General features: G+C 43.4%; 4 protein-coding genes and 1 long non-coding RNA gene across 5 annotated transcripts in view; 2 read left to right on the top strand and 3 right to left on the bottom strand.

Moving 5' to 3' along the window:
* Positions 1 to 1,151, bottom strand: part of LOC127341828 (putative F-box protein At3g23260) — a 1,182-nt gene extending 31 nt beyond the window's left edge. Inside the window, exon 1 of the mRNA XM_051367762.2 lies at positions 1 to 1,151. This exon is cut by the window's left edge and continues 31 nt beyond it. Coding sequence (XP_051223722.2) covers positions 1 to 1,151 — 1,151 coding nt within the window.
* Positions 1,152 to 41,047: 39,896 nt separating this feature from the next.
* Positions 41,048 to 42,229, top strand: LOC139837919 (uncharacterized). Its single transcript, XM_071827238.1, has one exon. It carries the CDS (start codon positions 41,048 to 41,050, stop codon positions 42,227 to 42,229), a length of 1,182 nt encoding a protein of 393 aa, XP_071683339.1.
* Positions 42,230 to 46,441: 4,212 nt separating this feature from the next.
* LOC127341832 (uncharacterized) lies at positions 46,442 to 55,327 on the bottom strand. Its single transcript, XR_007875930.2, has 2 exons — positions 55,194 to 55,327; positions 46,442 to 46,617 (listed from the first exon to the last, which is right to left on the bottom strand). It is a non-coding gene; the product is annotated as an uncharacterized lncRNA (long non-coding RNA).
* LOC139838681 (uncharacterized) lies at positions 49,747 to 51,736 on the bottom strand. Its single transcript, XM_071828795.1, has 3 exons — positions 51,721 to 51,736; positions 50,507 to 50,616; positions 49,747 to 50,424 (listed from the first exon to the last, which is right to left on the bottom strand). Exons 1-3 carry the CDS (start codon positions 51,734 to 51,736, stop codon positions 49,747 to 49,749), a joined length of 804 nt encoding a protein of 267 aa, XP_071684896.1.
* A 2,908-nt stretch (positions 55,328 to 58,235) lies between the features above and the next one.
* LOC127341829 (uncharacterized) lies at positions 58,236 to 59,435 on the top strand. Its single transcript, XM_051367766.2, has one exon. The coding sequence runs from the start codon at positions 58,236 to 58,238 to the stop codon at positions 59,433 to 59,435; it is 1,200 nt and encodes a 399-aa protein (XP_051223726.2).
* The last annotated feature ends 12,654 nt before the right edge of the window (positions 59,436 to 72,089 follow it).

The raw sequence follows: 72,089 nt of genomic DNA, 5'->3' as shown, positions 1-72,089 counted from the left end.
TTCACAGCATAACCTTCTAGCGCTGGAAAGAAGGTATGCTGAACAAGACTTTGCTTGAGGTGACGACCAGTCATAGAGAGGCATCGTTGGCCCTTGTAGATGCTGTTAACCATTTTGCCATTACTATCAACGTGAAGCAGCCACTGCGGAAGCTTGACCAGCAAGAGCACGCCACCATCCACGGAAACAACGTCCAAATCCCAGTTCCCATAGTCGCCACAGTCTTGAAACGCCCTCCTGATTTTGGCAACTGGCAATTTGATCTGGTACTTAAAGTCCCAAACCTCGGTTTCATAGCTCGGCAACACCCGTATCTCAACAGCTTTAGTGGAAAGGTTACGGGTGTAGATGCCGAGCATGCCATCCATGTCAAAGATGTATGAGTAGCCGTCAACCATTAGCTCACGCATTTGCAGGAATGACTCGGCTATGGTGTCAAATACTAGCAGCTGGCTTTCGTAGTGCCATGGGTTTCTTTCAGTCAGACAGTACACCGGGTACCAATGCAGGCGATCACGCACCCGGACAGGTACGCTGAAGTTCCCAGACGCTATCTCTGGCCCCCCGATGTACCTCGGCGGCTGGCCGGAGCCCAACGAGAAGACATAGCAGCCAAGTTTATGTACGAGATCGCCTGCCTGGCACCTCTTCCGCAGCAGCAACAGACGGTACTCGGCAGTAGGGCGGTGCAGGTACATCCCCATGACACGGAAGTCCGACGGTAGGCCGAGTAGAGCATGCTCACGCGTGGCTGGGTTGCAGATGGAGAGGCAGGAGCCGGCAGAGCCCAGTTTGGAAAGAACGAGCAGGCCGTCGCAGGCGGCCACCGATTGGAAGGCCACGTGGAGCCGGGCGACGGCGTGGAGCTGGTCGTCCTCGGTGGCGGCCCGGTGGTCGAAGGCGAGGATGGTGTGGTAGCGGACGCCGAGGATCCGCTCGTCGTCGCCGGAGAAGATGGGGAGGATGGGCTGGCGGCCGTGGTGGGCCAGGAGGAAGTCGCGGGCGGAGGTGACGGCGCGCCAGGCGCGGCGGACGGCGCGGCAGCGGAGGAGGTACTTGGGGGGAAGGCGGACAAGGATCTCCCAGACGACGACCGCATCGGGAAGGCCTGGGAGGAGAGTCTCCGCTTCTGCTGCTACCGCCTCCGCCATGCTCGCCGGCTGGTCCTCGATCCGTCCCAGGAAGGAGACGAGCTGCGGAGTTGTGCTGGCGGCGGCGGCGGCGGCGGCAGGAGGGGAGTTGAGCTCGGCTGCGGTTTGCTTTTTTTTTTTTTTTGAGAGAAAAAAAAAAAAAAAAAAAAAGCAAACCGCAGCTCGGCTGCTGAGGCGTCGAATTCTAGAATGGATTGGAATGGGTAGCTCTCAAACGGGTTGGGCTTGGCCCATAGGGGAACACCTTTGTTTTACTCCGTACATGGATGCATATGGCATCAGTGTTATAACTTGAAATAGTTTTTCTCTAAAAATAATAATGAGCAGCTGAGATTTTTACAAGAGTTGTCTATGTCTTTCACTAAGAAAAGAAAATGGACATAAAATTCATGTTTAAGATTTCAGATTGTGCTCTTTTTTTAATGCCTCTTTGCAGTTCTATGGTACCTGAGTTGGGTTGCATCAGACGAACAAGACTGAGAACCGAACATGACTGAAATTGTATTGACCATTGGACCGCCACAACCCACATCGGTTGTGCACTCCATCTATGCCGAAGCTAGATTGAGATCTAAAAAAACCCAAGGTTTGCCAGAGCGTTTGTGATGTTGAGCGTGAAATGTGACCCCACGCTAAAAAAATCACAGTTGCCAGATTGTGCAACAGAACAGGGGCATCTCCCGGCCAGCTGCGAGCTTTATTAATTATATCACATAAATACCATTAATTAATAGAGAAACTATAAAATCGGGTAGTTTATCCAACTAAACATACATGAGTGAAGCCGTCTTTCTCGATAAATAGTCAGCTACACAATTTACTTTACTATTATACAAAAAACTAAACTCATGTTAAGAAAAAGTAAAGGCTTGAACTTTAATGCCATTGAAGAAAGTTGCTGGTGTCGACGAGAAATCTCCTGATTGAAGTGTGTCGATGACTTAAAGACGGACTGAATAATTACCCCGGAACATCGGACATCATTAGCAAGGGCTAAGTCTCTACTAGTGGCAGGAGCTTGGAGGGTGTTTGCGGCATAATAAATTAGATCGTTGGAACCTGCGATGAAACTTCCAATATTGTCCCGGATCATTGCCCCAACTCCACCCGTAAGATTTTCAGGTTTAAAATGTCTTGGCTTAGGCCAAATAAAAATGATTTATAAAATCAGGTTTAGGGATAGTATGAATCTTTAAAATATTTTTAGAATTTCTATCAAGTTGTGAGTAGTTTGGCTTAAAGTTAGGTACTAGTAGAAATCAGTGATAATAGTTGTGAATTAATCATTGGTAGCAAGGATGCTTATTTCCTATCCAACTTGTTTTCCCAAGGTATGCTTCTCTTGAATCTGTAGGTCTTGGCTTCATCACTTCCGTTACTTCGATATGTTTTGTTGGAGTTTTGGTGTCATCTCGGGTTGAAGCATGGCCTTGATTACAAAGATCAAATCTGCCGATTCATTGTTGGCATAGTTACAAAAGAAAAGATAGACTTCATTTGTAATTGTTGTCATTGTAAATCATTTTTGTCAGGAATTCACTGTAATAATAATTATTATGTAATATTGTTACTTTTTAACCTTAGAATTCACTGTAGCATTTATTTACATTTTTTTGAAAATTTTCATGAATGCATGAAAATGGAATCAAAAGCATTTCACTAATAGTGCCTCAAATTTTGAAAAGAGGCAGTACCGAGTAGCGCCTCTAAACAAAATCAAAGACATTCGTGATTAACCTTGTGTAGCTGACTATTTTTTTTAATGCCTCCTTGCAGTTCTATGGTACCTGATCTGGGTTGCGTCGGACGAACAAGACTGAGAACCAAACACGACTAAAATTGTATTAACCATTGGACCGCCACAACCCACATCGGTTGTGCACTGCATCTATGCCAAAGCTAGATTGAGATCTCACAAAACCCAAGGTTTGCCAGAGCGTTTGTGATGTTGAGCATGAAATGTGACCCCACGCTAAAAAAAATCACAGTTAGCACTTTTCTCTACCTTCAAAACTAATTGTAGCAGGTTTTGCAGATTTACCGGCAGTTTTTACTGCTGTTGATGTAGGGAGATGATGCATTGCATCTCCAACACAGCTGAGATCTTGGAGATTTCGCCATCGATCATCATCATCATCATCATCCTCGTCATCATCAAACCTCCGTCAACTAAGAAAAAATATAAAAGGATTTAAAGTCAATGAAAACATACACTGTGTGATATATCATCACCTAGGAAACTTAACTTTTATACTCTAAGTATTGGAGGAAATAGTATTGTGTTAGTATCTCAAAAAAAATCATGGAACCAACAAGATACTTCGAGGGCCAATGTGGTTGCTCGCATTCCCATTTCTCGCATTCACAGGGCCAACATTCTTCCATTTGGTTGACTAGCTTGTCGTGGCATCGTTGAGACAGATGCTACATGGGATAGCTTAGGAGAAGTGAAGAGCCAGTTCAGCCCCTCGTGGTGGAGGTAAAGAACTAGTCATGCTTGTTTGTATCGATAGATGCGGTACAAGTCGTGGCGCAGATGGAGACTAAGGTAGGCAAATGTAATCTGGAGCTACTGCCCTTCAGCCAAGCCTTATATAGATGACTTGACCTATGGTTTGCATGATGCACGCGAGACATATAAACCCTAAGTCAACTATCCATTGCCGATTCATTGGCTTGTTCTTCACGTTGATCTTCGATGGGTCAACTAGGCCTTCTCGCTGTGCTAGACCTTTGTCGATAACTTTATCAGGGAGATGACTATCTAGGTCAGCGACTCGCTCGCTTGGGCCTACCCGGTTGGATATTCTCTCGTCATTAGCCCCGTGAGCGTGTTAGGAACTGTTGTGGGTATACTCCATGGGTGTACCATCGACAGTGCCTAAGATCCGGCAAGCCCGGGTGGCCCATGGATGGTGATGTGGCATGCGGCCCATCGGGCGGCCCAGTTGTTGTTGATCCTGAAGGATGAAGTCCGGCCCAGGAGAAGGTAGCCGGATCCGACCGACCTTTGGAGGTACCCGGATCCATGGAGGCCCAGTAGGAACTCGGATCCAGGACGATGTATAGAGGGAGGCGGATCCTTGGCGTACACGGCAAGACATTGTACCGTAGTTAGGCAAACCTGTATCCGGCTAGGACTCTCCATGTAAACCCTAGATTTGTGCGCCTTTATAAGCCGGATCCCGGGAGGCCTAGAGGCACAACCACAACTCATTGTAACAACGCGAAAGCGCCCAGATAATTCCAGACAAGCAGCAGTAGGCCCTGTCATCGTGCAGGTGTTCCGAAGCTGGGTAAATCGCGTACTATCGTCCCGTGTGCATGATACGTCTCCAACGTATCGATAATTTCTTATGTTCCATGCCACATTATTGATGTTATCTACATGTTTTATGCACACTTTATGTCATATTCGTGCATTTTCTGGAACTAACCTATTAACAAGATGCCGAAGTGCCGATTCTTTGTTTTCTGCTGTTTTTGGTTTCAGAAATCCTAGTAACGAAATATTCTCGGAATTGGACGAAATCAACGCCCAGGGTCCTATTTTGCCACGAAGCTTCCAGAAGACCGAAGAGGAGACGAAGTGGGGCCACGAGGTGGCCAAACCCTAGGGCGGCGCGGCCCCTGCCCTGGCCGCGCGGCCCTATGGTGTGGGCCCCTCGTGCCCCTTCCCCGACCTGCCCTTCCGCCTACTTAAAGCCTCCGTCGCGAAACCCCCAAAGCACGAGAGCCACGATACGGAAAACCCATCGAGACGCCGCCGCCGCCAATCCCATCTCGGGGGATTCAGGAGATCGCCTCCGGCACCCTACCGGAGAGGGGATTCATCTCCCGGAGGACTCTACGCCGCCATGGTCGCCTCCGGAGTGATGTGTGAGTAGTCTACCCCTGGACTATGGGTCCATAGCTGTAGCTAGATGGTTGTCTTCTCCCCATTGTGCTTCATTGTCGGATCTTGTGAGCTGCCTAACATGATCAAGATCATCTATCTGTAACTCTATATGTTGCGTTTGTTGGGATCCGATGAATAGAGAATACTTGTTATGTTGATTATCAAAGTTATGTCTATGTGTTGTTTATGATCTTGCATGCTCTCCGTTATTAGTAGATGCTCTGGCCAAGTTGATCCTAGTAACTCCAAGAGGGAGTATTTATGCTCGATAGTGGGTTCATGTCTCCGTGAATCTGGAGGGGTGACAAGAACCTCTAAGGTTATGGATGTGTTGTTGCCACTAGGGATAAAACATTGGTGCTATGTTCAAGGATGTAGTCACTGATTACATTACGCGCAATACTTAATGCAATTGTCTGTTGTTAGCAACTTAATACTGGAGGGGGTTCGGATGATAACCTGAAGGTGGACTTTTTAGGCATAGATGCATGCTGGATAGCGGTCTATGTACTTTGTCGTAATGCCCAATTAAATCTCACAATACTCATCATAATATGTATGTGCATGGTCATGCCCTCTTTATTTGTCAATTGCCCAACTGTAATTTGTTCACCCAACATGCTGTTTATCTTATGAGAGAGACACCTCTAGTGAACTGTGGACCCCGGTCCAATTCTCTTTACTGAAATACAATCTACTGCAATACATGTTTTACTGTTTTCTGCAAACAATCATCTTCCACACAATACGGTTAATCCTTTGTTACAGCAAGCCGGTGAGATTGACAACCTCACTGTTTCGTTGGGGCAAAGTACTTGGTTTGTGTTGTGCAGGTTCCACGTTGGCGCCGGAATCTCTGGTGTTGCGCCGCACTACATCCCGCCGCCATCAACCTTCAACGTGCTTCTTGGCTCCTCCTGGTTCGATAAACCTTGGTTTCTTTCTGAGGGAAAACTTGCTGCTGTGCGCATCATACCTTCCTCTTGGGGTTCCCAACGAACGTGTGAGTTACACGCCATCAAGCTCTTTTTCTGGCGCCGTTGCCGGGGAGATCAAGACACGCTGCAAGGGGAGTCTCCACTTCCCAATCTCTTTACTTTGTTTTTGTCTTGCTTTATTTTATTTACTACTTTGTTTGCTGCACTAAATCAAAATACAAAAAAAATTAGTTGCTAGTTTTACTTTATTTGCTATCTTGTTTGCTATATCAAAAACACACAAAAAATTAGTTACTTGCATTTACTTTATCTAGTTTGCTTTATTTACTGTTGCTAAAATGGCTACCGCTGAAAATACTAAGTTGTGTGACTTCACAACCACAAATAATAATGATTTCTTATGCACGCCTATTGCTCCACCTGCTACTACAGCAGAATTCTTTGAAATTAAACCTGCTTTACTGAATCTTGTTATGCGAGAGCAATTTTCTGGTGTTAGTTCTGATGATGCTGCTGCCCATCTCAATAATTTTGTTGAATTATGTGAAATGCAAAAGTATAAGGATGTAGATGGTGACATTATAAAATTAAAATTGTTCCCTTTCTCATTAAGAGGAAGAGCTAAAGATTGGTTGCTATCTCTGCCTAAGAATAGTATTGATTCATGGACTAAATGCAAGGATGCTTTTATTGGTAGATATTATCCCCCTGCTAAAATTATATCTTTGAGGAGTAGCATAATGAATTTTAAACAATTAGATACTGAACATGTTGCTCAAGCTTGGGAAAGAATGAAATCTCTGGTTAAAAATTGCCCAACACATGGACTGACTACTTGGATAATCATCCAAACCTTCTATGCAAGACTAAATTTTTCTTCGCGGAATTTATTGGATTCAGCTGCTGGAGGTACCTTTATGTCCATCACTCTTGGTGAAGCAACAAAGCTTCTTGATAATATGATGATCAACTACTCTGAATGGCACACGGAAAGAGCTCCACAAGGTAAGAAGGTAAATTCTGTCGAAGAAACCTCTTCCTTGAGTGATAAGATTGATGCTATTATGTCTATGCTTGTGAATGATAGGATTAATGTTGATCCTAATAATGTTCCGTTAGCTTCATTGGTTGCACAAGAAGAACATGTTGATGTAAACTTCATTAAAAATAATAATTTCAACAACAATGCTTATCGGAACAATTCTAGTAATAACTATAGGCCATATCCTTATAATAATGGTAACGGTTATGCTAATTCTTATAGGAATTCTTACAACAATAATAAGAATTCACCCCCTGGACTTGAAGCCATGCTTAAAGAATTTATTAGTACACAAACTGCTTTTAACAAATCTGTTGAAGAAAAGCTTGGGAAAATTGATATACTTGCTTCTAAAGTCGATAGTCTTGCTGCTGATGTTGATCTTTTGAAATCGAAAGTTATGCCTAATGAGAATCATCATAATAAAATTGTTACTACAGCAAATGCCATCCAAGTTAGAATTAATGAGAATATAAGATTAATGGCTGAACTGCGTGCTAGGTGGGATAGAGAAGAAAATGAAAAACTAGCTAAAGAGAAGAATGTAGCTAAAGTTTGGACTATTACCACCACTAGTAATGCTAATGCTACACATGTTGCTGCACCTCCTACTATTAATAATAAAAGAATTGGTGTTAGCAATGTTTCCACTTCTAATGCAAAGCGAGAAACCGCTCAAATCGCTAAAACTGCTAAAACTGTCTGTGATAAAGCTGCTGAAATTTTTTCCAACATTGGGGATGATGATCCCATTGATTTAGATTATAATGGTTTGAATTTTGATGATTGCAACATCTCTTAAGTTATAAAGTTCTTGCAAAAACTTGCTAAAAGTCCTAATGCTAGTGCTATAAATTTGGCTTTCACGCAACATATTACAAATGCTCTCATAAAAGCTAGAGAAGAGAAACTAGAGCGCGAAGCCTCTATTCCTAGAAAGCTAGAGGATGGTTTGGAGCCCATCATTAAGATGAAGGTTAAAGATTTTGATTGTAATGTCTTATGTGATCTTGGTGCAAGTATTTCCGTTATGCCTAAGAAAATTTATAATATGCTTGACTTGCCACCGCTGAAAAATTGTTATTTGGATGTTAATCTTGCTGATCATTCTACAAAGAAACCTTTGGGGAGAGTTGATAATATTCGCATTACCGTTAACAATAACCTTGTCCCCGTTGATTTTGTTGTCTTGGATATTGAATGCAATGCATCTTGCCCCATTATATTGGGAAGACCTTTTCTTCGAACCGTTGGTGCTACTATTGATATGAAGGAAGGTAATATTAAATATCAATTTCCTCTCAAGAAAGGTATGGAACACTTCCCTAGAAAGAGAATGAAGTTACCTTATGATTCTATTATTAGAACAAATTATGATGTTGATGCTTCGTCTCTCGATAATACTTGATTTACACTTTCTGCGCCTAGCTGAAAGGCGTTAAAGAAAAGCGCTTATGGGAGACAACCCATGTTTTTACTACAGTATTTTTGTTTTATATTTGAGTCTTGGAAGTTGTTTACTACTGTAGCAACCTCTCCTTATCTTAGTTTAGTGTTTTATTGTGCCAAGTAAAGTCGTTGATACAAAAGTTCATACTAGATTTGGATTACTGCGCAGAAACAGATTTCTTTGCTGTCACGAATCTGGGCAAAATTCTCTGTAGGTAACTCAGAAAATTAAGACAATTTACGTGAGTGATCCTCAGATATGTACGCAACTTTCATTCAATTTGGGCATTTTCATTTGAGCAAGTCTGGTGCCATTTTAAAATTCGTCAATACGAACTATTCTGTTTTGACAGATTCTGCCTTTTTATTTCGCATTGCCTCTTTTGCTATGTTGGATGAACTTCTTTGATCCATTAATGTCCAGTAGCTTTATGCAATGTCCAGAAGTGTTAAGAATGATTGTGTCACCTCTGAACATGTTAATTTTTATTGTGCACTAACCCTCTAATGAGTTGTTTCGAGTTTGGTGTGGAGGAAGTTTTCAAGGATCAAGAGAGGAGTATGATGCAACATGATCAAGTAGAGTGAAAGCTCTAAGCTTGGGGATGCCCCGGTGGTTCACCCCTGCATATATCAAGAAGACTCAAGCATCTAAGCTTGGGGATGCCCAAGGCATCCCCTTCTTCATCGACAACATTATCAGGTTCCTCCCCTGAAACTATATTTTTATTCCGTCACATCTTATGTGCTTTGCTTGGAGCGTCGGTTTGTTTTTGTTTTTGTTTTGTTTGAATAAAATGGATCCTAGCATTCACTTTATGGGAGAGAAACACGCTCCGCTGTAGCATATGGACAAGTATGTCCTTAGGCTCTACTCATAGTATTCATGGCGAAGTTTCTTCTTCGTTAAATTGTTATATGGTTGGAATTGGAAAATGATACATGTAGTAATTGCTATAAATGTCTTGGGTAATGTGATACTTGGCAATTGTTGTGCTCATGTTTAAGCTCTTGCATCATATACTTTGCACCCATTAATGAAGAAATACATAGAGCATGCTATATTTGGTTTGCATATTTGGTCTCTTTAAGGTCTAGATAATTTCTAGTTTTGAGTTTTGAACAACAAGGAAGACGATGTAGATTCTTATAATGTTTACAATGTGTCTTTTATGTGAGTTTTGCTGCACCGGTTCATCCTTGTGTTTGTTTCAAATAGCCTTGCTAGCCTAAACCTTGTATCGAGAGGGAATACTTCTCATGCATCCAAAATACTTGAGCCAACCACTATGCCATTTGTGTGTTCATACCTACCTACTACATGGTATTTCTTTGCCATTCCAAAGTAAATTGCTTGAGTGCTACCTTTAAAATTCCATCATTCACCTTTGCAATATATAGCTCATGGGACAAATAGCTTAAAAACTATTGTGGTATTGAATATGTACTTATGCACTTTATCTCTTATTAAGTTGCTTGTTGAGCGATAACCATGTTTCTGGAGACGCCATCAACTATTCTTTGTTGAATATCATGTGAGTTGCTATGCATGTTCGTCTTGTCTGAAGTAAGAGAGATCTACCACCTTATGGTTAAGCATGCATATTGTTAGAGAAGAACATTGGGCCGCTAACTAAAGCCATGATCCATGGTGGAAGTTTCAGTTTTGGACATATATCCTCAATCTCATATGAGAAAATTATTAATTGTTGTTACATGCTTATGCATAAAAGAGGAGTCCATTATCTGTTGTCTATGTTGTCCCGGTATGGATGTCTAAGTTGAGAATAATCAATAGCGAGAAATCCAATGCGAGTTTTCTCCTTAGACCTTTGTACAGGCGGCATAGAGGTACCCCTTTGTGACACTTGGTTAAAACATGTGCATTGTGATGATCCGGTAGTCCAAGCTAATTAGGACAAGGTGCGGGCACTATTAGTATACTTTGCATGAGGCTTGCAACTTGTAAGATATAATTTACATGATACATATGCTTTGTTACTACCGTTGACAAAATTGTTTCATGTTTTCAAAATCAAAGCTCTAGCACAAATATAGCAATCGATGCTTTTCCTCTATGGAGGACCATTCTTTTACTTTCATTGTTGAGTCAGTTCACCTATTTTTCTCCACCTCAAGAAGCAAACACTTGTGTGAACTGTGCATTGATTCCTACATATTTGCATATTGCACTTATTATATTACTCTATGTTGACAATATCCATGAGATATACATGTTACAAGTTGAAAGCAACCGCTGAAACTTAATCTTCCTTCGTGTTGCTTCAATACCTTTACTTTGAATTATTGCTTTATGAGTTAACTCTTATGCAAGACTTATTGATGCTTGTCTTGAAGTGCTATTCATGAAAAGTCTTTGCTATATGATTCACTTGTTTACTCATGTCATATACATTGTTTTGATCGCTGCATTCGCTACATATGCTTTACAAATAGTATGATCAAGGTTATGATGGCATGTCACTCCAGAAATTATCTTTGTTATCGTTTTACCTGCTCGGGACGAGCAGAACTAAGCTTGGGGATGCTGATACGTCTCCAACATATCGATAATTTCTTATGTTCCATGCCACATTATTGATGTTATCTACATGTTTTATGCACACTTTATGTCATATTCGTGCATTTTCTGGAACTAACCTATTAACAAGATGCCGAAGTGCCAGTTGCTATTTTCTGCTGTTTTTGGTTTCAGAAATCCTAGTAACGAAATATTCTCGGAATTGGACGAAATCAACGCCTAGGGGCCTATTTTGCCACGAAGCTTCCGAGAAGACCGAACAGGAGCCGAAGCGGGGCCACGAGGTGGCCAAACCCTAGCGCGGCGCGGCCCCGGCCCTGCCCGCGCGGCCCTAGGGTCTGGCCCCCACGTGCCCCTTCCAGACCTGCCCATCCGCCTACTAAAAGCCTCCGGCGCGAAACCCCCGTGCGAGAGCCACGATACGGAAAACCTTCTTGAGACGCCGCCGCCGCCAATCCCATCTCGGGGGATTCAGGAGATCGCCTCCGCACCCTGCGGGGAGAGGGGAATCATCTCCCGGAGGACTCTACGCCGCCATGGTCGCCTCCGGAGTGATGTGTGAGTAGTCTACCCCTGGACTATGGGTCCATAGCCGTAGCTAGATGGTTGTCTTCTCCCCATTGTGCTTCATTGTCGGATCTTGTGAGCTGCCTAACATGATCAAGATCATCTATCTGTAATTCTATATGTTGCGTTTGTTGGGATCCGATGAATAGAGAATACTTGTTATGTTGATTATCAAAGTTATGTCTATGTGTTGTTTATGATCTTGCATGCTCTCCGTTATTAGTAGATGCTCTGGCCAAGTTGATGCTAGTAACTCCAAGAGGGAGTATTTATGCTCGATAGTGGGTTCATGTCTCCGTGAATCTGGAGGGGTGACAAGAACCTCTAAGGTTATGGATGTGCTGTTGCCACTAGGGATAAAACATTGGTGCTATGTTCAAGGATGTAGTCACTGATTACATTACGCGCAATACTTAATGCAATTGTCTGTTGTTAGCAACTTCATACTTTGGAGGGTTCGGATGATAACTTTGAAGGTGGACTTTTAGGCATAGATGCATGCCGGATAGCGGTCTATGTACTTTGTCGTAATGCCCAATTAAATCTCACAATACTCATCATAATATGTATGTGCATGGTCATGCCCTCTTTATTTGTCAATTGCCCAAGCGTAATTTGTTCACCCAACATGCTTTGTTTATCTTATGGGAGAGACACCTCTAGTGAACCGTGGACCCCGGTCCAATTCTCTTTCTTGAAATACAATCTCTTGCAATACTTGTTTCTTTGTTTTTAAACGATCATCTTCCACACAATACGGTTAATCCTTTGTTACAGCAAGTCGGTGAGATTGACAACCTCACTGTTTCGTTGGGGCAAAGTACTTGGTTTGTGTTGTGCAGGTTCCACGTTGGCGCCGAAATCTCTGGTGTTACGCCGCACTACATCCCGCCGCCATCAACCTTCAACGTGCTTCTTGGCTCCTCCTGGTTCGATAAACCTTGGTTTCTTTCTGAGGGAAAACTTGCTGCTGTGCGCATCATACCTTCCTCTTGGGGTTCCCAACGAACGTGTGAGTTACACGCCATCAGTGCACTCCGCCCTATGGCCCCTACTTCTTCTCCCCCTTGTGAGGATCCCTCCTCCGAGGTATCGTCGATTAGGCAACGACAGTTGGCGCCCACCGTGGGGCCTGCGGCGTCTGGAGGCCGGAATCGGGAGGGTTCCGCCATGGGAAGCTACGACGACACCATCGCTGTGGGGCGCGTCCTTTACGCCGGAAACCTTCCGATCGTCCCTTCGGATGAGTGCTGGATTCCGGCCAAGACAAACCCCGTCAAGCTCTTCATCGTCCCAGTCGGCGGCATACACATCTTCATCGGCGAAACCGTTGATTCTGACGGAAACGCCCTGGTAAGTAACGCTGACGCAACCGCAGCTGAGCGGAACGCAGTCGCGAAGATCCGATCTGAGACGCAGGAACTTCCCCAGGACTCATCCGGATTCCTACGTCCAACGGTGCTACAGCACTAAAATTCATCTGTAGCCTTGTAATGAGATTCGGCATCCCGCACAGCATAATCACAGATAACGGCACTAACTTCGCACAGGGAGAGCTGAAGGATTACTGTGAGGACGTAGGAATACGGCTGGACCTTGCTTCTGTGGCTCATCCACAGTCCATTGGACAGGTTGAAAGGGCCAATGGTCTCATACTATCAGGAATTAAACCACGCCTTGAAGAACCGCTGCAGCGTGCAGCCGGAGCTTGGGCTGATGAGTTAGACTCTGTCCTGTGGAGTTTACGAACTACCCCTAACAGATCAACTGGATTTACTCCTTTCTTCCTGGTATACGGATCCGAGGCCGTGCTCCCCTCCGACATCATTCACGATTCACCGCGAGTTTCCGCCTACGATGAAGAAACTGCTGACGAGGCCAGACAGCTATCTGTGGACCTGATCGAGGAAGCTCGGAACTTAGCTGATCAACGCTCCACCATATACCAGCAGAAGCTCCGACGCTATCATAGCCGTCGAGTCCGGAATCGCTCGTTTATGACTGGAGACTTGGTTCTCCGCCTTCGTCATGTGAAAGACCATAAGCTACAGTCTCCATGGGAAGGACCTTTTGTCGTTAGCAAAGTGCTTCACAATGGATCATACTACCTCGTCGATTTCCGGGATTTAAAAGATAGACCTGCTAATTGGTACCGGAAACGCAAGCGGGAGGATCCGGGTGACATATACGACGAAATAGATCGACCCTGGAACATTTCACAGCTACGTCATTTCCACACTTAGCATAATTTTCCGAGTATCATACTCTGTAATAGTTATACATGATCAAATGAAATAAAGCTTCTGGTTCACTCTTTGAGTCTTTTGCCTCCTTTACTTGTTCATTTTTAGATCGTGTATGTTTTCCGACTAAAACCGCAGAGCTGGATATTTCCGCCTAGGCGTGTATGAAAGTTGTGATTTTCAAAAATCGTCCTTTAGGACGTAAGCTTAAGTTTTCTGACGGAAAATGTTCTCTGCTGCGAGCTCATGGATTCCTAGTAACGATTTCCGGCACCAGAACTGGGGGCTTGTTTCCGCGGTTATTGACGGACTGCCATTGGGCTTCGTCGCCGCTAGCGAGCGTTTCCGGCTAAAGGTCTTCCGGCTCGTGGAAGGTCAAGTGAGCGAGCCGGAAAACAACGAAGTCAGCACTTGCTTTCCGACAAAACGAAACATGCAAATAATATTAAAGGATAGCAGGATAAGTTGTTTCCGCCCGTGCATAATTGTTTCGTTCCTAGCTACTTAAGAATTTAAGTTATATTACAAACCCACTCCGGGGCCAAAATGATACATCAGTGTTTCATTGTTTCAGCAGATCTCTATTTGGATGACGGATCCTCGTCAGATGCCTCATATGCCTCGGAGTCCTCGTCGGAGACATCATCGGAGCCAGCTTCAGAGACCTCCTCGGAGCTTTCATCGGCCCGACCTGCGCTCGACCCGGAACCTTCCGCATAATACTCCTCCTCAGCGCCTTCTTCTTCGATTTCCGCGTCTGTGAAACCCTTGGGGAGATCATATTTGTGGTACCAGAACGAGTGGTTAACTCGCCTGACAAAGAGTCGATCAAATCCTTGGGTTTCCGCGAGAATGGACCTCATGTTGGCACCCTTTGGAGTGCTACGCGCAATGTCCGCAAACTTCATGGTGGGGAAGTGCGCTTTGCAGGTGGCTAGTACAAGGGAAGCGACTCCGCGAGCAGATGATTCCTGCCAGTCTTTGATGAACTCCGGCACTTGCTCCATCAGTTTTGACATAGTGTCAATCACTGTGGTCTTGGCCCTCTTCAAAGACAGGGACTTGGCGATTCCGCGACAGGCTGCGAACAGCCCATCAATAGAATTCCGCGCTACATCGTACGCCTCTGTCCTCTTGAGGGCTGACTCCTTCGTCCACTCAAAGCCAAGGCTCGCTGTGAAAATTGGAGATCAGTTCCTCCGCGGACAAAACAACATATAATGAAGCCGGAACTACAACATAAAGGATGCTTACGGAAGATCATCTTGTCAATAGCCTCCGCCTCCGCTTCCTGAACTTTATTTTTGGCCACTAAAGGGGTTACCCTTTGTTGGCTCTTCTTAAGCTTGTCAGTAAGCTCCGCCAAGTCGCGGGCGTGTTTCTCCGAGAGCTCTTTCCTCGCCAGATTTTCCTTCTCGGAGGATTCATTCATGAAGGCTTTGAGGGACTCGTTCTCCGCCTCGAGCACTTGGACTTTGGCGGACAGTTCGTTGAAGGAGGAGTGCTTGGCAATTTCTTCTGAAGGCGGAAAGACATGCGTGTTTATGCATCATAAAAGATTATCACAAGATACACATTCAACCCGGAGTTCTTACCGTTCAGGCGGCTCTCTAAGTGCTTTATAGCCTTCTGGCTATTCTCAGCGTTCTGGCGCAACCCTTCTATCTCCGTCATCTGCTCAAGCACATGGACGCGCAGATCTTCGTGCAGCTTTCATGTGTTCTGAGAGGCAGGCAGGAGTTAGCCGGAAATTCAAAATTCTGGGGGCTGGCAAGGAGTTTAAAGTCTTGGATCGAGAAAATTTTAATTTTCCGCCTAAGGTACATATAAAAGCATCGGCTAACACATACTACTCGGAAAAAAATGTCTAACCCAATGCTTGGGGGCTAGAGTTACCTGGCGCACTTCCTTATGCTTAGCAAAGAAGATCTTGAGATTGCTCTCGAGGTTGGAGAGCTCCTTCATCTCCATGCTCGCAGGTCCCCATACCTTCTCCATCATGGTGGAGACTTCCGCGTGGCGTTGAGAGAGGGGGAGTGATACGTCTCCGACGTATCGATAATTTCTTATGTTCCATGCCACATTATTGATGTTATCTACATGTTTTATGCACACTTTATGTCATATTCGTGCATTTTCTGGAACTAACCTATTAACAAGATGCCGAAGTGCCAGTCCACATTTTTCTGCTGTTTTGGTTTCAAATCCTAGTAACGAAATATTCTCGGAATCGGACGAAATCAACGCCCAGGTTCCTATTTTCACCGGAAGCATCCAGAACACCCGAGAGCCACCAGGGAGGGGGCACAGGCCCACCAAACCACATGGCGGCGCGGCCAGGGGGGGCCTGCGCCACCCTATGGTGTGGGCACCCCTTCAGCCCTCCTGCGCCGCCTCTTCACCTATTTAAAGCCTCCGTCGCGAAAACCCTGATACGTTCGACGAAACCCACAGAAACCTTCCAGAGCCGCCGCCATCGCGAAGCCAAGATCTGGGGGACAGGAGTCTCTGTTCCGGCACGCCGCCGGGACGGGGAAGTGCCCCCGGAAGGCTTCTCCATCGACACCGCTGCCATCTTCACCGCCATCTTCATCACCGCTGCTGCTCCCATGAGGAGGGAGTAGTTCTCCATCGAGGCTCGAGAAGTTTGTCTTAGGTAGATATGTGGTTCATCTCTCTCCTATGTGCTTCAATACAATAATCTCATGAGCTTCTTTACATGATTGAGATTCATATGATGATGCTTGTAATCTAGATGTCATTATGCTAGTCAAGTGAGTTTTACTTATGTGATCTCCGGAGACTCCTTGTCCCACGTGTGTAAAGGTGACAGTGTGTGCACCGTGTGGGTCTCTTAGGCTATATTTCACAGAATACTTATTCACTGTTGAATGGCATAGTGAGGTGCTTATTTATATCTCTTTATGATTGCAATGTATTTGTATCACAATTTATCTATGTGCTACTCTAGCAATGTTATTAAAGTAGTTCTATTCCTCCTGCACGATGTAATGGTGACAGTGTGTGCATCCGTGTTAGTACTTGGTTTATGCTATGATCATGATCTCTTGTAGATTGCAAAGTTAACTATTGCTATGATAGTATTGATGTGATCTATTCCTCCTACATATGCATGAAGGTGACAGTGTGCATGCTATGTTAGTACTTGGTTTAGTCTTTTGATCTATCTTACACTATAAGGTTACTAAAATATGAACATTAATTGTGGAGCTTGTTAACTCCGGCATTGAGGGTTCGTGTAATCCTACGCAATGTGTTCATCATCCAACAAAAGTGTAGAGTATGCATTTATCTATTCTGTTATGTGATCAATGTTGAGAGTGTCCACTAGTGAAAGTCTAATCCCTAGGCCTTGTTCCTAAATACTGCTGCGTTACTACTGCTTGTTTACTTGTTTCACCGTGTTACTACTGCTTGCAATACTACCACCATCAACTACACGCCGACAAGCTATTTTCGGCACCGTTGCTACTGCTCATACTTATTCATACCACCTGTATTTCACTATCTCTTCGCCGAACTAGTGCACCTATTTGGTGTGTTGGGGACACAAGAGACTTCTTGCTTTGTGGTTGCAGGGTTGCATGAGAGGGATATCTTTGACCTCTTCCTCCCTGAGTTCGATAAATCTTGGGTGATCCACTTAAGGGAAAACTTGCTGCTGTTCTACAAACCTCTGCTCTTGGAGGCCCAACACTGTCTACAGGAAAGGAGGGGGAACGTAGACATCAAGCTATTTTCTGGCGCCGTTGCCGGGGAGGAAAGGTAAAAGGTACTCACACTCCGTATCTTGGCTACTAAGCTATTTTCCGGCGTTGTAAGTACTCGAAGCTATTTCCTTTAGATCCTGCAATTGCATCTTTTTGTTTCTTGTTTACACTAGTTTGGCATAATGGACAACAATGAGCTTTTTACTCTATTTCCTGATTTAAGACATGGATGGTTTGATCCGAAAATTAAAAAACCCATGGAACATATTAATATGAACACTTTGAACACCATTGTTGCTAATGATATGGAAAATTCTAAGCTTGGGGAAGCTGGTTTTCATGATCTTTTTAGTCCCCCAAGCATTGAGGAGAAAATTTACTTTGATGATACTCTACCTCCTATTTATGATGATGATAGTAGTCTTTTGGTACCACCTGTTATGGAGGATAAATTTGATTATGATTACAATATACCTCCTATATATGATAGCTACTTTGTTGAATTTGCTCCCACTACAACTAATAAAATTGATTATGCTTATGTTGGGAGTAGTAATAATTTTATGCATGAGACTCATGATAAGAATGCTTTATGTGATGGTTATATTGTTGAGTTTGCTCATGATACTACTGAAAGTTATTATGAGAGAGGAAAATATGGTTGTAGAAATTTTCATGTTACTAAAACACCTCTCTATGTGCTGAAATTTGTGAAGCTATACTTGTTTTATCTTCCTATGCTTGTTACTTTGCTTTTCATGAACTTGTTTATTTACAAGATTCCTATGCATAGGAAGCATGTTAGACTTAAATGTGTTTTGAATTTGCCTCTTGATGCTCTCTTTTGCTTCAAATATTATTTCTTGCGAGTGCATCATTAAAACTGCTGAGCCCATCTTAATGGCTATAAAGAAAGAACTTCTTGGGAGATAACCCATGTGTTATTTTGCTATAGTACTTTGTTTTATATTTGTGTCTTGGAAGTTGTTTACTACTTATCTTACTTTTGTGTTTTGTTGTGCCAAGTAAAGTCTTTGATAGTAAAGTCAATACTAGATTTGAATTACTGCGCAGAAACTGTTTTCTTTGCTGTCACGGATCTGGGCAAAATTCTCTGTAGGTAACTCAGAAAATTATGCCAATTTACGTGAGTGATCCTCAGATATGTACGCAACTTTCATTCAATTTGAGCATTTTCATCTGAGCAAGTCTGGTGCCATTTTAAAATTCGTCTTTACGGACTGTTCTGTTTTGACAGATTCTGCCTTTTATTTCGCATTGCTTCTTTCGCTGTGTTGGGTGGATTTCTTTGTTCCATTACCTTCCAGTAGCTTTGGGCAATGTCCAGAAGTGTTAAGAATGATTGTGTCACCTCTGAACATGTGAGTTTTTGATTATGCACTAACCCTCTAATGAGTTTGTTTCGAGTTTGGTGTGAAGGAAGTTTTCAAGGGTCAAGAGAGGAGGATGATATACTATGATCAAGAAGAGTGAAAGCTCTAAGCTTGGGGATGCCCCCGTGGTTCACCCCTGCATATATCAAGAAGACTCAAGCGTCTAAGCTTGGGGATGCCCAAGGCATCCCCTTCTTCATCGACAAATTATCAGGTTCCTTCTCTTGAAACTATATTTTTATTCGGTCACATCTTATGTACTTTACTTGGAGCGTCTATGTGTTCTTGTTTTTGTTTGTGTTTGAATAAATTGGATTACATCATGCTTGTGTGGGAGAGAGACACGCTCCGCTGGTTCGTATGAACACATGTGTTCTTAGCTCATAATATTCATGGCGAAGTTTCCTCTTCGTTAAATTGTTATATGGTTGGAATTGGAAAATGATACATGTAGTAATTGCTATAATGTCTTGGGTAATGTGATACTTGGCAATTGTTGTGCTCATGTTTAAGCTCTTGCATCATATACTTTGCACCTATTAATGAAGAAATACATAGAGCATGCTAAAATTTGGTTTGCATAATTGGTCTCTCTAAGGTCTAGATAATTTCTAGTATTGAGTTTGAACAACAAGGAAGACGGTGTAGAGTCTTATAATGTTTTCAATATGTCTTTTATGTAAGTTTTGCTGCACCGGTTCATCCTTGTGTTTGTTTCAAATAAGCCTTGCTAGCCTAAACCTTGTATCGAGAGGGAATACTTCTCATGCATCCAAAATCCTTGAGCCAACCACTATGCCATTTGTGTCCACCATACCTACCTACTACATGGTATTTTCTGCCATTCCAAGTAAATACTTCATGTGCTACCTTTAAACCTTCAAAATGCTTCTCAATTTGTGTTAATGTTTTATAGCTCATGAGGAAGTATGTGGTGTTTATCTTTCAACCTTGTCATTTACTTTTGACAGACTTTCATAATGGACTAGTGGCACATCCGCTTATCCAATAATTTTGCAAAAAGAGCTGGCAATGGGGTTCCCAGCCTCAATTAATTACAACTTGCATTAATAATTCTCTTCACATGTTTTGCTCGATTCATCACCAAAGCAACTTAATTTTGCAAATAGACACTCCTCCATGGTATGAGATTGATGGTAGGCACCCGAGGATTCGGTTAGCCATGGCTTGTGTAAGCAAAGGTTGGGAGGAGTGTCACCCATAAATAAACAAAAACTAAAGTACATGTGTAAACAAAAGAGAAGAGGGATGATCTACCTTGCTTTGGTAGAGATAACGTCCTTCATGGGAGCCGCTCTTGAAAGTCTGGTTGGCGAGGTAGTTAGAGTACCCATTACCATTCGTTGACAACAACAAACACCTCTCAAAATTTTACTTTTATGCTCTCTATATGATTTCAAAACTTAAAAAGCTCTAGCACATGATTTAATCCCTGCTTCCCTCTGCGAAGGGCCTTTCTTTTACTTTATGTTGAGTCAGTTCACCTATTTCTCTCCACCTCAAGAAGCAAACACTTGTGTGAACTGTGCATTGATTCCTACATATTTGCATATTGCACTTGTTATATTACTCTATGTTGACAATTATCCATGAGATATACATGTTACAAGTTGAAAGCAACCGCTGAAACTTAATCTTCTTTTATGTTGCTTCAATGCTTTTACTATGAATTATTGCTTTATGAGTTAACTCTTATGCAAGACTTATTGATGCTTGTCTTGAAGTGCTATTCATGAAAAGTCTTTGCTTTATGATTCACTTGTTTACTCATGTCATATACATTGTTTTGATCGCTGCATTCACTACATATGCTTTACAAATAGTATGATCAAGGTTATGATGGCATGTCACTCCAGAAATTATCTGTGTTATCGTTTTACCTGCTCGGGACGAGCAGAACTAAGCTTGGGGATGCTGATACGTCTCCGACGTATCGATAATTTCTTATGTTCCATGCCACATTATTGATGTTATCTACATGTTTTATGCACACTTTATGTCATATTCGTGCATTTTCTGGAACTAACCTATTAACAAGATGCCGAAGTGCCAGTTCCTGTTTTCTGCTGTTTTTGGTTTCAGAAATCCTAGTAACGAAATATTCTCGGAATCGGACGAAATCAACGCCCAGGTTCCTATTTTCACCGGAAGCATCCAGAACACCCGAGAGCCACCAGGGAGGGGGCACAGGCCCACCAAACCACATGGCGGCGCGGCCAGGGGGGCCCGCGCCACCCTATGGTGTGGGCACCCCTTCAGCCCTCCTGCGCCGCCTCTTCGCCTATTTAAAGCCTCCGTCGCGAAAACCCTGATACGTTCGACGAAACCCACAGAAACCTTCCAGAGCCGCCGCCATCGCGAAGCCAAGATCTGGGGGACAAAAGTCTCTGTTCCGGCACGCCGCCGGGACGGGGAAGTGCCCCCGGAAGGCTTCTCCATCGACACCGCTGCCATCTTCACCGCCATCTTCATCACCGCTGCTGCTCCCATGAGGAGGGAGTAGTTCTCCATCGAGGCTCGGGGCTGTACCGGTAGCTATGTGGTTCATCTCTCTCCTATGTGCTTCAATACAATAATCTCATGAGCTGCTTTACATGATTAAGATTCATATGATGATGCTTGTAATCTAGATGTCATTATGCTAGTCAAGTGAGTTTTACTTATGTGATCTCCGGAGACTCCTTGTCCCACGTGTGTAAAGGTGACAGTGTGTGCACCGTGTGGGTCTCTTAGGCTATATTTCACAGAATACTTATTCACTGTTGAATGGCATAGTGAGGTGCTTATTTATATCTCTTTATGATTGCAATGTATTTGTATCACAATTTATCTATGTGCTACTCTAGCAATGTTATTAAAGTAGTTCTATTCCTCCTGCACGATGTAATGGTGACAGTGTGTGCATCCGTGTTAGTACTTGGTTTATGCTATGATCATGATCTCTTGTAGATTGCGAAGTTAACTATTGCTATGATAGTATTGATGTGATCTATTCCTCCTACATATGCATGAAGGTGACAGTGTGCATGCTATGTTAGTACTTGGTTTAGTCTTTTGATCTATCTTACACTATAAGGTTACTAAAATATGAACATTAATTGTGGAGCTTGTTAACTCCGGCATTGAGGGTTCGTGTAATCCTACGCAATGTGTTCATCATCCAACAAAAGTGTAGAGTATGCATTTATCTATTCTGTTATGTGATCAATGTTGAGAGTGTCCACTAGTGAAAGTCTAATCCCTAGGCCTTGTTCCTAAATACTGCTGCGTTACTACTGCTTGTTTACTGTTTCACTGTGTTACTACTGCTGCAATACTACCACCATCAACTACACGCCAGCAAGCTATTTTCTGGCACCGTTGCTACTGCTCATACTTATTCATACCACCTGTATTTCACTATCTCTTCGCCGAACTAGTGCACCTATTTGGTGTGTTGGGGACACAAGAGACTTCTTGCTTTGTGGTTGCAGGGTTGCATGAGAGGGATATCTTTGACCTCTTCCTCCCTGAGTTCGATAAACCTTGGGTGATCCACTTAAGGGAAAACTTGCTGCTGTTCTACAAACCTCTGCTCTTGGAGGCCCAACACTGTCCTACAGGAAAGGAGGGGGAACGTAGACATCAGGGAGCTTCTGCAGTGACGGAGTGGGTTGAGGGTGAGCTTGGAGCATGCCAGTGGCATGAACAAGCTGCGCCTTTTGCTCGTATTGCTCAGCTGTAGGTTCAGCTGAGGTGGAGACTGGTTGTTCAGGCGGAGGCACAGACGAGGAGGCGCCCTTCCCGGAATCGCCATGGTCCTCGGGAAGGTCATCAACGTTGATGACGTCCTTGGGATCCGGCTTGGCGGTGGAGGAGGCTTTGGGCGGAACCTCGACTTCCGGTGTGATGGGGATCGAAGCCGGAGAAGGCTTGGTTCTTTTCTTCGGTGCTGGCTTGGGGGGCTGGCTTCCGGAACCTCTGTTGTGGAAAAGGAAAAAATATAGCGTTTGAGCATGTACTGATTCATGATGACAGAAGGATTCGGAAATCAAGCGTTTACCCGGAAGGCTTGAAAAAATGATGCATGTCAGGTTGAGCTCGGTTGCTGGTATCGATAAGCTTGAGGCGCTTCTTTTCCGCCTCCGCCTTGCGGGTAGCCGCAGTGCTGGCCACTTCGCGGGCACGTTTGGCTACGGGGCTGGAGGGAGCTACCTTCTTCCTCTTTGCGGGACGCGGAGCTTCAGGAGCCTCTGCCTCAGACGCGACCTCCGGGTCGGTGTTGCCCGCGTGAGGGACCCAGACGAGGTTTCCGAGTTCACTGTCATCGAGGGCTTCAAGCTAAAGTAGCCCAGCCAACACTTAGACAAATTTATCTAGAGAAAAAGCAATCAATGGCAAAGTCAAGGAAATATACCGCGGTCCCGGAGCCGTTCGTATGGATGTTTTTATTACACACGTGAACATGCAGTTCACGCGGAATCTTGATGAGGAGCTGGATCCTCTTGTCGATGGCGTCGGCGGAAAGATTGTCCTTTGAAGCGCGCATTGCGTCGTCGCGCCCCGTGTATTGGAACATCAAGCGGTCCCGATGTTGAAGCGGTTGGATCCGCTTGGTGAACCAGGACATGGTGAGGTCCTTCCCCGTCAGGCCTTCTTCCGTCAGCTTGTGGATCCGCCTAACTGCTCGAGACAGTTGGGGCGACTCGGAGAGATGAGGGCACTGCGTCCAGGCCGGAGTCTCGCTGGCGGGGCAGTTCTTGAAGGGCGGCAACATCCTTTCGTTCGCCGGGTCGGAAATGTCCTTCAGGTAGAAGAAGCCTCCGGACCAGTACCGCGCGGATTCGTGGCGGTCGGTGGGAGGGTAGACGCGGCCGGGGCGGAGCATGAAGGTGATGGACCCGCAGGTGGCCAACTCGGAGGACTGTGATACCTTCTCCTTCTTGACAGAGAAATAATATTGAAATAGAGGAAGTTCGGGAGATACCCGGAGGTGGCCCTCGCAGAGAGTGACATGGTTGCTAATCGCCAAGACACTGTTTGGCGATATGTTGTGGGGCTGGAGCCCGTATGTCTTCATGATTTCCGAGAAGAAATCTGAGGGCGGAAAGGAAAATCCGCGTTCCACCAGCGCCTTGGTGATCACCATTTCACCATCTTGGGGAGCCGGCGCAAGAGAACCCGGAACCGTTCGCCAGGATCCGGGCTGCAGGAAGCCTTCCGCCTCCAAGTTTTGTAGCTCCATCTCCGTGGTGGTGCAGGGCCACCATTTCCCTTTAGCTTCTGAGTCTCGCTGACGAGCTTTTGATTTCTTGGCGGCGTGTGATGTCTACGGGTGCTTCTATTCTTGTAGATAGTGTTGGGCCTCCAAGAGCAGAGGTTTGTAGAACAGCAGCAAGTTTCCCTTAAGTGGATCACCCAAGGTTTATCGATCTCAGGGAGGAAGAGGTCAAAGATATCCCTCTCATGCAACCCTGCAACCACAAAGCAAGAAGTCTCTTGTGTCCCCAACACACCTAATAGGTGCACTAGTTCGGCAAAGAGATAGTGAAATACAGGTGGTATGAATGTATATGAGCAGTAGCAACAGCACCAGAAAAGTGCTTTGCTGTCCAGGACTGGCGTGTGGTTGATGGTGGTAATATTGCAGGCAGTACAGATGCAGTAGAACAGTAAACAAGCAGCGATAGCAGTATTGGAAACAAGGCCTAGGGATCATACTTTCACTAGTGGACACTCTCAACATTGATCACATAACAGAATAAATAGATAGATGCTAGACTCTACACCCTCTTGTTGGATGATGAACACCACTAACTGTGTAGGATTAAAAGAACCCTCAATGTCGGAGTTAACAAGCTCCACAATATTCAATGTTCATGTTTAAATAACCTTAGAGTGCATGATAGATCAACATAACCAAACCAAGTACTAACATAGCATGCACACTGTCACCTTCACGCTACGAAAGGAGGCATAGATCACATCAATACCATCATAGCAATAGTTAACTTCATAATCTACAAGAGATCACAATCATAGCCTACGCCAAGTACTACACGATGCACACAGTGTCACCATTACACCGTGCAGGAGGAATAAACTACTTTAATAACATCACTAGAGTAGCACACAGATAAATTGTGATACAAAACACATTGCAATCATAAAGAGATATAAATAAGCACTTCACTATGCCATTCATAACAGTGAATAAGTATTCTGTGAAATATAGCCTAAGAGACCCACACGGTGCACACACTGTCACCTTTACACACGTGGGACAAGGAGTCTCCGGAGATCACATAAGTAAAATCCACTTGACTAGCATAATGACATCTAGATTACAAGCATCATCATATGAATCTCAATCATGTAAGGCAGCTCATGAGATTATTGTATTGAAGTACATAGGGAGAGAGATGAACCACATAGCTACCGGTACAGCCCTTAGCCTCGATGGAGAACTACTCCCTCCTCATGGGAGACAGCGGCGTTAATGATGATGGTGGTGGTGTCTATGGAGAAGCCTTCCGGGGGCACTTCCCCGTCCCGGCGGCGTGCCGGAACAGAGACTCCTGTCCCCCAGATCTTGGCTTCGCGATGGCGGCGGCTCTGGAAGGTTTCTCGTACCGTGGCTTTTCCGTATCGATGTTTTAGGTCAGGGACCTTTATATAGGCGAAGAGGCGGAGTCGGAGGGGCGACGAGGCGATGACACAATAGGGGGCGCGGCCCAGGCCCTGGCCGCGCCACCCTGTCATCTGGGGCCCCTGTGGCCCCCCTCTGGCGGCTCTCGGGTGTTCTGGAAGCTTCGTGGAGTTTTAAGACTCTGGGCGTTGATTTCGTCCAATTCCGAGAATATTTCCTTACTAGGATTTCTGAAACCAAAAACAGCAGAAAACAGGAACTGGCACTTCGGCATCTCGTCAATAGGTTAGTTCCGGAAAACGCATAAATATGACATAAAGTATGCATAAAACATGTAGATATCATCAATAATGTGGCATGGAACATAAGAAATTATCGATACGTCGGAGACGTATCAGCATCCCCAAGCTTAGTTCATGCTCGTCCCGAGCAGGTAAACGATAACAAAGATAATTTCTCGAGTGACATGCCATCATAACCTTGATCATACTATTGTAAGCATATGTGATGAATGCAGCGATCAAAACAATGGTAATGACATGAGTAAACAAATGAATCATAAAGCAAAGACTTTTCATGAATAGTACTTTCAAGACAAGCATCAATAAGTCTTGCATAAGAGTTAACTCATAAAGCAATAAATCAAATTAAAGGTATTGAAGCAACACAAAGGAAGATTAAGTTTCAGCGGTTGCTTTCAACTTGTAACATGTATATCTCATGGATAGTTGTCAATGCAAAGTAATATAACAAGTGAAATATGCAAGTATGTAGGAATCAATGCACAGTTCACACAAGTGTTTGCTTCTTGAGGTGGAGAGAAATAGGTGAACTGACTCAACATAAAAGTAAAAGAATGGTCCTTCAAAGAGGGAAGCATTGATTGCTATATTTGTGCTAGAGCTTTGATTTTGAAAACAAGAAACAATTTTGTCAACGGTAGTAATAAACATATGTGTTATGTACATTATATCCTACAAGTTGCAAGCCTCATGCATAGTATACTAATAGTGCCCGCCCCTTGTCCTAATTAGCTCGGATTACCTGGATTATCATCGCAATGCACATGTTTTAACCAAGTGTCACAAAGGGGTACCTCTATGCCGCCTGTACAAAGGTCTAAGGAGAAAGCTCGCATCGGATTTCTCGCTATTGATTATTCTCAACTTAGACATCCATACCGGGACAACATAGACAACATATAATGGACTCCTCTTTTATGCATAAGCATGTAGCAACAATTAATTTTCTCATATGAGATTGAGGATATTTGTCCAAAACTGAAACTTCCACCATGGATCATGGCTTTAGTTAGCGGCCCAATGTTCTTCTCTAACATTATGTATGCTCTAACCATTTTAGTGGTAAATCTCCCTTACTTCAGACAAGACGAACATGCATAGCAACTCACATGATATTCAACAAAGAGTAGTTGATGGCGTCCCCAAGAACATGGTTATCGCACAACAAGCAACTTAATAAGAGATAAAGTGCATAAGTACATATTCAATACCACAATAGTTTTTAAGCTATTTGTCCCATGAGCTATATATTGTAAAGGTGAAGAATGGAAATTTTAAAGGTAGCACTCAAGCAATTTACTTTGGAATGGCGGAGAAATACCATGTAGTAGGTAGGTATGGTGGACACAAATGGCATAGTGGTTGGCTCAAGGATTTTGGATGCATGAGAAGTATTCCCTCTCGATACAAGGCTTAGGCTAGCAGGGTTTATTTGAAACAAACACAAGTATGAAGCGGTGCAGCAAAACTTACATAAAAGACATATCGTAAACATTATAAGACTCTACACCGTCTTCCTTGTTGTTCAAACTCTTACTAGAAATAATCTAGACCTTAGAGAGACCAATTATGCAAACCAAATTTTAGCAAGCTCTATGTATTTCTTCATTAATAGGTGCAAATTATATGATGCAAGAGCTTAAACATGAGCACAACAATTGCCAAGTATCAAATTATTCAAGACATCATACCAATTACTACATGTAGCATTTTCCGTTTCCAACCATACAACAATTAACGAAGCAGTTTCAACCTTCGCCATGAACATTAAAAGCTAAGAACACATGTGTTCATATGAACCAGCGGAGCGTGTCTCTCTCTCACACAAGCATGAATTTATTCAAACAAAAACAAAAACAAAAGCACACAGACGCTCCAAGTAAAGTACATAAGATGTGACCGAATAAAAATATAGTTTCAAGAGAAGGAACCTGATAATTTGTCGATGAAGAAGGGGATGCCTTGGGCATCCCCAAGTTTAGATGCTTGAGTCTTCTTGAAATATGCAGGGATGAACCACCGGGGCATCCCCAAGCTTAGACTTTTCACTCTTCTTGATCATAGTATATCATCCTCCTCTCTTGACCCTTGAAAACTTCCTCCACACCAAACTCAAAACAAACTCATTAGAGGGTTAGTGCATAATCAAAAATTCACATGTTCAGAGGTGACACAATCATTCTTAACACTTCTGGACATTTCCTAAAGCTACTGGAAGTTAATGGAACAAAGAAATCCATCCCACATAGCAAAAGAGGCAATGCGAAATAAAAGGCAGAATCTGTCAAAACAGAACAGTCCGTAAAGACGAATTTTATTGAGGCACCAGACTTGCTCAAATGAAAATTCTCAAATTGAATGAAAGTTGCGTACATATCTGAGGATCACTCACGTAAATTGGCATAATTTTCTGAGTTGCCTACAGAGAATTAGGCCCAGATTCATGACAGCAAGAAATCTGTTTCTGCGCAGTAATCCAAATCTAGTATGAACCTTACTATCAAAGACTTTACTTGGCACAACAATGCAATAAAATAAAGATAAGGAGAGGTTGCTACAGTAGTAACAACTTCCAAGACACAAATATAAAACAAAATTACTGTAGCAAAATAAACACATGGGTTATCTCCCAAGAAGTTCTTTCTTTATAGCCATTAAGATGGGCTCAGCAGTTTTAATGATGCACTCGCAAGAAATAGTATTTGAAGCAAAAGAGAGCATCAAAAAGCAAATTAAAAACAAATTTAAGCCTAACATGCTTCCTATGAAAAGGAATTTTGTAAATAAACAAGTTCATGAAGCATAATGCAACAAGCATAGAAAGATAAAACAAGTGCAGCTTCAAGATTTTCAGCAAAAAGAGAGGTGTTTTAGTAACATGAAAATTTCTACAACCATATTTTCCTCTCTCATAATAATGTCCAGTAGCATCATGAGAAAATTCAACAATATAATTATCAAATGAAACATTCTTGTCATGAGCTTCATGCATAAAATTATTACTCTCCACATAAGCATAATCAATTTTATTAGTAATAGTGGGAGCGAATTCAACAAAGTAGCTATCATTATTATTCTCATCATCAAATATAGGAGGCATATAGTAATCATAATTAAATTTATCCTCCATAACAGGTGGAACCAAAAGACTACTATCATTATAATCATCATAAATATGAGGCAAAGTATCATCAAAGTAAATTTTCTCCTCAGTGCTTGCGGGACTAAAAAGATCATGCTCATCAAAACCAGCTTCCCCAAGCTTAGAATTTTCCATATCATTAGCAACAACGGTGTTCAAAGTATTCATACTAATATGTTCCATGGGTTTTTTAATTTTCGGATCAAACCATCCATGTCTTAAATCAGGAAATAGAATAAGAAGCTCATTGTTATCCATTATGCCTTACTAGTGTAAACAAGAAACAAAAAGATGCAATTGCAGGATCTAAAGGAAATAGCTTCGAGCACAAACACAACGGCGCCAGAAAAGTACTGTTACCTGGAACCGAAGTGTGAGTGCCTTTTACCTTTCCTCCCCGGCAACGGCGCTAGAAAAGTGCTTGATGTCTACGGGTGCTTCTATTCTTGTAGACAGTGTTGGGCCTCCAAGAGCAGAGGTTTGTAGAACAGCATCAAGTTTCCCTTAAGTGGATCACCCAAGGTTTATCGATCTCAGGGAGGAAGAGGTCAAAGATATCCCTCTCATGCAACCCTGCAACCACAAAGCAAGAAGTCTCTTGTGTCCCCAACACACCTAATAGGTGCACTAGTTCGGCGAAGAGATAGTGAAACACAGGTGGTATGAATGTATATGAGCAGTAGCAACAACACCAGAAAAGTGCTTTGCTGTCCAGGACTGGCGTGTGGTTGATGGTGGTAATATTGCAGGCAGTACAGATGCAGTAGAACAGTAAACAAGCAGCGATAGCAGTATTGGAAACAAGGCCTAGGGATCATACTTTCACTAGTGGACACTCTCAACATTGATCACATAATAGAATAAATAGATAGATGCTAGACTCTACACCCTCTTGTTGGATGATGAACACCACTAACTGTGTAGGATTAAAAGAACCCTCAATGCCGGAGTTAACAAGCTCCACAATATTCAATGTTCATGTTTAAATAACCTTAGAGTGCATGACAGATCAACATAACCAAACCAAGTACTAACATAGCATGCACACTGTCACCTTCACGCTACGAAAGGAGGCATAGATCACATCAATACCATCATAGCAATAGTTAACTTCATAATCTACAAGAGATCACAATCATAGCCTACGCCAAGTACTACACGATGCACACACTGTCACCATTACACCGTGCAGGAGGAATAAACTACTTTAATAACATCACTAGAGTAGCACACAGATAAATTGTGATACAAAACACATTGCAATCATAAAGAGATATAAATAAGCACTTCACTATGCCATTCATAACAGTGAATAAGTATTATGTGAAATATAGCCTAAGAGACCCACACGGTGCACACACTGTCACCTTTACACACGTGGGACAAGGAGTCTCTGGAGATCACATAAGTAAAATCCACTTGACTAGCATAATGACATCTAGATTACAAGCATCATCATATGAATCTCAATCATGTAAGGCAGCTCATGAGATTATTGTATTGAAGTACATAGGGAGAGAGATGAACCACATAGCTACCGGTACAGCCCTTAGCCTCGATGGAGAACTACTCCCTCCTCATGGGAGACAGCAGCGTTGATGAAGATGGCGGTGGTGTCGATGGAGAAGCCTTCCGGGGGCACTTCCCCGTCCCGGCGGCGTGCCGGAACAGAGACTCCTGTCCCCCAGATCTTGGCTTCGCGATGGCGGCGGCTCTGGAAGGTTTCTCGTACCGTGGCTTTTCTGTATCGATGTTTTAGGTCAGGGACCTTTATATAGGTGAAGAGGCGGAGTCGGAGGGGCGACGAGGCGATGACACAATAGGGGGGCACGGCCCAGGCCCTGGCCACGCCACCCTGTCATCTGGGGCCCCTGTGGCCCCCCTCTGGCGGCTCTCGGGTGTTCTGGAAGCTTCGTGGAGTTTTAAGACTCTGGGCGTTGATTTCGTCCAATTCCGAGAATATTTCCTTACTAGGATTTCTGAAACCAAAAACAGCAGAAAATAGGAACTGGCACTTCGGCATCTCGTCAATAGGTTAGTTCCGGAAAACGCATAAATATGACATAAAGTATGCATAAAACATGTAGATATCATCAATAATGTGGCATGGAACATAAGAAATTATCGATACGTCGGAGACGTATCAGCGTGTTCTTCCGCTTTCTTTTCTGCTTGCTCCGCCCCGGAGGTTTTCTCCGGAATAGCTGAAGTGCCTTCGGCGTCCTTGCCGGAATCCTTAGTGGGATCCAGTTGGACTGGGACGAAGGGAGGAGGGGCGGAGGAGAGTGGCGTTGATACGTCTCAAACGTATCTATAATTTCTTATGTTCCATGCTACTTTTATGATGATACTCACATGTTTTATACACATTATATGTCGTATTTATGCATTTTCCGGCACTAACCTATTAACGAGATGCCGAAGAGCCAGTTGCTATTTTCTGCTGTTTTTGGTTTCAGAAATCCTAGTAAGGAAATATTCTCGGAATTGGACGAAATCAACGCCGAGGGTCCTATTTTGCCACGAAGCTTCCAGAAGACCGAAGAGTCAACGAAGTGGGGCCACGAGGTGGCCAGGAGGGTAGGCGGCGCGGCCCCACCCTTGGCCGCGCCGACCTGTCTCCTGGGCCCCTCGCGACGCCCCCTGACCTGCCCTTCCGCCTACTTAAAGCCTTCGTTGCGAAACCCCCAGTACCGAGAGCCACGATACGGAAAACCTTCTAGAGACGCCGCCGCCGCCAATCCCATCTCGGGGGATTCAGGAGATCGCCTCCGGCACCCTGCCGGAGAGGGGAATCATCTCCCGGAGGACTCTACACCGCCATGGTCGCCTCCGGATTGATGAGTGAGTAGTTCACCCCTGGACTATGGGTCCATAGCAGTAGCTAGATGGTCGTCTTCTCCTCATGTGCTTCATTGTCGGATCTTGTGAGCTGCCTAACATGATCAAGATCATCTATCTGTAATGCTATATGTTGTGTTTGTTGGGATCCGATGGATAGAGAATACTATGTTATGTTGATTATCAATCTATTACCTATGTGTTGTTTATGATCTTGCATGCTCTCCGTTATTAGTAGAGGCTCTGGCCAAGTTTTTACTCTTAACTCCAAGAGGGAGTATTTATGCTCGATAGTGGGTTCATGCCTCCATTAAATCTGGGCTAGTGACAGAAAGTTCCAAGGTTGTGGATGTGCTGTTGCCACTAGGGATAAAACATTGATGCTATGTCCGAGGATGTAGTTATTGATTACATTACGCACCATACTTAATGCAATTGTCTGTTGTTTACAACTTAATACTGGAAGGGGTTCGGATGATAACCTGAAGGTGGACTTTTTAGGCATAGATGCATGCTGGATAGCGGTCTATGTACTTTGTCGTAATGCCCAATTGAATCTCACAATACTCATCATGTCATGTATGTGCATTGTCATGCCCTCTCTATTTGTCAATTGCCCAACTGTAATTTGTTCACCCAACATGCTATTTATCTTATGGGAGAGACACCTCTAGTGAACTGTGGACCCCAGTCCATTCTTTTAATCGAATACAATCTACTGCAATACTTGTTCTACTGTTTTCTGCAAACAATTATCATCCACACTATACATCTAATCCTTTGTTACAGCAAGCCGGTGAGATTGACAACCTCACTGTTTCGTTGGGGCAAAGTACTTTGGTTGTGTTGTGCAGGTTCCACGTTGGCGCCGGAATCCCTGGTGTTGCGCCGCACTACATCTCGCCGCCATCAACCTTCAACGTGCTTCTTGGATCCTACTGGTTCGATAACCTTGGTTTCTTACTGAGGGAAAACTTGCTTCTATACGCATCACACCTTCCTCTTGGGGTTCCCAACGGACGTGTGTATACACGCTATCAAGCTCTTTTTCTGGCGCCGTTGCCGGGGAGATCAAGACACGCTGCAAGGGGAGTCTTCACAATCCAATCTCTTTACTTTGTTTTTGTCTTGCTTTATTTTATTTACTACTTTGTTTGCTGTACTAAATCAAAACACAAAAAAATTAGTTGCTAGTTTTACTTTATTTACTATCTTGTTTGCTATATCAAAAACACAAAAAAAAAATTAGTTACTTGCATTTTATTTTTGTTACCATGTCTAGTTCTGCACTTGTTACTTCTTCACCTGAAGAATTAGTCTTCACTTTTAAACAAGGGGATGAGGAGAGTTTTAAAGATGCTTGGTCCAGAATTTTTACTTCTTATCGCAAAACTGAACCACAAATGACTCTAAGTTTACTCCTTAGTAACTTTTGTTTTGGGGTTATGATTCACTATAGATATGCTTTGGATGCTTTAGTGGGAGGAGATTTCCTTCATTGCAATGGGGATCAAGCTTTTAATGCCATAAAGAAGTTGGTTGCATCGCATGATTCAGCTAATAACTTTGATTCAGCCCTTATTAGCATTTATAATAGATTAAACACTCTTGAGACAAGTGCATCTTGCTTGAATGAAAATTATAGATATGTTCGTAACCGTCTTGATCAAGTTTTAGTGAACTCTGAACCTTCATTATGGGATCCTACTATTAAAATTGTTATCGGTGACCAAACTCTTCATGCCAATTGTGATATTATGTCTGAATTTTGCCTAATGCCTAAGAGTATTCATGAATCTTTGAAACTTTGGGATTTCGTTGAAGGGGGAGAAGGAATAACTCTTATTGATAACTCTGTTATAAACCCTAAGGGAATAGCTGCAAGTGTGCATACAACCATTCTTGGAAGAACAATATCCATTGATTATCTTGTTATTGAATGTGTAGGAACAGGACAAATCACACTTGGAAGATCCCTGCTGAAACTATTGGGAGCAGTCATAGATATGGGAGAAGGCACCATGAAATTCACCTCTACACCAGGGGGAAGACATATATTCCCTAAAGCAAAGGGTAAGAAAAAGAACAAGAAAGGTAAGGGCAAAGCCCAAGGTAAGGTCAATGCACCATCCCTTGATAATACTTGATACACACTTTCTGCGCCTAGCTGAAAGGCGTTAAAGAAAAGCGCTTATGGGAGACAACCCATGTTTTTACTACAGTACTTTTGTTTTATATTTGAGTCTTGGAAGTTGTTTACTATTGTAGCAACCTCTCCTTATCTTAGTTTTATTGCATTGTTGTGCCAAGTAAAGTCTCTAATAGAAGGATGATACTAGATTTGGATTACTGCGCAGAAACAGTTTTCTTTGCTGTCACGAATCTGGGTAAAATTCTCTGTAGGTAACTCAGAAAATTATGCCAATTTACGTGAGTGATCCTCAGATATGTACGCAACTTTCATTAGTTTTAATTTTTCTCATCTGAGCAAGTATGGTGCCTGTTAAAAATACGTCTTTACGAACTGTTCTGTTTTGACAGATTCTGCCTTTTATTTTGCATTGCCTGTTTTGCCATGCTTGATGGATTTTTCGATTCCATTGACTTTCAGTAGCTTTGTGCAATGTCCAGAAGTATAAAGAATGATTGTGTCACCTCTGAATATGTGAATTTTGATTATGCACTAACCCTCTAATGAGTTTGTTTGAGTTTGGTGTGGAGGAAGTTTTCAAGGATCAAGAGAGGAGGATGATATACACTATGATCAAGGAGAGTGAAAGCTCTAAGCTTGGGGATGCCCCGGTGGTTCACCCCTGCATATATCAAGAAGACTCAAGCGTCTAAGTTTGGGGATGCCCAAGGCATCCCCTTCTTCATCGACAACATTATCAGGTTCCTCTAGTGAAACTATATTTTTATTCCATCACATCTTATGTACTTTGCTTGGAGCGTCGGTTTGTTTTTGTTTCTGTTTTGTTTGAATAAAATAGATCCTAGCATTCATTGTGTGGGAGAGAGACACGCTCCACTGTTGCATATGGACAAGTATGTCCTTAGGCTCTACTCATAGTATTCATGGCGAAAGTTTCTTCTTCGTTAAATTGTTATATGGTTGGAATTGGAAAATGATATATGTGGTAATTGGTATAATATCTTGAATAATGTGATACTTGGCAATTGTTGTGCTCATGTTTAAGCTCTTGCATCATATACTTTGCACTTATTAATGAAGAAATACATAGAGCATGCTAAAATCTGATTTGCATGTTTGGTCTCTCTAAGGTCTAGATAATTTCTAGTATTGAGTTTGAACAACAAGGAAGACGGTATAGAGTCTTATAATGTTTACAATATGTCTTTTATGTGAGTTTTGCTGCACCGCTTCATCCTTGTGTTTGTTTCAAATAACTTTGCTAGCCTAAACCTTGTATCGAGAGGGAATACTTCTCATGTATCCAAAATCTTTGAGCCAACCACTATGCCATTTGTGTCCACCATACCTACCTACTACATGGTATTTCTCCGCCATTCCAAAGTAAATTGCTTGAGTGCTACCTTTAAAATTTCCATTCTTCACCTTTACAATATATAGCCCATGAGACAAATAGCTTAAAAACTATTGTGGTATTGAATATGTACTTATGCACTTTATCTCTTATTAAGTTGCTTGTTGTGCGATAACCATGTTTCTGGGGACGCCATCAACTACTCTTTGTTGAATATCATGTGAGTTGCTATGCATGTCCGTCTTGTCTGAAGTAAGGGAGATTTACCACTCATTTAATGGTTAGAGCATGCATACTGTTAGAGAAGAACATTGGGCAGCTAACTAAAGCCATGAATCATGGTGGAAGTTTCAGTTTTGGACATATATCCTCAATCTCATATGAGAACATTAATTGTTGCTACATGCTTATGCATAAAAGAGGAGTCCATTATCTGTTGTCTATGTTGTCCCGGTATGGATGTCTAAGTTGAGAATAATCAAAAGCGGGAAATCCAATGCGAACTTTCTCCTTAGACCTTTGTACAGGCGGCATAGAGGTACCCCTTTGTGACACTTGGTTAAAACATGTGTATTGCGATGATAATCCCGGTAATCCAAGCTAATTAGGACAAGGTGCGGGCACTATTAGTATACTATGCATGAGGCTTGCAACTTGTAGGATATAATTTACATAACTCATATGCTTTATTACTACCGTTGAAAAAATTGTTTCTTGTTTTTAAAACCAAAGCTCTAGCACAAATATAGCAATCAATGCTTCCCTCTGCGAAGGGCCTTTCTTTTACTTTTAATGTTGAGTCAGTTCACCTATCTCTCTCCACCTCAAGAAGCAAACACTTGTGTGAACTGTGCATTGATTCCTACATACTTGCATATTGCACTTGTTATATTACTCTATGTTGACAATATCCATGAGATATACATGTTACAAGTTGAAAGCAACCGCTGAAACTTCATCTTCCTTTGTGTTGCTTCAATACCTTTACTTTGAATTATTGCTTTATGAGTTAACTCTTATGCAAGACTTATTGATGCTTGTCTTGAAGTACTATTCATGAAAAGTCTTTGCTTTATGGTTCAATTGTTTACTCATGTCATTTACCATTGTTTCAAATCGCTGCATTCATTACATGTGCTTACAATAGTATTGATCAAGATTATGTTGGTAGCATTGTCACTTAAGAAATTATCTTTGTTATCGTTTACCTACTCGGGACGAGTAGGAACTAAGCTTGGGGATGCTTGATACGTCTCAAACGTATCTATAATTTCTTATGTTCCATGCTACTTTTATGATGATACTCACATGTTTTATACACATTATATGTCGTATTTATGCATTTTCCGGCACTAACCTATTAACGAGATGCCGAAGAGCCAGTTGCTGTTTTCTGCTGTTTTTGGTTTCAGAAATCCTAGTAAGGAAATATTCTCGGAATTGGACGAAATCAACGCCTAGGGTCCTATTTTGCCACGAAGCTTCCAGAAGACCGAAGAGTCAACGAAGTGGGGCCACGAGGTGGCCAGGAGGGTAGGCGGCGCGGCCCCAGCCTTGGCCGCGCCGACCTATCTCCTGGGCCCCTCGCAACGCCCCCTGACCTGCCCTTCCGCCTACTTAAAGCCTTCGTCGCGAAACCCCCAGTACCGAGAGCCACGATACGGAAAACCTTCCAGAGACGCCGCCGCCGCCAATCCCATCTCGGGGGATTCAGGAGATCGCCTCCGACACCCTGCCGGAGAGGGGAATCATCTCCCGGAGGACTCTACACCACCATGGTCGCCTCCGGATTGATGAGTGAGTAGTTCACCCCTGGACTATGGGTCCATAGCAGTAGCTAGATGGTCGTCTTCTCCTCATGTGCTTCATTGTCGGATCTTGTGAGCTGCCTAACATGATCAAGCTCATCTATCTGTAATGCTATATGTTGTGTTTGTTGGGATCCGATGGATAGAGAATACTATGTTATGTTGATTATCAATCTATTACCTATGTGTTGTTTATGATCTTGCATGCTCTCCGTTATTAGTAGAGGCTCTGGCCAAGTTTTTACTCTTAACTCCAAGAGGGAGTATTTATGCTCGATAGTGGGCTCATGCCTCCATTAAATCTGGGACAGTGACAGAAAGTTCTAAGGTTGTGGATGTGCTGTTGCCACTAGGGATAAAATATTGATGCTATGTCCGAGGATGTAGTTATTGATTACATTACGCACCATACTTAATGCAATTGTCTGTTGTTTGCAACTTAATACTGGAAGGGGTTCGGATGATAACCTGAAGGTGGACTTTTTAGGCATAGATGCATGCTGGATAGCGGTCTATGTACTTTGTCGTAATACCCAATTGAATCTCACAATACTCATCATGTCATGTATGTGCATTGTCATGCCCTCTCTATTTGTCAATTGCCCAACTGTAATTTGTTCACCCAACATGCTATTTATCTTATGGGAGAAACACCTCTAGTGAACTGTGGACCCCGGTCCATTCTTTTAATCGAATAATCTACTGCAATACTTGTTCTACTGTTTTCTGCAAACAATCATCATCCACACTATACATCTAATCCTTTGTTACAGCAAGCCGGTGAGATTGACAACCTCACTGTTTCGTTGGGGCAAAGTACTTTGGTTGTGTTGTGCAGGTTCCACGTTGGCGCCGGAATCCCTGGTGTTGCGCCGCACTACATCTCGCCGCCATCAACCTTCAACGTGCTTCTTGGCTCCTACTGGTTCGATAACCTTGGTTTCTTACTGAGGGAAAACTTGCTTCTATACGCATCACACCTTCCTCTTGGGGTTCCCAACGGACGTGTGTATACACGCTATCAGGCGTCGCCATGATTGGCTCGGAAGTTGGAGGCGGAGTCGAAGAAGACATCTGAAGAAAAGAAAAAGTGATGGCAGAAAATATATCTTAGTCGGATCCACATCATCATCCTAAGGTTCATCCCTACCAACTGCGGCGCGAAGACAAAGTTCAGAGGCTTACCGTAATGGATTCCGCGGTGGTCGGAGTCGTCGGCGACGAGGTTTTTGCGCGGTGGCTCGTCGGAGTTAAGAACAGGAAGAACACTGCGCGGCGGTGAGCCGCTCCGGCGAAACTCCGGTGAAACTCCGGTGGACTCCGGCACGGCGGAAGGAGGAGCTCGAGGGCGGCGCTTTGCAGAGAGGTGAGAAGGGGGGTGAATGGCGAGTTAGGAGTCGACGGTGGATATTTATAGGCTGTGAGAGGAGATTCGTGTTCCGCATCCTGTGGTCGGAACGCAAGCGTCGCACCGTTGGATGCATGACACGTGTCGAAACCCTAAACAGTAAAAATGGCTAAGGATAATTTACCGCTCAAACCACGCGAAAATGGCGCCAGAATTGGCGGAACCGTTTGAGGCTGTTAAGATTCCGGGTAACGGCGTGAAAATAAGCGAACTCTTATCCGCGAGCAGGGGAGTAACCCGGAGACATGTTATGTACTGTCGATGGATGAAGCCCCGCAGGATGAGGGAATTTTCCGACTGAAGGTTGGGAAAGAAGAAAATGTGAAGTTGGAGTTCTTCAAGTTTCTCCGCGTTGCCCACATTGCCGGAGATCATGAAGTATTAGCAAGACAGAAACATGAGGTGAAACTCGAAGAACTCTGGGGGCTACTGTTGTGGGTATACTTCATGGGTGTACCATCGACAGTGCCTAAGATCCAGCAAGCCCGGGTGGCCCACGGATGGTGATGTGGCATGCGGCCCATCGGGCGGCCCAGTTGCTGTTGATCCTGAAGGATGAAGTCCGGCCCAGGAGAAGGTAGCCGGATCCGACCGACCTTTGGAGGTACCCGGATCCATGGAGGCCCAGTAGGAACTCGGATCCAGGACGATGTATAGAGGGAGGCGGATCCTTGGCGTACACGGCAATACATTGTACCATAGTTAGGCAAACCTGTATCCGGCTAGGACTCTCCATGTAAACCCTAGATTCGTGCGCCTTTATAAGCCGGATCCCGGGAGCCCTAGAGGCACAACCACAACTCATTGTAATAACGCGAAAGCGCTCAGATAATTCCAGACAAGCAGCAGTAGGCCCTGTCATCGTGCAGGTGTTCCGAAGCTGGGTAAATCGCGTACTACCGTCCCGTGTGCACTCCGCCCTATGGCCCTACTTCTTCTCCCCCTCGTGAGGAGGATTAGGCAACGACAGGAACTTCTCTTCAACCTCGTCTCGTTCGGTTGGAGTCAACTTGACGGAGAGATGATCAACTGATGGGAAGTCGTTGAGGAACTCCGAAAAAATCACAGCATGGAAGCATTCAATTAGCTTTGATGGCTATTAGCTCTCGGTTTTACTCGATTTCTAGTCGGGCTGGCTCATGCCCGTTGGGACGCCATGCAGTCATTTGGCTCCAGTCTTTGATGATGTCATGCCAGCGCAACATCATGCATCTTCCGCGACTTGTCATGTTGTTCTATCACTCCCTCGACAATATCTCTCGTGCTTGAGGCGCTCTGGGGATGGGACGCCTCCTTCAATGTTCCTTCGCCCGACGGGCACATATCGCTGATTTGTTCGAGAATTTCGTTGATTGGTATACGTAATGTGAAGGGATTTCCGATTGTATGGCCTATATTGTTTGGATTAGACCCTCTAGGTCTTTTGTTAGTAGTGGTGATATGGGACGGTTTCCCTGCTCTTCCTTTCTGTTAAAATTTAGCTATTTTTCATGGCTTTTCCCGTTCTAATTTAAATATATGCAGCGATCTTGCATGGTTTGAGAAAAAAAATGCAACACATGAAAGTTTGCTGAGACAAGAAAAAAGAAAAGTAAACCACCCATTTTCCATTCTAGTGGCCTGCAGCAGAAACAAATTCGTTGACGTTTGTACCAGATGTAATGGTGAAACAACAGTATTTATATTCAGAAAGAAAATGGCACATCATTTCTAAAATCTTGAAAGGGGTATGAAGTTTTGCTAAATAGAGTATTCACTAAATGGGGGTAATTAGCTTCAAAGGAGTAAAACTTGGTCGTAAAACCGGAATTCACTCGTAATAAAATATTCATGCATTTGAAAAAAAATGTGCAAGTGTTGCAAGATAAAAGGTTCATGCATATCAAATTGGATGATGACTATGCATTTCGAAAGAATGCTCATATGTTTTTTAGAAATATATATTCTTTACATTCATAAATAAGTGCATAGTATGAGCTCTGAACTCTGAACATGAATTTTGTGTTCATTTTGTTTTGTTAGTGAAAGACATGGACCAACTCTTATAAAAATCTCAGCCGCTTGATCCATATCTTTTGTTGTTTCTTACTCTCCGATTCTAATGAAAATCCTAACTATCGTACTTGGCTATTACAACATATGTTTACCTCCTTCCAAGCGGTTGTACTGTATTATTTTGCCAGAAGAAAACGGTAGTTATATTTTCTTCAGCAGCAAAATTATTTAAGTTATGACACTGATCGCCTATGCATGTAAAAAAAGTGTGGTTTCTCGTGGGCCAAGCCCAGCCCATTTGAGAGCCACCATTCCGTTCCATTCCGGCGCAGCAAACGAACCAAACTACCCTCCGGCCTCCGGCCTCCGCCGCCGCCGCCAGCACAACTCCGGCATTCCTGGGACGGATCGAGAACCAGGACGAGCTGCCAGCCGGCGACCATGGCGGAGGGGGTAACAGCAGAACCGGCGTCTCTCCTCCGCGGCCTCCCCGATGAGATCGTCCTCTGGGAGATCCTCATCCGCCTGCCCCCCAAATACCTCCTCCGCTGCCGCGCCGTCCGCCGCGCCTGGCGCGCCGCCACCTCCGCCCGCGATTTCCTCCTGGCCCACCACGCCCGCCAGCCCAGCCTCCCCATCTTCTCCGGCGACGACGCGTGGATCCTCGGCGTCCACTACCACAACATCCTCGCCTTCGACCACCGGGCCGCCACCGAGGACGACCAGCTCCACGCCGTCGCCCGGCTCGACGACGCCTTCCGACCGGTGGCCGCCTGCGACGGCCTGCTCGTCCTCTCCAAGCTGTCCACGCTTGGCTCTGCCGGCTCCTGCCTCTCCATCTGCAACCCAGCCACGCGTCAGCATGCTCTCCTCGGCCTACACTGCGACTTCGGTGCCATGGGGATGTACCTGCACCGCCCGGCTGGCGAGCACCGCCTGTTGCTGCAGCGGAAGAGGTGCCAGGCAGCAGATCAAGCTGGCTGCTACGTCTTCTCGTTGGGCTCCGGCCAGCCGCCGAGGTACATCGGGTGGCCGGAGATGGCGTCTCTGAACTTCAGCGTACCTGTCTGGGTGCGTGATAGCCTGCATTGGTACCCGGTGTATTGTCCGACCGAAACAAACCCATCGCTGTATGAAAGCAAACTCATAGTATTCGACACCATATCCGAGTCGTTCCAGCTGATGCGTGAGCCAACTGTTCTCGGCAGCTCATATGCCTTTGACATGGATGGCAAGCTCGGCACCTTTACCCGGAACCCTTCCACCAAAGCTATCGATATACGGGTGCTGCACAACTACGAAAGCGAGGTTTGGGACTTGAAGTACCAGATCAAATTGCCGGTTGCTGAAATCAGGAGGGAGTTTCAAGACTGTGGTGGATATTGGGATTGGGAGTTGGACGTCGTTTCGGTGGATGGTGGCGTGCTCTTGCTTGTCCAGCTTCCTCGGTGGCTGCTTCATGTTGATAGTAATGACAGAATGGTTAACAGTTTCTATCGGGGTCGCCGATCGCTCTCTATGACTGGTTTTCAGCTAAAGCAGAGTCTTGTTCGGCATACCTTCTTTCCAGCTCTACAAGGTTATGCTGTGAACGCTTCACCTTTCATCGGACCTGTTGAGTGAGTGGTGAGCTGCAATATATATTGGTTGCATGAATTATGAACCTGCTGGCTTCTTCTAAGTTATGATCAGAAACTCTGAATATGATGTAGTTGCTTGAAATCTATGCTTGTCTCGGTATGATCAGAAGCTCTGAATGTTATGTGGTTGCATGAAATCTATGCATGTGTCGTTACCTTTTGGGCTGAAATTACGGGTGTCTCTGTTGATGCTAAAACCAATTAGTCATTTTGCCTTGATTTTGAAACATGTGCCAACTAATATAATCAGTGCCATTTCTCTATTATCTAGTGGTTTTCTTAGTACTCAATTGTTATTCATCTTATGCATCATGTCCCAATTCCTTGAACAAGAATGGACCTGACTATTTATTTCTAGCTGTCTTCTTAATAATCAATATTTCGTGGTGTTCCTTTTTTCTAACCTTTGTTATAGCTGACGATGAAAAGTGGCATATTTTATTCTTTGTTGATTTGCAAGCTGCATCTTGTTAAATGGTTGCATCATCTTTACCTTCCTGCTCTCTTGCTGGCTGGGGCAGAGGGGCTGGAGAGGAGAGTTTTGACTAGCCAACTTATTACTGAAATATTATTTTATAATTGATTTTTGACAGGGATACGATTGTCCGTAATTCTTGCACTCCTCCTTTTACCCTGAACAGGGCCTTTGCCTCTCTAGGAGTTGTGTTTTTGGTACTGCTTGCATTGCCTCTTGCCTCTTCAGACTGCAGTCTGCACCTTTGTAGTTTGTTCTAGGTTATGTGCTTGATAGAGTCTGGATATGGGTTTTGACGTGCTTGGTAGAATTGGTGATCCTGATGGTAGTCATTTTTTTTAGAAACTTGGTGCTTGCTGTAATAAATCTTTTTGGTGATGCCATCCTATTTGGTTTCCTCCTCCGCCTGAACTTTGTTAGTGGAGTTTCACCTGTAGCATGTTGCCTGCAGTACAGGTTTAACACATGCTTTAGCCCATTGCCTCCAGTACACACTGAATCTAAGTTGAGAAGCTCCAAGCCTCCAACTAACAATCTGGATTATAGGCTCCATGGTAAGAATTATGTCCTTACTCCAGTTATTTGACTTCCAAACCTGATTATTTATTTACGCCGCTGGCAAAAGAGACTGTTTAGTTCAGCATATGTTTCAGTTGGCAGTTGCTAAAAAAATAATGAGAACACTCATTTTTGCCAACGAAGTCCATCTGTGGCTGTAAATTATTTTGCTGGTGCTAGATGATATTTTTGTTGATCACCTGTGAGCCTTTTATATTTCCGTTAGGTGAAAAGACAGTAGACTTGGTAGTCTGAACTTTTCAACAGTGAGACTGTTCATTTTGCGTTGTTACTGAAATCTATGCTTGAGTCAATTCTCTTTCAGAATGAAGGGACAATTGTGTGTGTCGATGCCAAAATTGCCTGATCAGTTTAGTATGTTTGAATATGTGCTAACATCTGTCTGTCCCATGTCTCTGCTTTCTTGAACTGGGGTATTGACTTAAAAAAAAAAAAAAACTAGGCCTCTTGGAGTCTTCTATCTACTTACCAGATAGCAATCTACCTGCATCTTGTCTCTGTTTCTTGAAGTGAAGAATTGACTTTGCTGTTTCATTTTGGTCATCTTTTGTCTGAGAGATTATCTAGTGGCCTTCTATTTCTTGAAGTGAAGAATATGATGTAGTTGCTTGGAATCTATGCTTGTCTCTGTACAACCAGAAGCTCCGAATGTTATGTGGTTGCATGAAATCTATGCTTGTGACATGGGCTGAAGCTACTGGTGTTTCTGTTGATGCTAAAACCAATTAGTCATTTTTCCTTGGTTTTGAACCATTTGCCTACTATTCAGTGTCATGTCTTTATTATATTGGGCCGAGAAATCAACTTGGCTTTAGTTTATTTATGTAGTGGTTTTCTTAGTACTCAATTTTTATCCATTGTATGCCTCAAGTCCCAATTCCTTGAACATGAATGAACTTTACTATTTGTTCTAGTTGTCTTCTTAATAGTCAATATTTTTTTTGTACCCTTTGTTATAGCTGGCAACAGAAAGAGGGAGATTATTTTTTCTTTGTTGACTTGCAAGCTGCATCTAGTTAAATGGTTGCATCGTAGCCAACTTATTATTGAAATATTATGTTATAATTGATTTTGGACAGGGATACGATTGTCCTGAATTCTTTCACTCCTTTTACCCTCAAGAGGGCCTTCACATCTCGAGGAGTTATGTTTTTGGCAGTGCTTGCATTGCCTTCTCAGACTGCACCTTTGTAGTTTGTACTAGGTTATGTGCTTGGGAGAGTGGATGTGATTTTTGACAACATATCATGTGCTCGGTAGAATTGGTGATCCTGATGGTAGTCCTTTTTAGAAGCTTGTGCTTGTTGTAATAGATCTTCTTGCTAATGCCATCCTCTTTCGTTTTCTCCTCCGTCTGAACTCTCACCGCTAACATCGCATCATCTACCTCCCCTTCCCCACATAGCTCACGATTCATAACTTTGTTAGTGGAGTTTCACCTGTAGCATGTTGCCTGCAGTACAGGTTTAACACATGCTGTAGCCTATGCCTCCAATACACGTTTAACACATCCTCCTCTCTTTTTTGGCATATCAAACGTTGTTGCTTTTCAATCTACTTTTTGCTCAGCATTTTTTCAAGATGCGTTTATTACTGGAACTTACTATTAGCAGACTTGACACTATATATGACTGTATGTACTTATGTAGCTTCCTCACTAGCATCAGTGGACAATGTTCCCTTGTGCTTCCCAGCATTCTTTCCACTTCCAGTCCTTTTAATCTCATCCATGGGAGATATGCAAATGAATGTAATCTGAGAAGCTCCAAGCCTGAAACTAGATAATCTAGGTTATAGTCTCCATGGTAAGATTTTGCGTTGTTACTGAAATCTACGCATGCATCAATTCTCATGGTATTTTTAAAAAAATCTAGGCCTCTAGGAGTCTTCTCTGTACTGCTTACCAGAGAGCAACCTACCTGCATTATGTATCTATTCCTTGAAGTGAAGAATTGACTTTACCGTTTCATTTTGGTCATCTTTTTTCTGAGATATTATCTAGTGGCCTTCCTAATAACCAATATTTACCGATCTACATGTGTTTCCTATTGGTTTTGCTGATGATGAAAGTTGTCTTGCAAGTTACACCTGATTTCTATGACTGCTCAGAGCGCTACTTGCATCAGATTCTACTCAGTGCAAATCAAGATCTTTGGTTGCAAGATTGCCAAAAAGTTTTAGTGCTGTCGCACCAGTTTGGCGCCGGCCGCCGGAACACCACTGAATAAAATTTTGTGTACAGTTTGTAAAATAAAAATGATTAACTGGCCAACTGTTAATGAAAAATGTTCATAATTGTGAAAAGTAATTGTTCATATGTGCCAAAAAATAGTTGTATATAAAATAATTAATCTCAAGGAACTTTTGAAGAATGTTTTTGATAGGAAAATATATTGCATGACTATCTGGATCCGTCTGTACGCACTTCTTGTACTCCCCTTCAGGCCTCGTTTGGAAAGAGTGAATTTTAGTGTTTCACAGTGTATTTTCGACCGTGTTTTGGGTGGACACCCAATTCTCATCTCCTCTGCTTGAAACACGAGTGTAAAAAACGCTAGAGGCACCTCGCGTCTTAAAAACTGCCCCATCCAGGTCTTGTTTACTCCTAGGGTATTTCCATCCCCTAGGGGTTTGGGGATGAGAGGGGATTTGGTGAAAACCCCCCTTTCACCCAATCCCCATTTTCCCCCTAATTTCCCCTCATTTCCCCACACCCTCCCCCACAGAATCTAGTTACTTTGATTTTGGGGATGGGAGTGGATGAAAGAGGATTGAAATCTAGTGATAAAAAAATAGAAACTTTACACCCGCAAGATGATTCTGGACAAAGTCACTCAAATAAAAATCATATCTTTGCAATAAATATACAAGAATATTTATGAAACGTTGCATGGTAATACAAAAAAAAAACAACGGATCATCAGTTCGATCTCATGGAATATTCTATTCGGTGGCAAAATAAATAAATTATGCTGCTCTCAAATGCCAGTTCTAAAAAGCAGTTGGTGGGATCATTCATTGTTCATATCGTTCCAAATGTTTTCATCAAGATCAACCTGTTATATAAGAGACAATACATAAAAGTTAGGAGCTCCTTCATCAGGCCAAACGACAAGCCCCTAACTTCCTAGTGGAAACCAGACACCATACATCATCTTAATTCAAACAGATACAGCTTATCATACTACATCTCAGGGCGACAAGTTCAACAGCACAACCATGCAGGGCTTGTTTTCCCAACAAAGAATTGATGATCAAATCTTCAGGTCTGTCTTGCAGTTGTCTCTCAAGTCCTTCAACTTCACAACAGCTGAATGCTGAACAAAAGGGGAATTAAAGTCTTATCACATGATGATCATACTGACAATTAATCAATAAAAGTGAAGACATACTGCCCAACATGCACTGCAGATATGGAGTGAAAATAGTTGTGAACCGAACATGCGCATTGCAGATATGGAGTGAAAATAGTAGTGAACCGAACATGCATTGCAGATATGGAGTGAAAATAGTTGTGAACCGAACATGCTTTGCAGATATGGAGTGAAAATAGTTGTGAACCGAACATGCTTTGCAGATCACAGTATCATGCATGTTGCGTAAGCTAATGAAATGAACAGGACTAGTATGGAATAGAGTATCATGCATGTTGCGTAAGCTAATGAAGTGAACAGGACTAGTATGGAATAGACGGAACTAGAAGTCTAGAAGATACACCTGTTCAGAATCTAGTACAACAAAAAAATTCTAGCAATATACATAAGAATACTATTCATGCAAATGGCTGTTTGCTTGCACAATTCCATTTTAGAAAGCTATTTATTCACAAGATTTGATAGTTTTTCCAATAGAACTACAAACAGATGTCAAGCAATTAAACAAACAGATTCATGTCGAGCTCATGCTATTCACCGGTCCAAAACCATTCAAATGATATTGCACATCATAGCCAAAATGGTCTACCGTGGTCAAATAAGATGCAAAAATGCTCAAGGCCAGACAAGAAGAGAGACCTAGACTACAACAGTCAACCTACGCAATCCTTGTAGTCATGAACGAATCTACATGATACTATAGGACAACTTAACAGTAGGGAAAAAATTGTAAATCACATTATTCAGAATTATTTGGTAATCCTCCGTCAGCCTAGCAGTACAAAGGACACCACCATCTCATCAGAAAAACAATAAGCATCTGCCTAAAATCCATTCCATGGACTTGGCACGACAAAGAATCGGGTTTCAGTAATCATATCTCTGCATACATAGGCTACTGGCTACAAGCAGTAAATATGTTTTGCCCGGAACATAAAGTGCAAGCAACAAGATAAAATGAACTGCAGCTTGCAGCAACTAGGTGCACTACCGCAGAATATAACATCTTAGGTATACTTCCAAATCAGTTTTGTTCCCTAGAGAATGTTTAATGATTATATAGGTGTACAAGTTTCGGGTCACATCGATCAGACCACATGAGCTCCAGGCAACCCCTTTTATGTATGCCAATATTCTAGTGATCAGGTTAGGTCAGGTTTAAACATCCTTCCTAGACAGTGGCAAGGATGTAAAAAATATAAGGTGAGGCGGACTTTAAAGTAACAAACTGATTGAAAAACCAAAGTAGTCCAAACACATCTGATTCATAGAACATCGGAATACTCTGAAGTTATGAAGTGGAACCAAACTAAAAATGTGCCACAGTACAGTGCATTATCCCACTCATGAGTTCCATGCAGTGGAATCCAGATACTGCTTACAATTCCTTGCACCAACAAACTCTACTGACATACTACATGAGCAACTAAAGGCAAAACTGAAACAGAGCTAGGCATGATAACTTAAACATACCTCAATTCAACTCTTGCTAAGCCACATGATAGCCGACTCCTCGTCTTCAGCGACCCAAGTGATGAAGGTTTCACGGTTTTCAAGATTTTTGAAGACTTTTGAAGCCTTCACTCTTTCTTGACGTGTGAAGTCCTGAATTTTGTTGACAGCAGCAATGCACTTGGCAATGGAGAAAATGCTTGACTCTGCCTTCTCATCCTGTGCTTGTTTTTCTTTCATCTTCACATACATGTCTACTACTTGCACCATTTCATCGCTCTTGATAGGCTTCTTTAATTCCTTTGGAGGAATTTTCTTTGGTACACCAGTTGCCTTCTTGTCCATTCTTTCACCAACATTCACTAGATTCAGCAATTGCAAATATTAATATACACTTGATACAATTTGTTATATATATTTAGTCTTGACTGAAGGGAATTACCTCGGCTGGCTGAACTTCCCGTTCCCTCATCTTTCTTTTCAGTAGGGTCTTCATCCAGAATTTGCAGGTCCTCATCAAATTCAGACCCAGCTTCTTGCACTCTCTCATCTTCTAACTCTTCATCAAGTTGAGATGCCTTAGAGCTTGAAGTGAAATTGTGATTCCCCTCAGCTATTTGGCCTATGTATACAAGTTAACATCAGTATAGTAACCATAATACAGATCTCCGAGCATTACAGGAATATGATAGCAATTACACAAGTTAACATCAGTGCACTAACCATCATATAGATCTCCAAGAGAATCATACATAGGAAAGCCATTTCTCTTGAATTTCCCAATTCTTGGAAAGGACTACAAAACAATGGTGAGAGGAAACAATGAGTCTAAGCTTATTATGAAGCTTGTGACCAAGTATAAGAATGGAGAAACGGAAGCTTACGATTTCTAGGTTATCCCACAAAGCCTTCTCAGCAACTATCATGCAGGTCTTCTCATCCCAACCAGCGCCACTTTGCATCCGAGCTTCCTTGAGCATCTTGTATTCTCTCTTGAGTTCTTTTTCTTTATCTTGTAGCTGGGATTTGACGAAGTTCACGTGCGGATTACATTCCTGGAATATTTGCGTCATTCGATTCCAAGTGTCCCCACTCCATCCATTTTGTGCTCTTTAATAGTCATTATTATGCTCATGAAGTATATCGATCAGAGATTTCTCAAGCCCCAAATTCCATTGGGCTCTTGCTTTCGTTGCTGAACAAAATTAGTAAGGTGTTAGTAAAAACTTGACATGATTCATCAAAGAATTTGCTGCTCTATATCACAGTATAGCCATACACAAATAGTACCTCTTGGAGATTTCCTTTTCTTATTGGTCGGTGGAGTTTTTCTCACACCAAGAGCACCTTTTTTCAAGTTGAACTTGGGTGTGCCCACTGGATGCAAAGTCGGCTTCATATCTGTTGTCATAAGAATAATACCGTTAGACTAAAAAGGCAAACATAAAACAGGAATAAGAATTACTAGTGGACATGAATAATGTCAAACATAAGACAGGAACCATAATACACTGAGTCCATTACAAACATATTGGCAAACATAAGAACTTATTCTCAGACAAAACATAGTACATTGATTCCATTATTACATTAACAAATTACTACTACATGATACACGAGCTAATCATGTTGGAAATCATTCCACATCTGTATTGCTATTTGATCTCTCAAGTTATTGCCTGCAAGGTTGTGTCCTTGGTGGTTATCATCCCCATTGGGAAAATCAACATGGTTAGCAACAGGAATAAGGTCTTCATCTTCATGGTCAAGCCACTCTTCGTCACCATGTTGACTTCTGATTATGTTGTGGAAGATTGCAGTAGCCGCAGGGATCTTCACTTGGTTGTTCAGTTTGTGGAACGTGGCAACATGTAGGATAGGAAACCTCTTCTTTAGTATTCCTATGTTCCTTTCCACACTGTTTTGCATCAGAGCGTGACGGTGATTAAATAACTCTTGGTAGTTTTGTGGGCGATGGTGTCCATGGCCCCATTCCTTCAAGTGATACCGCACGCCACGGTATGGGGCGAGGAATTTTTCCGTGTTTGCGTATCCTCCATCAACTAGGTAAAACTTCCCAGGAGGTACTGTAAAACCAGTGGCCTTTGCAGAGCGAAGGACTCGAGCATCTGTGGCCGAACCCTCCCAACCACAAGAGATGTATGTGACGTTAAGGTCGAAGTCACTAACTATCATTATGTTGTGGCTGAGGGTTCCCTTTCTATTTCTGAATGGTGCAGCAAGGTGCGGTGATATGGAAATAGGCACGTGTGTTCCATCAATTGCCCCTATGCAATTCTGCAAAGTAAGAAAGAAATGGTGATATAAGAAAATATGTGGATTAAGGTAAGGAAGAAGGTTGGGGTTTCAAAACAAAAACCTCGAAGTAGGGGAAGAAACGGTCATCATTAGCTATTCTTGGATGAGGATGGTCAATAATGGGAGGCTTCAGAAATCGCCTACTTAGGACAGGGATGATGTTGAAGAACTCTCTTATTCACGGTGGGCAAAAAAACCGATGACCGAAGACCGAAACCGAAAAGACCGAGACCGAACCCGAAAAGACCGAGACCGAAATGACCGATAAAATATCGGGTAGAAAATTTTATAGACCGAATTAAGTTTGGTCAATTCGGTCATTTTGTTCTGAGTAACCGAATAGACCGAACTGACCGAATTTTACGTAAGACTGTCCCAATCTTTAGATTTTTTGATATGCGTGAGATGTGATATTCTTGAATGTTCATAAACTTCTCCAGCGTTGTTACATTTTTATTTAGATTGTTGAATATTTATTCGTGCCAATTGATAATAATATATGTAATGAAAAAACATCCAAAATACATCTAAAATGTTGCCAACCTTTTACTAAATAATGTCTAAGTTTTGCGTTGACAACGTCAGCCACACTATTCGGTCATGACCGAACCTGAACCCGAATTACAGGGTACCCGAATTTGTCGGGTAGTAAAAGTAACGAGTATATTTCGGTCTTCATTTTTTTCTGACCGAATTTGAAATAGACCGAAATACAAAAACCGAATTTTCGGTCATGACCGAATGCCCACCCCTATCTCTTATGCACTTGTGGAAGGTACGGTTGCTGTGTTGGAACTCCAATTGTAGGTCTTCGAAAGAGGCATTGTGTGACAACATGTAGAGGAAAATAGCAAGTTTTTCTTCAACCTTAATCCTTTTGTCCTTCAATAATTTTTCTCTTCTAAGATAGGATGCTAAGGATCTGAAAATGTGTGGCTCCATCCTATAGGCTACCCGGCAATTCTTAACATGTCCGTCAAGGATTCCTTCACTACAACAGGACCCTACATACAGCCACGTATATTTTGCAACGGAATGTACATGCGTTGTAGGGTCTGTTCTTTCCCAACGGAAAATACGAGACGTACGGCTTGCTCTCGTTTAAGCCCAATACCCCCCGCACGTTTCAAGTAACTGCATCGTTATCTTGACCACGTCTCCCACGCCTTTGCCATCTTCCACTTCCTAACAAATTCCCGTTCTTATGCATAGGGTTAGCTATTGCAGTTCTTAGTGATTTCCCAACTCATTCTTTCACATCGATCCACCGCGCACCATGTTGTGCAGCCATGGCGTCAATCTCGTCTAAACCGGGGGTGCGACTGCAGTTGTCGGCATCATCGTCTCCGCTGACGATGGTAGGGGGAGGGCGATGACGAGCGGTGAGTTCGCCGAACGGCGGCGGCTGTTCCCCGACTACTTGTGGCTATCTGCTACCCGCCGCGTCAGACGGCGATATCCAGAGGCGCTTCCGGTCGCTCCCTATGTTGCTGCTCATCTCGGGCGTCTCCGCGAGTGGCCTGCACGCCGCCGCGCCGGGGTACGATTCCTCAGCAAGTGGCCTGCAGATTCATGGGCGGAAGACGCGAGCGGAACGCGCACGGAGGGGTTCTGGTGCCGAACCATCGGAACGTCAGTTCTGAAGCAGCCAGATGTTAATTACTGCGCGGGCGGCATCTCTTACTCGCGAGAACTGGAGCAACACAATATTTTCTTGATATATGGCGGCGGCAGCGACAATTCCTGGGGAACGTCGGCGGCGCTGCCACTGCACTCGGGATGGTGTGCCACAATGCTTTCTGTCTGATTACATAAATTTTCAATGAATTTTCTTTCGGTTACCTCATTCAGATCGATCTAATATTCAGCGATGTGTTATCGATTCGTCTCTCTCCTAGATTCTTTAATCATACTCCTCAGCAATTGTAATTCAATTTCCTATTCTCCAGTACTACCGCAGTACCGCAATGACTTTGTCAGGTGTTTGCTCCGAGGCTTCATATATACGAAAGCATCTAACCTCTGTCGTTCTATGCTTTGAGCTGTCTCTGCATTCTGAGGTTTCTTACCTAATGTACGTTGGTTATGAAAAGTCCACGGGTTTCTATAATATTTAACCAATCTGAAGTAGTATTATCTTTTCCGCTCAGTTATCTCTTTCTGAATATTGGGTAATCGAAGGCTTGAAGCAAGCAACAAGGAACTTGGATACATTAGGGATGTACGTATCTGAAGTAATTGTGTACACATTATAATATTCATATTTACTACTTCTGTTGATTATCCTTTATATGTTTCAGGGTTTTCATATTTGAAGTATACTGAATTATTTGTTTGCCTTCAGAATACATCCAAAGGCAAGAGGTATGAAGAAGACTCTGTTTTTTTATTTCACGCATCACAAAATGAATTTTCTTGTGCGGGGCTAGGTTAATAGACTTTAATTGGTTCAGCTGATACGCTCTATATCTAGCGATCCCTAGATAGTTCCAACTCTAATCACTTGAATCCCCAGATAGCTCTGCAATTAAATCTCACTAATTTCCAGTCATAAACAGGTTTGTGCATGCAGATCTTAGTAAAATGCTGTTCAATGCAATGATGAATATGTGAGGAGCACAGAACATGAGAAGATTATGCATTTATAAAGAGGCCAAATTACCTCATCTTCGACCTTTAGATGAAGTGATGATGATGCTTGAACATAACCAGGATGACGCTAGTGCAATGCCCGAGGTAATTGCTAATATTGATGTGTTCATTGCTTGTTTCTAGATCATGATCAGGTGAAAATAGGGGAACAACCAAGTGTGGGCGGACAAAGGTAAATCATAGATTATATTATATGCTAATGTTAGTACCATGTAGAGGCGAGTTCTTGGATATCCAGAGATATTTATTGGCCTCACTCCATTGACTTCTAAGATAAAGTATAATTATAGGTTAAAGGCAATCATCCTTTATGTAAGTATTTTTTTTTTCTGATTTCTACTTTATTCATGCCATGGTGCTTTTTTTGCGCTGAATGTAATTTAAGGTTGATAATTCTTCAAATTTTATATATTATTAAGCCAACATTCTTTCACGGTAATTGTATGCTACTTACCTCGATTCATATTGTTGTAGATTGCCAAGATAATGGTTGATGCAAGCCTAAGATGTCAATTGCAAGGTCGAGATCGGTGCTACAGTAGATATATAGTTTCAGAATGTCATTGCCATGTGCAATGTTTAGAACAATTTCATGTATTATTTGGGTGGTGTTCTTGTAATATAACTATGTTGATTCAATATAAGAGATCTTATTTAGAATAGTGTGCCCACTCTTTGATGTTGGCATTTCCATGGTAATTGTTGTTGGCAATAATATATAAAATACCATTAATTGTGCACGATAAATCCATTTGAGCAGTATAACAGACAACGCATAAAAACCGTTGTTAGGCTGAGTATAAATGTGTTGCTACATTACAACGCTTTTCGTGTCGTTTCCCAACGCATGTATATGCATTGCTGTAGAACCTTGCAACGCCACCAACGGGAACGCATACAAAATCCGTTGGTATTTGCATTAGCAACGTGTATATGGACATTTGGCAACGCATTGATCCGTTGCAGAAGGGGGGTTCCTGTTGTAGTGCTTGAACACGTTGCATGCCATACAAGACGGAGCTATGCCGCTGCGTTCTCTCTACTTGCCCTCTTCTCCTTTTGTGATAGTGCAGTATTGGTAAAAGTAAGAACATGAATTCCTCCTCGTCTTCCTCTCTCCTCTTCCTAATAAGCTCTAGTCTTTGTGTATTCATTGCAGCACTAAAATAATAGCAATTAAAGGCGGACAATAAGAATACAAGAGCTAGATTGCATGGTTTGAAATCAAGTATAGGTAGTAAATATGATTCATACAAAAAACAGGAGTTCTCACAAGTTCCCAAGATGGAGGTGGTTGATCCAATCCAAGAATAGGCCAAGGTGCAGGTATCTACCAAAAAAATACATTAAATTTGATGTATGAGACCAACCTACTGCAAAATCTGAATTCATCTTGAATAAATTGGTCTCTCTACATATTTTGAACTCAAGTATGCAGGCATCAAATTACTGTCAAATAAGTAGCAGCAGGAGCTAACATCCTATTTGGAATACCATTTGGCAATCCAGACCAATTTAACTCTACAGTTTTTGTGCCATACCTAGTAAATTTCAGGTATCCATTAAATTTAACTCTACAGGAGATGCAAAAGCTCTTGGCCATACATTGAAATCTATAATAACTTCCAATAACAACATCGACGCTTATACATGTCTCTACAAAGTTCAAACTACAAGTTGATTAGCTAAAACATGTACAGGTACACTAGCTTATCCGCCCCTGCAACTACTGGCTTTACTGTTCTTTGATTGGTTTCAGCGAATAAGATGTACTACTAGTTCTCACTGGAAATCACCACAATGATCCATTGTACATCGGCCGGCCCTGCAACTACTGGCATCCAGTATACACTAGCTTCTCCGCCCCTCTTGGAAGAAACGAACTGCACACTCACAACGACGCATGTAAACTGCATAGTCGCTGATGCCGTCATGTCTGCGCGTACGGACGAGATCTGGCACAGACTCACCAGTGGCGGAGGTTACCATCTCGAGGGAGGCGACGGCGAGCTCCCAGAGCTCCGTCGCGGACGACGGCGACACCAAGAAACCCTAGCTACGGAGCAGGGAAAAGGGGAGGAGGCGCTAGGACTTACAGGGGACCAATCGCCGGAGCAGGATCTCGTCGTCGCCGTTGTGGTTCGCTCGTTCAGTCCACGCCGCCATCGCCTTTCCCCGCCTCCGTCGCCTCCGTCTCTCGTCTCCCCTTTTCACAACCAAATACACGGGGTCAACCTCGTGGGTGAGAAAACCGGAGGTCGAAGCTTATCGGGTCGGGATGATCCGGGATGGGCCGGGATGTTACACACAAAAACCAGAGAAGTAAACGGCCCATCGGGTAACTTTCGGGATTCGATCGTGGGCCGGTATTTTACCCTCCCAAACCCAAAAATACCAGACAAGTAAACAAGGCCTCATATAGGTGAAATCCCTAGGGTTTGCCCAAAACCACTTTGGAGTCCAACTCCAAAACTTACCATAACGGGAAACCTAGGTCAAGTGGGATTGCTCCCTTTCCTTGTCCTTTGGCTGGCCAAGGTGGTGGAGTCCACCATGGACTCCACCTTCCCTCTTGGTTGGCCGGCTAGGATTGGTGAAGTTCATCCGGGACTCCACCTTCCATAGTGATTTATTCCGGATGTTTCTAGAACCTTCTAGTACCTTCCATAAATGCACCAGATCATTTCCAAACTTGGAATATGACTTCCTATATATGAATCTTATTCTCCAGACCATTCCGGAACTCCTCGTGATGTCCTGGATCCCATCCGAGACTCCAAACAATATTCGAACTCCATTCCGTATTCTATATCTACTTAAAACGACATCGAACCTTAAGTTTGTCACCCTACGGTTCGCGAACTATGTGGACATGATTGAGAGTTTGAGACACTTCTTCAATCAATAACTAATAGCGGGACCTAGAGATCCATTATAGTTCCCACATATTCAACGATAACTCTGTGATCGAAAGAACCATTCACATAAAATAACGATCCCCTTTGTCGCGCGATACTTTACTTATCTGAGGTTTTGATTGTCAGTATCTATATACCTAGTTCAACCTCGTCTCCGATAAGTACTCTTTACTCGTACCGTGATATGACATCCCTTGTGATCTAGTCACATGCTTGCAAGCTAATTGAATGGTATTCCACCGAGAGGGCCTAGAATACATCTATCCATCATTTGGATGGACAAATCCCACTATTGATCCACGTGCTTCAACCTATACTTCTCGAATACTTAATGCCACTTTTATAACTATCCATTTACGAAGTAGTGTTTGATGTCATCAAAGCATTCATCCGGTGTAGGTGATTAACATGATCTCATGGTCGAAGGATTTAGGTTACTATGTATGTTAAAGCTTAAAGCACAACGAACTTAATGACTTGATCATATGCTACGCTTATTATGAGTGTATGTCCATCGCATCATTCACCTAATGATATGACCTTATTATTAATAACATTCAATGTTCATGATCATGAAACTATGATCATCTATTAATCAACAAGCTAGTTCAACAAGAGGCTTACTAGGGACTACTTTATGTTTACAAAACACACAAGTATTAATATTTCCGGTTAATACAATTATAGCATGGGATGTAAATATTTATCATAAACACAAAGATATAAATAATAACTATTTTATCATTGCCTCTTGGGCATATCTCCAACATGTAATTAGCTTCAAAGGAGTAAAACTTGGTGGTAAAACCGGAATTCACTCTTAATTAAATATTCATGAATCTGAAAGAATGTGCAAGTGTTGCAAGATAAAAGGTTTCAGGCATATTAAAATTGGATGACTATGCATTTCAAAAGAATGCTCATATGTTTTTAGTTCTTTACATAGATAAATAAGTTCATAGTCTGACCTCTGAACTCTTGAACAGGCATTTTGTGTTCATTTTGTTTTGTTAGTGAAATACACGACAACTCTTATAAAAATCTCAGCTGCTTGGTCCATATCTTTTGTTGTTTCTTACTCTCTGATTCTAACGAAAATCCTAACTAGCGTACATGGCTACAGGGATGGATCCACGAATGAAACTTTGGGTGTTCAATTTCCAACCATAAAAAAAGCATAAGGGAAAAACTTAAAATGGTCCACGCCTTCACCCCATTAAAAGCTGAAATCGGCCATTGTGGCAACAATATCTCAAAAAATTGAAAAAACATGCAAAAAATTAAAGGAAAATACAATACAACAATATAATCCATCATAGCTTGGAAGATGTCTGTCCAACGCCCATCGGTCCGGCTTTCCTGCACCCCTACCATTGTCGGCTTTCTCCTTTCCTCCACCTAGCCCGACACGTCGGCTTTCTTCTTTCCCTCCTCTACCCGGTTCGGCACCAGTAACACTGGAGCCATGGGGAGCCACCTAGCTGGTTTGCTACTTGATTTGGAGACGTTGGTTACATGTCGTAACTCTTTTCTCTTTCAAGCATAGGCTGGACGTTGCTCTGGCGTTGTTGCTCGATCTGAACTTATTTCTTTCGGCTAGTTTGCAATGCCATCTACAAATAAGTGTACTTCTAGCTTTGGTCATAAGTCAAACTTTTAAAATTTTGACTAAATTTATAGAAAGAGTAACATCATATATGACATCAAAGCGGTATATTATGGAACTACATCTTTAAAATTTATTGTGATAATGATATTATGTTTTCCTATAAAGTTAGTCAAATTTTGAAAGAATTGACTTGGAACAAAATTTAAAAGCACACTTATTTATGGACTGAAAGTATTTGCTAATTCAAGGTTTGGTCTCTATTTGAAAGAGAAAATGTGAGCTAGATGTTCTAAAAATATACCGAAAGTCATACATGAATATGTTTACCTCCTTCCAAGCGGTTGTATTATTTTGCCAAAAGAAAATGGTTGTTATATTTTCTTCAGCAGCAAAATTATTTAAGTTATGACACTGATCGCCTATGCATGTAAAAAAAGTGTGGTTTCTCGTGGGCCAAGCCCAACCCATTTGAGAGCCACCATTCCGTTCCATTCCGGCGCAGCAAACGAACCAAACTACCCTCCGGCCTCCGGCCTCCGCCGCCGCCGCCAGCACAACTCCGGCATTCCTGGGACGGATCGAGAACCAGGACGAGCTGCCAGCCGGCGACCATGGCGGAGGGGGTAACAGCAGAAGCGGCGTCTCTCCTCCGCGGCCTCCCCGATGATATCGTCCTCTGGGAGATCATCATCCGCCTGCCCCCCAAATACCTCCTCCGCTGCCGCGCCGTCCGCCGCGCCTGGCGCGCCGCCACCTCCGCCCGCGACTTCCTCCTGGCCCACCACGCCCGCCAGCCCAGCCTCCCCATCTTCTCCGGCGACGACGCGTGGATCCTCGGCGTCCACTACCACAACATCCTCGCCTTCGACCACCGGGCCGCCACCGAGGACGACCAGCTCCACGCCGTCGCCCGGCTCGACGACGCCTTCCGACCGGTGGCCGCCTGCGACGGCCTGCTCGTTCTCTCCAAGCTGTCCATGATTGGCTCTGGCTCCCGCCTCTCTATCTGCAACCCAGCCACGCGTGAGCATGCTCTCCTCGGGCTACACTGCGACTTCGATTTCATGGGGATGTACGTACACGGCCCTACTGGCGAGCACCGTCTATTACTGCAGCGGAAGAGGTGCCAGGCACAGGCAGCAGATCTGGTACATAAAGACCAAATTGGCTGTTATGTCTTCTCGTTGGGCTCTGACCAGCCACCGAGGTTCATCGGGTCGCCGGAGATGGCGTCTCGAAACTTCAGCTTACCTGTCCGGGTGCGTGATAGCCTGCATTGGTACCCGGTGTATTGTCCGACTGAAAGAAAGGCATTGCGGTATGAAAGCAAACTGGTAGTATTCGACACCATATCCGAGTCGTTCCGGCAGATGCGTGAGCCAATTGTTCGCGGCAACTCATATGTCTTTGACATGGATGGCACACTCGGCATCTTTACCCTTAACCGTTCCACTGAATCTATTGATATACGGGTGTTGCAGCACTACGAAAGCGAGGTTTGGGACTTGAAGTACCAAATCAAATTGCCAGTTGCCAAAATCAGGAGGGAGTTTGAAGACTGTGGTGACTATTGGCAATGGGATCTGGATGTTGTTTTGGTGGATGGTGGTGTGCTCTTGCTGGTCCAGTTTCCTCGGTGGCTGCTTCATGTCGATAGTAATGGCAGAATGGTTAACAGTTTCTATCGGGGTTGCCGATCGCTCTCTATGTCTGGTTGTCAGCTCAAGCAGAGTCTTGTGCAACATACCTTCTTTCCAGCTCTAGAAGGTTATGCCGTCAACGCTTCACCTTTCATCCAACCTGTTCAGTGAGTGGTGAGCTGCAATATATATTGGTTGCATGAATTATGAACCTGCTGGCTTCTTCCTCTTTTTGTGTTGATCTATATAAAGTTATGATCAGAAACTCTGAATATGATGTAGTAGTTGCAAGAAATCTATGTTTGTCTCGGTATGATCAGAAGCTCTAAAATCTTATGTGGTTGCATGAAATCTGTGCTTGTGTCGTTACCTTTTTGGGCTCAAGTTACGGGTGTCTCTGTTGATGCTAAAACCAATTAGTCATTTTGCCTAGATTTTGAAACATGTGCCTACTAATCAGTGCCATGTCTCTATTATCTAGTGGTTTTCTTAGTACTCAATTGTTACTCATCTTATGCCTCATGTCACAATTCCTTGAACAAGAATGGACTTTACTATTTATTTCTAGCTGTCTTCTTAATAGTCAATAATTCATGGTGTTCCTTTTTTTCACCCTTTGTTATGCTGACGATCAAAAGAGGCATATTTTATTCTTTGTTGATTTGCAAGCTGCATCATGTTAAATGGTTGCATCATCTTTACCTTCCTGCTCTCTTGCACTCCTCCTTTTACCCTGAACAGGGCCTTTGCCTCTCTAGGAGTTGTGTTTTTGCTACTGCTTGTATTGCCTCTTCAGACTGCAGTCTGCACCTTTATAGTTTGTACTAGGTTATGTGCTTGGGAGAGTGTGGATTTGTTTTTTGACAACGCATCATGTGCTTGGTAAAACTGGCGATCCTGATGGTAGTCATTTTTTTAGAAACTTGGTGCTTGCTGTAATAGATCTTTTTGGTGATGCCATCCTATTTGGTTTCCTCCTCCGTCTGAACTTTGTTTGTGGAGTTTCACCTGTAGCCTGTTGCCTGCAGTACAGGTTTAACACATGCTGTAGCCCATTGCCTCCAGTACACGTTGAATGTAAGTTGAGAAGCTCCAAGCCTCCAACTAACAATCTGGATTATAGGCTCCATGGTAAGAATTATGTCCTTCCTCCAGTTCTTTGATTTCCAAACCTGAGTATTTACGCCGCTGGCAAAAGAGACTGTTTAGTTCAGCATATGTTTCAGTTGGCAGTTGCTAAAAAAATAACGAGAAAACTTATTTTTGCGAATGAAGTCCATCCGTGGCTGTAAATTAGTTTGCTGGTGCTAGATGATATTTTTGTTGATCACCTGTGAGCCTTTTATATTTCCGTTAGGTGAAAAGACTGTAGACTTGGTAGTCTGAACTTTTCAACAGTGAGATTGTGCTCATTTTGCGTTGTTACTGAATCTATGCTTGAGTCAATTCTCTTTCAGAATGAAGGACAATTGTGTCTGTCGATGCCAAAATTGCCTAATCAGTTTAGTCTGTTTGAATATGTCCTAACATCTGTCTATCCCATGTCTCTGCTTTCTTGAACTGGGGGATCGACTTTTTTTATAAAAAAAATTAGGCCTCTTGGAGTCTTCTATCTACTTACCAGATAGCAATCTACCTGCATTTTGTCTCTGTTTCTTGAAGTGAAGAATTGACTTTGCCGTTTCATTTTGGTCATCTTTTGTCTGAGAGATTATCTAGTGGCCTTCTATTTCTTGAAGTGGAGAATATGATGTAGTTGCTTGAAATCTATGCTTGTCTCTGTACTCCGAATGTTATGTGGTTGCATGAAATCTATGCTTGTGACGTGGGCTGAAGTTACTGTGTCTCTGTTGATGCTAAAACAAGTTAGTCATTTTGCCTTGGTTTTGAAACATTTGCCTACTAATCAGTGTCATGTCTCTATTGTATTGGGCTGAGAAACCAACTTGGCTTTATTTTATTTATTTATGTTGTGGTTTTCTTAGTACTCAATTGTTATCCATTGTATGCCTCATGTGCCAATTCCTTGAACAAGAATGAACTTTACAATTTTTCTAGATGTCTTCTTAATAGTCAATATTTTCTTGTATCCTTTTTTATAGCTGGCAATGAAAAGAGGCATATTTCCTTCTTTGTTGACTTGCATGCTGCATCTGGTTAAATGGTTGCATCATAGCCAACTTATTATTGAAATATCATGTCATAATTGATTTTGGATAGGGATACGATTGTCCTGGATTCTTTCACTCCTCCTTTTACCCTCAACAGGGCCTTCACCTCTCGTGGAGTTGTGTTTTTGGTACTGGTTGCATTGCCTTCTCATACTACACCTTTGTCGTTTGTACTAGGTTATGTGCTTGGGAGAGTGGATGTGATTTTTGACAACATATCGTGTGCTCGGTAGAATTGGTGATCCTGATGGTAGTCCTTTTTAGAAGCTTGTGCTTGTTGTAATAGATCTTCTTGCTAATGCCATCTTCTTTGGTTTTCTCCTCCGTCTGAACTGTCACTGCTAACATCGCATCATCTACCTCCCCTTCCCCACATAGCTCATGATTCATAACTTTGTTAGTGGAGTTTCACCTGTAGCATGTTGCCTGCAGTACAGGTTTAACACATGCTGTAGCCTATGCCTCCAGTACACGTTTAACACATCCTCCTCTTTTTTTTTTTTGGCATATCAAACGTTGTTGCTTTTTAATCTACTTTTTGCTCAGCATTTTTTCAAGATGCGTTTATTACTGAACTTACTATTAGCAGACTTGACACTATATATGACTATGTACTTATGTAGCTTCCTCACTAGCATCAGTGGACAATGTTCCCTTGTGCTTCCCAGCATTCTTCCCACTTCCAGTTCTTTTAATCTCATCTTTGGCAGATATGCAAATAAAGGTAATCTGAGAAGCTCCAAGCCTGAAACTAGATAATCTAGATTATAGTCTCCATGGTAAGATTTTGCGTTGTTACTGAAATCTACGCATGCATCAATTCTCATGGTTTTTTTTTTTTAAATCTAGGCCTCTAGGAGTCTTCTATGTACTTGCTTACCAGAGAGCAACCTACCTGCATTATGTATCTATTCCTTGAAGTGAAGAATTGACTTTACCGTTTCATTTTGGTCATCTTTTTTCTGAGAGATTATCTAGTGGCCTTCTTAATAACCAATATTTAGTGATCTACATGTGTTTCCTATATACAGTTTGTTTTGCTCTTGCTGATGATGAAAGTTGTCTTGCAACTTACACCTGATTTCTATGACTGCTCAGAGCGCTACTTGCATCAGATTCTACTCAGTGCACATCAAGATCTTTGGTTACAAGATTGCCAAAAAGTTTTAGTGTTGTGGCACCAGTTTGGCGCCGGGCGCCGGAACACCACTGTATAAAATTTTGTGTACAGTTTGTAAAATAAAAATGATTAACTGGTCAACTGTTAATGAAACATGTTCATAATGTGAGAAGTAATTGTTCATATGTGCCAAAAAAATAGTTTTATATAAAATAATTGATCTCAAGGAACTTTTGAAGAATGTTTTTGATAGGAAAATATATTGCATGACTATCTGGATCCGTCTGTACACACTTCTTGTACTCCCCTTCAAGGAGTAGAAAAATGCACTAGAAAAAATTCAGCTTCTTTTTATTAGTAGAGAAGGTTTTAGCCAAGACGAGCAAATGACAAGGAACTACCACATTACAGGTGATAAAAAAACATTATTTCTGACGTCTTCCAAGCGTCAGGTCCATGTGGCAAGGGCGGACGGCGATGGACTCACGCCCGCGGTCGGGGGCAAATAAATAGCCGTTTTATCTCACTCCTCTGCTCGAGCCCACTCTTCTTCCCCATCTCAGTCTTCTCCGCCTCTGTTCACGCCGTCGCCTCTGCCTAGAGCTAGCCGCCGCCGGCCTAGAGCTAGCCGCCGCCGGTGGAGAGATGGTCTCGTGGGGTGATGGTGAAGAGTCATCATGCTATGTGAGCTCGGATTCCTCTGATGTGAGTTCTATCCCTCTGAAATCTAGGGTTAGGGTTCAATTTGGGGATTTTGGAAAAGCTAGATTAGACCTTACCTGATTGAAATGAAAATTTAATATTTAGGGAGTGCATACCATCTATGACTCTGAGTATTGCGGGTCAGATGATGGATTACTAGTTGCTCGCTATAAATGTCGCAAAGTAGCTGGGAGATTTGTAGCTTTCGAGGGATGGTGTTCTTGGATGTGATATAGAGGTGTGTGTTTTTCTGCGATAATTAAATTGTGTAGGAGTAGATAATATCAAGTAGCTCACAATTTAAAATATTTTGGCTTGATTTATGTAGGAAGGGCCTCGCTGTGATTATGTGAAGTGGGTAGATGAAGCATGGCCAAGAAGCTTGCAGCAAGTATTGAGAAGACTATGGGAAATGCATGGTGAAGCATGGTAGAACTAAGGATGCTTTTAAGTTCAAGCTCCAGGATGAGATTACCAAGCAGCACAAGGATCTGAAGATGGCACAAGATGAACTGAAGACTGTGGTGGGTGGGAAGCAGAGGATCTGAAGATGGCACAGGATGAACTGAAGACTGTGGTGGGTGGGAAGCAGGTCATACTTGCTCTGAAGGCCAAAACATAACATGCTCGCCTTGATGTCTGATCTGAACTTGTCTACATATGCATTGCTGAAAGGACACGGATGTCGCCTAGAGGGGGGGGGGGGGGGTGAATAAGCGATTTAAAACTTTTACGAGATGGGCTTAACAAATGCGGAATAAAACTAGCGTTTACTTTGTCAAGCCCAAAACCTATATACTATTGTTCACCTATGTGCACCAACAACTTATTCTAAGCAATGGTTCACCTATGTGCACCAACAACTTATGCTAAGCAATACAAGCAAGTATGTGATAGCAAGATATATATAACTTCAAGCACGATGGCTATCACAAGGTAAAGTGCATAAGTAAAGAGCTCGGGTATAGAGATAACCGAGGCACGCGGGAGACGATGATTTATCCCGGAGTTCACACTCTTGCGAGTGCTAATCTCCGGTGGAGAGGTGCGGTTGCTTAGTGCTCCCGAACGCCACAAGAGGCTCACCTTGAGGTGTGGTTGCTCGATGCACACCAACGCCACAAAGGCCTCACCCCAAGATGCGGTACTCACACCACACACCGAACGCCACGAAGACGCCTCACCTAAATCTCCGGTGACCCTCGCCACAAAGGCCTAGGTCACGGTTCCACTAAGGGATTTCCTTCGAGGCGGAAACCGGGCCTTACACAAAGATTGGGGCACACATCCACAACTTAATTGGAGGCTCCCAACAAACCGCCACAAAGGCCTAGAATCCGTCTAGGGTTCCAAGAACCCAAGAGTAACAACTTTCTTGCTTTCACCTCCACGAATCACCGTGGAGAACTCAAACCGATGCACCAAATGCAATGGCAAGAACACCACAAAGATGCTCAAGTCCTTCTCTCTCAAATTCCAACAAAGCTACAAAAGCTATTGGGGGAATAAGAGAGGAAGAACAAATGAATTCACAAAGAACACCAAGATCAAGATCTAGAGAGTTCCACTCACAAAGAGATGGATTTGATTGGTAGAAATGTAGATCTAGATCTCCTCTCTCTTTTCCCTCAAATGGGGGCAAGAATCATGGAGGGATTGAGAGATAGTGCAAGCTTCTCTAGTTCAACAATGGAGGAGAGAGAGAGTGAGAGAAGCCACAGCCCAAGGAGGAAGAAGGGGGTATTTATACCCCCCAAGAAAATTGAGCCGTTGGGCAAAACCAGGGCCGGATAATCCGCCCCCCCCGGATAATCCGGCCTCTGGGACAAAACCTGGTCAAAATCCGGGCAAATGTCCGGCCCCTATACTGAGCAGCAATTCCTGAGGTCCTTAGCCGATTTCGAGGGGCCCGGATATTTCCGAAATATCCGGCCCGGATAATCCGGCCCGGATATTTCAGAAATATCCGGCCTAAGCAAACTGCAGAAACACCAAAACTAAAACGGGCATAACTTTTGCATCCGGACTCCGATTTCGATGATCTTGGGCTCGTTGAAATCACAACAACGAGCTCTACAACAATATGCATAGAAACATCATAGTCCAGCAAAGGAGGATAGAAACAAATGATGAAAGGTTTGACCTATCTCAAAAAGACATACCGGTAAAACCTCCAATCTTGAAAATGCAACAAGTTGCCCATGGAAAAACCATTCTCAATGAACTAGAGCTTGTCATGAGAATAAGCACAAGCTCTAAAACATCACATGGATAAGATCCAAATAAAACCAAGTAAGATGATGAACCAAACTCGAAAACGCAACAAGTGATCTATGCGAAATCCGTTTTCGATGAACTAGAGCTTGTTATGAGAATAAGCACAAGCTCTAAAACATCACATGTATAAGGTCCAAATAACAACCAAGAAAGATGATGTAAGGATGCAAAGGTTTGAGCTCTCTCCGAACGATACGATCGAGTTACTCACTCGAGAGCCCTCTTGATAGTACGGCAACTAAACTATAAACCGGTCTCCAACTACACTATGAGACCGGTGAGAAAGAAACCCTATCAAGAGCAAACCTTATACTTGCGCATTCCACTTGAGCTCGATGATGACGATCTTGACCTCAACAAGATGGAACGCCTTTCTTGCTTGTGCTTGCTTGACGAAGTCTTGTGGATTGCTTCCCCATAATCCACCATGGGAGAGCTTCTTCTTCGGCGCATCTTCACATAACCATGACCACCATGTGGATTGCTCCCCCATAATCCACCATGGGAGAGCTTCTTCTTCGGCGCATCTTCACATATCCATGATCACCATATGGATGGCAAGACTCAAGCAAAGGATCTCTTCGAGATGGCTCATCTTGAACTTGCACTTCATTTCTCCATGGCAAGCTTCAAGCTTATGAACTCTTCGAGTTGGCTCATCTTGAACTTGCACTTCATTCTTCATCATATTTGACACTTGATATCCTTCATCAATTTCTTCTTATTGCAACCTTGAAGCCAACAAATGGTTCAAGAATTGCCTATGGACAACTCCTACAAATATAACTCAATGCAAACATTAGTCCATAGGGATTGTCATTAATTACCAAAACCACACATGGGGGCTCCATGCACTTTCAATTGCTTAACCATCTTGAATTGACTCCGGTATCTTTAGGTTCAGTACGACAAGAGTGCTTCAAATGCATCTTCTTTATGCAGAATGTGTTTCCATGCTTGATCTTGGCAGCTGACATGTAGAACTGACATTTATACTTCTCCGTTTTGTCCTCCTTGCACCAAACAATTATTTTGTTAGGTGTGTTTCTGTGGTAGTGAAAATTCCTAACCTAAGTAATGTGCAGCCTCGAAAAGTGCCTCCCTTAACTGGTACACATCCTTGAAGCAAAGTCTAAACATGAATGGTTGCTCTGAATTCACCCTCTTTTCATCATAACATATTCTCTCTAGTTGTTTCTTGACCTTTCTCTCCTTTGGCAGCACAAATGGAAGAGGCTCATGTTATTGGAAGCGTTCCAAACACGACAACATGCATCGGCCTCAGGGGTGGGCCCAAGGGTTGCACTTCATTCTTCATTCTTCATCATATTTGACACTTGGTATCCTTCATCAATTTCTTCTTATTGCAACCTTGAAGCCAACAAATGGTTCAAGAATTGCCTATGGACAACTCCTACAAATATAACTCAATGCAAACATTAGTCCATAGGGATTGTCATTAATTACCAAAACCACACATGGGGGCTCCATGCACTTTCAATCTCCCCCATTTTGGTAATTGATGACAATCTCTTTGAGAGGGTTTATATAAGGAATTTAAGTAACAAATAAGTTGAATATATAGAGCAAACTCCGCCATAATATATGCATGTGTGAATGATCTTGACTTTCATTGCATATATTGGCATTCAAAGCCTAGTGGAGTTTCCTCTAAATATTCAGGGATTGTCATTAATTACCAAAACCACACATGGGGGCTCCATGCACTTTCAATCTCCCCCATTTTGGTAATTGATGACAATCTCTTTGAGAGGGTTTATATAAGGAATTTAAGTAACAAATAAGTTGAATATATAGAGCAAACTCCCCCATAATATATGCATGTGTGAATGATCTTGACTTTCATTGCATATATTGGCATTCAAAGCCTAGTGGAGTTTCCTCTAAATATTCAACTATGCAAAGCAACAAGATGCAATGCAATAAAGGCACATGCTTAAGCACAAAGCAAAGACATAACCAAATTCCCTTAAACCCTCCAAACTTCTCCCCCATTGGCACCAATTGCCGAAATGGGTGAAAAATTTAGAAGGCCAATATAGTGAGAGTTCCTCCATAGCGTGTGCATTTCTCATAATTTGAGTGGAATCAAATGCACATATCCAATGACGAATATTCGGAAGGAATCACACTATAGATAGGATCAAAGATTGCAAAAAGATAACAAAGTCAAGAAGCTTCAACAAATGAAGCAAGCAACCAAATGAATCACAAGGAAGATACCAAAAGAAAGATAGATATTATGATAAGATCAAGAAGATTGCTCTAAATAATATGAGGAAGCTCCCCAAGGTTTGTGCACAAAACTAGACAATTTGCATTGGAGTATAAAGTGCACAAACATGGAATCATCACTGTCGTTGCCTAATCGACGGTACCCCGGAGGAGGGATCCTCACGAGGGGGAGAAGAAGTAGGGGCCATAGGGCGGAGTGCTCTCGGGACGGTGGTACGCGAGTTACCCAGCTTCGGAACACCTGCACGATGACAGGGCCTACTGCTGCTTGTCTGGAATTATCTGGGCGCTTTCGCGTTGTTACAATGAGTTGTGGTTGTGCCTCTAGGGCTCCCGGGATCCGGCTTATAAAGGCGCACGGATCTAGGGTTTACATGGAGAGTCCTAGCCGGATTACAGATAACCTAGCTACGGTACAATATCTTGCCGTGCACGCCACGGATCCGCCTTCCATACTCGTCGTCCTGGATCCGGGTCCCTCATGGGCCTCCATGGATCCGGGTTACTCCTGGGCCTCCATGGATCCGGGTTACTCCTGGGCCTCCATGGATCCGGGTTACTCCTGGGCCTCCATGGATCCGGGTTACTCCTGGGCCTCCATGGATCCGGGTTACTCCTGGCCTCCATGGATCCGGGTTACTCCTGGGCCTCCATGGATCCGGGTTACTCCTGGGCCTCCATGGATCCGGGTTACTCCTGGGCCTCCATGGATCCGGCTTCCTCCGATGGTCGGTTGGGATCCGGCTTCCCTATCCTGGGCTGGACTTCATCCTTTAGGATCAACAGCAACTGGGCCGCCCGACGGGCCACACGCCACATCACCATCTATGGGCCACCCGGGCTTGCCGGATCTAGGCACTGTCGATGGTACACCCATGAAGTATACCCACAACAGTAGCCCCCAGAGTTCTCCGAGTTTCACCTGCTGTTTCCGCCTCACTAGTCCATCATGGTCTCCGGCAATATTGGTAACGCGGAGAAACTTGAAGAGCTCTAACTTCATATTTTCTTCTTTCCCAACTTTCAGTCGGAAAAAACCCTCATCCTGCGTGACTTCATCCATCGACAGTACATAACATGTCTCCGGGTTACTCCCCTGCTTGCGGACAAGAATTTGCTTATCTTCACGCCGTTACCCGGAACCTTAAAAGATTCAAACGGTTCCGCCTATCTTGGCGCCATTTTCGCGTGATTCGAGCGGTAAGTTGAGGTGCGGATCCGACTACCAAAAATTAGTTGCGGATCCGGCTACCAAAAATTGAGGTGCGGATCCGGCTACCAAAAATTAGGTGCGGATCCGGCTACCAAAAATTAGGTGCGGATCCGACTAGTTAGCCAGATTTTCGCCATCTTTGAAAATTTTCTTGACATAACCATATGTATGTAGCCCCCGAGCGTTGAGTCGGCTTGCTCCAAGGAGACTCGATGCTCAGAAACTTAGCCCCCAAGCGTCATTTCCGACTTGTTGCTCCAAAGAGAACTTCATCGATGTAGCCCCCGAGCGCCAAGGTGAATTTACTTGAAAATCCGGCTTGGTGCTCTTAGAGTAGCTTTATCTTTATATGTGACTTAGGAATAGTGTAAATCCCAAGCATCTAGGCGGAAATTTCCAGCACTAATACTCGAAAGAAAACACTCTTTTCACTTAAGATCAAAACGCAGCCCCCGAGGGTTGGTTCCGGCTAAGCATAGCGGAATCAAGACTCAAGTTGCTTTTCCAGCTGTGCATGCCATGGATCCGCCTAACCTTCTCTCATTGGATCCGGCTAGCTTCCCTTGGGGCTTCGCGCGGTGCTAGATCTGCTTGAAAACACCTTAAATCGAGGACTGTTGTACGTCCAAGTGTCATGTACCTGATACATAAAAACATATTTGTATTAAATTGTTTCTTTGATCATGTTCAACGAACAAATGTAAGGCGGACCATAAACGGCCTTTGAACAAATGTTTTAAAGCTGAAACTATGCAGCAGTTGAACAACATAAAACTGTCAAGGCGGAAAAAACTCGACTATCTTGAACAGTTAATGTAATTTATATGTTTTAAGCAAGTGCTGGTTTATCCGTTCTTCTGGTTTATATGCTTGACTTTTCGCGAGACGGCAAACTTTAAACACAGAACATCTGCTGAGGCGATAGCGCTTAATAGCGAAACAATCAAGAACCTCAGAAACAGAGGCCGGCTTTAAGTACCGAGATGTCACTACTAAGGAATCCACACATAAAACAACAGAAAACGTGTAGGCCAGAAAACTCAAGCTAACGCCCGAAGGCGGAAATTTTGCAGCGTACTGGAGCCTTAAGCGGCAAAAACAGTACAAAGTTTTTCACGAGCGCGAGGCAAATCGTGGAAAAGATATGACCAACAGTGAAAGCGGTAAAAGACTCAGGATATGAGTGAACCAATCTTAATCTCATGATCATAAAATTTTTAAAATATTAAATATAAATAGGGACTTAGCTGTTTGGAGCGGAGTCAACGTCGGTCGTGGCGGTTTTTCTTCGGCGTTCCGTCGAGCCGGTGCGAGATTGATTGTCATGATGGTCTGTCGGTGCGGATCCACCTACCAAAATTTAGGTGTGGATCCGACTTCCAAAAATTTAGGTGCGGATCCATCTACCAAAATTTTGGCATGGATCCGGCTACAAAATATAGGTGCGGATCCGACTACCCAAAATTAGGTGCGGATCCGGCTGCCAAAAACATAGGTGCGGATCCGACTACCAAAAAGGTAGGCGCGGATCCGGCAACCAAAAACATAGGTGCGGATCCGACTACCCAAAAAGGTAGGCGCGGATCCGGCTACCAAATTTCCGGGTCTAAGGCGGATTCTTCCGTGGAAAGCTCCAGCGACTCGGATCGGATCTTTGCAGCTGCGTCCTGCTCGGCGGCGGTCGTAGCTACATTACTTACCAGTGCGTTTCCGTCGAAATCAACGGTTTCGCCGATGAAGACGTGTATGCCGCCAATTGGGACGATGGAGACCTTGACGGGGTTTGTCCTAGCCGGAATCCAGCACCCGTCCGGAGGGACGATCGGAAGGTTTCCGGCGTAAAGGACGCGCCCCACAGCGATGGTGTCGTCGCAGCTTCCCATGGCGGAACCCTCCCGGTTCCGGCCTCCAGACGCCACAGGCCCCACGGTGGGCGCCAACTGTCGTTGCCTAATCGACGGTACCCCGGAGGAGGGATCCTCGCGAGGGGGAGAAGAAGTAGGGGCCATAGGGCGGAGTGCTCTCGGGACGGTGGTACGCGAGTTACCCAGCTTCGGAACACCTGCACGATGACAGGGCCTACTGCTGCTTGTCTGGAATTATCTGGGCGCTTTCGCGTTGTTACAATGAGTTGTGGTTGTGCCTCTAGGGCTCCCGGGATCCGGCTTATAAAGGCGCACGGATCTAGGGTTTACATGGAGAGTCCTAGCCGGATTACAGATAACCTAGCTACGGTACAATATCTTGCCGTGCACGCCACGGATCCGCCTTCCATACTCGTCGTCCTGGATCCGGGTCCCTCATGGGCCTCCATGGATCCGGGTTACTCCTGGGCCTCCATGGATCCGGGTTACTCCTGGGTCTCCATGGATCCGGGTTACTCCTGGGCCTCCATGGATCCGGGTTACTCCTGGCCTCCATGGATCCGGGTTACTCCTGGGCCTCCATGGATCCGGGTTACTCCTGGGCCTCCATGGATCCGGGTTACTCCTGGGCCTCCATGGATCCGGCTTCCTCCGATGGTCGGTTGGGATCCGGCTTCCCTATCCTGGGCTGGACTTCATCCTTTAGGATCAACAGCAACTGGGCCGCCCGACGGGCCACACGCCACATCACCATCTATGGGCCACCCGGGCTTGCCGGATCTAGGCACTGTCGATGGTACACCCATGAAGTATACCCACAACAATCACTCCCATGATATCATTCAAAAACAAAAGATACCAAGTGAATCAAACTCTAATGATCACCACAAGATAGTGTTCTAAATCAAATGAGGAAGCTCCCCAAGGTACATGCATAAAATAAAATGTTGCATTTGAATACAATATGCATAACATGGAATCCTCACTCCCTCATTACCATTTAAAACACAAACATTTGCAATAGATCATAGATAGAAAATTAAGCTTACTACTTGCAACAAACAAATGGTTGAGCAACAAGTAAGAGGCACCATAATAAAAGGCTCAACCAAGAGGATATGTGAAAGGCATGATAAAGCATATTATAAGACTATTACAAGGATGAGCAAAAAGCATCATCATAGTCTTCAATGAATTATATTGCTTAGCATGACCAATCAA

The sequence above is a fragment of the Lolium perenne genome, chromosome 3 (assembly GCF_019359855.2).
Source record: "Lolium perenne isolate Kyuss_39 chromosome 3, Kyuss_2.0, whole genome shotgun sequence".
Lineage (NCBI taxonomy): Eukaryota > Viridiplantae > Streptophyta > Magnoliopsida > Poales > Poaceae > Lolium > Lolium perenne.
The sequence above is the reverse complement of the archived record's forward strand: the minus strand, read 5'-3'. Positions and strand labels throughout refer to the sequence as shown.

Bases quoted from the DNA above. Each gene is read 5' to 3' on its own strand.
- LOC139837919 (XM_071827238.1), top strand. From the start codon at position 41,048: ATGGCGGAGGGGGTAACAGCAGAACCGGCGTCTCTCCTCCGCGGCCTC.
- LOC139838681 (XM_071828795.1), bottom strand. The intron at 50,425-50,506 runs GTTTTTGTTTTG...CTTACTTTGCAG, and splicing joins GTTTCTTCCCCTACTTCGAG to AATTGCATAGGGGCAATTGA.
- LOC127341829 (XM_051367766.2), top strand. From the start codon at position 58,236: ATGGCGGAGGGGGTAACAGCAGAAGCGGCGTCTCTCCTCCGCGGCCTC.